The sequence below is a fragment of the Coenobita brevimanus genome, chromosome 70 (genome assembly GCF_032717465.1).
Source record: "Coenobita brevimanus isolate Jiangsu-jjx chromosome 70, ASM3271746v2, whole genome shotgun sequence".
NCBI classification, from domain to species: domain Eukaryota; kingdom Metazoa; phylum Arthropoda; class Malacostraca; order Decapoda; family Coenobitidae; genus Coenobita; species Coenobita brevimanus.
In genome coordinates, this window is record NC_137023.1 from 4,542,359 (window position 1) to 4,614,447 (window position 72,089).

Consider the following 72,089-nt stretch of genomic DNA (forward strand, 5'->3'; position numbering starts at 1 on the left):
GCCTTCTGTTTCGAAATCTTGCCCTAAAGGTTGATGAGGTTTTCTGACAAATTAGATTGAGAAATAGAAGGGAAGGACGGGAAGAAGGAGTAGTTGCAAGAAGAGTGGAAAGGTTACACGAGGATGAGAAAAAGGTAGAATATAAGAGAGAAGTGGAGAAACGATTGGGTAAATATGAATTGGCGCAGATGGGGGACGTGGAAGGTGTGTTCAGGATATTCACAGAAGAAATATGTGCGGCATGTGATGTGGTGTGTGGGATGAAGAGAAGACGGAGAGGGGTGCATGGAACAGCGTGGTGGAATGAAGAGGTGAGACAGGCTGTGGCACAAAAGAAGAAAGCATACAGTGAATGGATGAAAAATAGGGGCGTGGAGGAAGTTGAGAGATGTAAGAGAGAGTTGTATGTAGAAAGGAAGAGAGAGGTGAAAAGATTAGTAAGAGAGAGTAAGAAGAGAGTGGATGAGGAATTTGGAAGGAATTTGTGTGTAAAGTGGAGGGACTGTAAGAAAATGTTCTGGAAAGAGATGAAGAGAATAAGACAGGGTGGAAGTGAAGTTAGCAGGGGAGTGAAAGATAAAAATGGTAAATTACTAGTGGAGAAGGGAGAAAAAGTGAGCAGATGGAGAGAACACTTTAAGGAATTGTTGAACATAGAGAATGGAAGTAATACGAGTTTAAAGTGGCTGGGGAATGGCTGGGAGAAGGAGAGAGGTGAGAAAACAGGAAGAAATCAGTAGGATAGAAGTTGTGGATGCAATGAAGAAAGTCAAATTGGGGAAAGCCCCAGGAATTAATGGAGTGTGTGGTGAAATGCTGAAGCATAGGGGAGAGATAGTAGTAGAATGGATGTGGAAGATGTGCAGATTGGCCTGGGAGGAAGGTAGAGTACCGGAGGATTGGAAGTCAGGTATAATTATTTCCTTGTACAAAGGGAACGGGGAAAAAGAAGTGTGTGGTAATCTTAGGGGCATTTATCTTCTTAGTGTAATAGGAAAAGTGTATGGTAGGATACTTATTGACAGAGTTAGGGAAAGAACAGAGGAATTAGTTGGAGAAGAACAGGGAGGCTTTAGGAAGGGAAGAGGTTGTGTAGATCAGATATTCATTCTTAGATCTTTAGTGGAAAAGTTTCTAGAGAAGGGAAAGGAGTTGTATGCGGCTTTCATGGATTTGGAGAAAGCATATGACAGGGTGGCTAGACAAGGATTGTGGAAAGTATTAAGAGTATGTGGAGTAGATGGGAAGTTGTTGAATGCTGTAAAGAGTATGTATGATGGTGCTAAGGCTGCAGTGCGTGTGGATGGTGAACTGAGTGAATTTTTCTCTTTGAAGGTTGGGTTGAAACAGGGATGTGTCATGTCTCCATGGTTGTTCAATCTGTACATGGATGGGGTAATAAGATAGGTACAAGGTAGGGTAGTGGATGTTGGAGTGGCCCTGGTGAGAGAGGGTAGTGTTTGGAAACTCCCTGTACTGTTGTTTGCAGATGATACTGTGTTGTTGAGTGAAGACGAAGGGGAGCTGCAAGGCTTGATGGATGAGTTTGGGAGAGTGTGTAAGAAACGGAATCTAAAGGTGAATGTAAGGAAGAGTAAAGTGATGGTCTTTGAAGGAGGTGAAGTCAATGAATGTACAGTACAGTGAGGTTGGATGGTGAGGAAATGGAAAATGTGAGTACGTTTAAGTACTTGGGTAGTGTGATGAGTAAGGATGGAAGTTTGGAGGGTGAAGTGCTTGAGAGGGTGCAACAAGGAAGAAAGGTTGCTGGTTCCTTGAAAGCAGTGATAAGAAACAGAGAAGTGAGCATGGAAGTGAAAAAGTTACTACATGACACTATTGTGATACCAACTTTAACGTATGGAAGTGAAGCTTGGACGTTGTTGGAAGGACACAAGTCAAGAGTGAGAGCAGTGGAAATGAGTTATTTAAGAGGAACCTGTGGAGTCACATGGGGAGACTGGCTGACAAATGAGGATATAAAGGAGCGTTGTGGTGTGGATGTGGATGTGATAGGAAGCGTTATGAGGAACACACTGAGGTGGTTTGGCCATGTGGAGAGGATGGAGGGTAAGAGACTGACGAGGAGAGTGTATGTGAGTGAGATGGAGGGGGCGAGAGGGAGGGGGAGACCGAGGATGAGATGGAGGGTTGGGGTGGAGAGGCGTATGAGAGAGGGGGGTGTTAGTTGGGAGCAGGGCAGTGAAATGGCGGGGGACAGGGTGACGTGGAGGCGATTTGCTTGTAGCCACCCCGTGCGGGATTGATAGATAGATAGAAAGATAGATAGACATTTTGCATTTTTTCACCCAACAACCAGACGACTTTATTAAACTTTAGGAAGTGTCGACCAGTTGTTTAAGGTTAATGAAGGATAATATTGACTTCAGAATAGTAAAGATGCACATGAGTAAAATTGTGTGGTGAATGAGCAAGTAGGATAATAATGACGTCCTCGTGCTGAAGAGGTTTACCTTTTTTACTCCGATGACGCATATTCACTGTATTAGCGCCACCGTCAAACGGTTTTTATTCAGTTTAAGAGAGACTTTTCGATCTGGAGGGGATATTTAAGAACCTGTTTAGTAATTTTAGTGGGAGAGGTATTTCTACAACTGAGCAATATCATATCGAGGTATCAGGAATAAACTCTGATACTGAAGTTCGTGGGTGAAAGGAGTCAGCACTCTGGCTCCCGCGACTCAGCTACAAGTAATCGTCTGGCGTCAGCTGCAATGAAATACAAAAGTTACCTAGACCAGGAGAGGGTTAATGATGTCAGAATTATCACCCAGGCTCCTGTGGCTCACTCTCAGCTGACTAAATCAGTCTGGTGTTAATGAAAACACTGTGGTTATCACGACCATGGGAGGGTTAGTGGTGGCAGTAATAACACTAAAACTGTTCTGACTCACTCAGGGTATTAAATCGTCTGGCGTTAACTGAAAAAATCATCATCATCATTAACCCACCACATTTTCCCACCTGCAGGTAGGGTGAAATAGGGTTCAAAAGGCAAGGAAAAATAAAGACTATGGTAGTGGGAAAAGTAATCACCAGCATGCCCAGTGAAATGGACCACGCACCCATTTACTTGTGATTCAAGCCCCCGATATCCTGGCTCCAACTTATAGGTATAGCTTTCATCAAGTAGCTTCGTAAGTACCTGTCAGAGTCTGTCCTGCGACGGTCAGGTAAAAAAAAAAAAATGGGTTGCCAAGCCCATAAGACGGTTAACAGACCTGCAGCAAGCGAGCACGAGATTATAGTGACGTCCATCGCTAATATGATGTAACACCTTCAGTGAGACGAAGTGTTTTATTCTGATGTCTGAGTATAATCTTCTATAAATGTAAGAATAAGATTACAAAGGGCAATGTGGTGAAAGAGTTAATGCTTCATTCGTGCTCCTGCCATGCGATTTTATTCAGCATGGGAAGAATGTGTGATAATGTAATTGTTAGGAAAGCAATCTGAAATGGCAGACAGTACAGAAAGTTACTGGAAATGAGGAGTATGATAAGAAAGAACGTTGATAGTGAAGGGATTAGTAAACGTAACTTTAAAAGCAACATCTAGTACCATATCACACCAGACGAAGTGCAGGATACGAAGCTAGGCAATACTGTACTGTTTTTACTCTAAACTGGCCCAAATCTTCGTCCTTTCGCAGCTAATTTCACTTAGTGCTGTGGAAGAAGGAGACAAGGCTAACATTCTACATGCTTTCCATAGCACTTTATTGTGACTTGCATCTTAATCTATTGCCAATCAATTTTTACAACTCAGTATCCAAGATGGAGATATGCGAACTTTAGGCCACGTAAGAGTAAAAAGAGTATATTCCAGAACATTTAATGAGTGTTCACGTATGAGAGTAGGTGGCCGCCCTGCGCCTCTGGTGGCAATGCATGACAGAAAATTCTTCATCCGTCTCTTAAGGATTCGAACATGAGCACAAGGTAATTATGACTTTCATTCCAACAGTTGTGTTACTTTGATGGTGATCATGAGAATGATTTATTAGTCCATGTTATGCCAGTGTTTATAGAATCTGTCGTGTTCTCATGGAACTTGTGATGAGCGTGGTTGTGATGCTGAACACGGTGACTCCATCGCTATCATGGTGTCTTTTGTTAGTCATTCACACTGTTACCAGATGACCTAGTATGTCACGCAAACATCATCGCCAAAGCTGTACATTTAGGTCTTTGAGAGTGGCCCGTCTCCTGGCTAGCAGATTTCCTTAATAATTACCAGCAAGCCGTATGATTCAGAGATAATTATCATCCCTACGTCTCAGAACATGTGGTGTCTCTCAAGGCATAAGAATAGGACCACTGTACGTCCTCAGTCTTGTCGATGACGCCACACAGGACACGTAGTAACGTTGGAAGTACGTCGACGATTCTACTAAAGCCACAGCCATCGATAAAACTGACCCGGACTACATTCCTTCTTTTGATTAACCTCGACATTCTTCAGGCCTGGGCAAGTGACAACTACATTGACATTAATAGCAACAAACCTGTTTTCATCCATTTTGAACTGGACATAACACCTACCCCACCCAGGACACTCAGACTCCGAGACCACATCCTGGAAGTGACACACCCCACCAAACTACTGGATATCCTCATCGATGACAAACTTCGTTGGGACATCCATACCAACTCAACCGTCGCTACTGCTTCCTACAGACTACACAAGCATACTACTCACAATGAAGAAATTTGGAGTCTCAGCCAAGGAACTTACACATATATTCTTTCCAAGGTGAACTACGCCTCACCAATCTGGTCATCATCCCTCAACATTACACAACGAAACAAAATCGAAAAAAGGTTCAAAAAGTGCAGTGAGAATCATCATTGGCTCTAACTTCACCAACTACAATAAATGTCTCACCCAGCTGAACGTGCTGTTCATAGCAGATCTTCATACTCGCCATATCCAAGAGCTTGGTGCACGAGTAATATCAGTCAGTGACCTACGCCATAAATACTTACATCTCCCAGACGGTCCGCGTCCCCGCCGAGTTGTTCGTCACCACAACCTGGACCCGTCAGAGTCAGAACGGACAGGTACAAGCACACCACCATCCCAGTTATGTTGAACTTCCTAAATACCTGGATTTAATGTCTATGTAATTGCCTACCAACAGATCATTTTCTACCGTTCTCACCTTTAATTAGCTCGTTATCCACATACACCAGCAATTACATCTCTACATATTTGTTCACTCTGCATTTTAATTTGTATTCTAAGCATATTTTCAGCCTCTGGCCGCTTGTGCCTATCAATAAGCTCATTTATGTATTCATTTATTAACTTTTATTTATTTACCTATCCATTCAAGGTTTTCTTCAACTAAGATGAGGACACTAATGAATGCATTAATGAGGACTATATCATCGGAAAGTGTATCCTAAACAGAGTAAAGCAAGAACACTCAGAGAGAGCAAACCTCCCCAAGGCATCAGCGTCCTTATGTTCTTGTTGCTTATGATCCTGACCTTTTCTGTCCATACTTTTCAACACTTGATTTTTTGAGGGTCCTCAGTCATTAATCCAGATGTTAACTCTGAAAACAGTAATACGTCATGGTTAGTCTATTCAGTGAGATGACTTTTTATTATTTAGTTCTTCCTTGCTACCCACAGATAGTTTATTCAGTTTAGGAAGAACTTTTTTGTTTTGTAGAGGGTTAGATGTAACCTCCATCAGCTCCTCTAATATGAAAAATTCTTCCAGAGCTGAATATAATCGTCCAGAGGTAGACAGAATAATTAAAAGACATACCGGTAAATATACCTTCATACAGATGAGATCAGTATCTCTTATCTATCTCCCCGTTGTAACCTGTTTATGCTGTAGGATATTTCATGCTAAAATGCAACGTGATTCGCGTTAATTTTCCAGCAGAATACAATTGCATTTAACTTTATAGGTCAAGGCCAGCTCTTTCATTTACGTTAAAGGAGGGGGTGTACACGGAAGTCAACAGTAGGCTAATTGTGTCTCCTTTTTAGGTGTTGCAAGAGAACCTGATACATAAACTTATTGTGTCACTTGATGTAGTGTATTTCCATCTTCGTTCAGAAGGGTAACCTGAATGAATATCAAGAGAAATTGAGTATTTTCATATGATGCAAGAGATGATGATAAATCAACTCTATATGTGTCACTTGGTGTAGTTATATTTTTATCTCTGCATTGACGGGTAACTTATTAATGCTGGTTAAAGAATTTCTCTAGCATCTACACGAAGATGCAGTCCTAGGGAAAGGGCTAATCCCTTCTCTGTTTCAGTTCCCATAAGATGGAAAAAAGTGGCAGTAGCCACTATGAAGTAAAATAAGACGCTCTTGTGCTGACTGGAATTACAAAGACTTGTACATTCTTTTATTACAACAGGTTTTCTTTAACTGAAGTTGACCGACGGTAGCAAAAATGAAATAAACTTTTTATTTTACTGAAGGGGAAAAACTGAGATTATGAATTTTTAAACGTGTCGCCAACTTCTGACAGAGCCTAATGAAACTCATGATGTTAGAAAATGCATGTTAAATTGGAGACAGCATGATTAAACTAAACAAGGTTCTCAGAGGAATGAGTTGAAACATACAAACATGCACAGACATATTATTAAACTTTATACTTTAATCAGCTCAGCCCAGACGAATTTGTGTGGACTGGCAACGTTCGGCTAGAAGGGATGAAACTTTAATCAGTCTGCGTGACGAGAAATAATCCGCTGTTGCCGCCGGCCATAGTTTAGTAGCTGATAGTTGTATCCGGGCATGGTGTTCTTAGGTATTGGAAGTAACGTATTACCTATGCGTGCCGCAGGTATTGGAGGAGCCTTTTACCTATGCAACTTACTGAGTTTTACTCGATATGCATTAGACATTGTATGATCTTTTCCTGAGCACGTCAACCTTTTTAGCTGTGCATGTAGTGAGTGTTGAAGGACATCTGACTTGAGCACATGGAAGTTACTAGAGGACCTTTTACCTGAGCACACGGTATATCTAAGGATCTTTTTTACGTGAGCAGGACACAGATATTTCTAAGAATAATTTTACCTGAACACACAATAGTATTGGAGAACCTGTTTACTTGAGCATGTTAGCCCTTTGACCCAAACATTTGGTTGGTCTTGGAGGTGGCCGGGAGAAGAAGAATTAAAATATACGAAAAGGAATAGAAAAATATCTAACACAAATGACATGAATAAATGTGAAATGCAGTGTCACTGTAAGAAAGTAACCTGTTCACTGTCTTAGTAGTTGGTGTGGATACCTTCCATCCACTTACTTAATATTGTTTAAAATTAATGGATACTCCGTCAAGAATTTTCCTCCAAGGCCGCATCTGATTGGAGTGCCTTAACCCACTAGACCACCAGGAATCTATTTGGTGGCGGTACTGTACAGTTACCATCCAGTAGAGTAAATGGTTTCTTGGGTTACAGGACCCCCTTTGCTTTATCACTACTGTGAAGTCAAAGGGATGCAGCACCACGGTGAGTGACAGAGTAAAGGGGTCCTGTAACCCAAGAAGCCATTTACTCTGCTGGATGGTAACTATACAGTACAGCCACAAAATAAATTCCTGGCGGTGTAGTGGGTTAAGATACTCCAGTTAGGTGTGGCCTAGGACGGAAATTCTTGGAGGAGTATCCATTATTATTAAACAATATTAAACTCAACCCTGCATCATCTCGGAACATACTTGGGGATTTATTCTCTTGGGATATATCACGAAAAGATCATATTACCTCTAGCAAAATGTTTATCTAAGAGATTAGGTGTGCTAAGTCGACTCCGTGCCTTCTTTATCCTCACACAGCTGCTAACTCTACAGGAGTTTTATTCGCCTTTCAGTCTAGTACAACTCTCATGTGTACAGGGGCTCCCCATATACAGTTCTTCTCAACAAGTTGCAGTTAAAGGCTTTAGTCTCATTAACTTTCCCCTCTCCGACCAGCTTCCTTCAACCTCTGTCTCTTCGCCGCACTGTTGCATGTTTATCGCCTTTTTATATCGCCACTTCAATGGTCACTGTTCTTCTGAACTGTCTGCTTGCATCCCTCCTCCATTGCGGCGAACGTGCAGCACCCGTCTGGCAGGAAATTTTCATCTTTATTCTGTCCAGCATTCAGTGCATGAGCTGACCGTTACTCCCAGTCCATCATGTATGCATCAAGTCATTTCTGGATTTTTTTTTTTGTTTTTTTTACTGTATTCCCTTCTGCCTACGACTTTCATTCTTTTAAATGCAATGTGCCCAGGCATATCTGAGTGAGCAGATCTTGCATTTGGCTCTGTTTTCTTTCTTTATTCATTTATTTGATTTTCCGGGGGAACAATCTTGAGAGCTTCATCCTTTGATTTCTTCTTCCTTGCAGTAGAATAAAAAATACAGCCAACAGAAGATACCATGATTTATTTTTCCTTTGGTACGACTCTAAACATAGGCTTCATAACCTGATCTCAAGGTCCAGTAGTCCTTTTACATGCCGTACACCCCCACATGTCGCCGGTCTAGTGGGTTAAGGCACTCCGACATGATGTGGCCCATAAAGGATTTAAGTCGATGGGATGATTGTGGTTTGTTGCTCATATAATGCCATGGTCAGTCTTGTCCTAAATTTATTGACTGCATGGCTTAGCCCCGGATCCCTACACCTCTGTTGGGGGCCATACAAGTATTACGTCATCAAAAAATATCTGTGTCTCATAAACTTTTTCCATCAATAAACACGCAGAAATATAGTTCATCGTAAAAGACTTATTGCAGACATTATGGTGTTTGTGAATCGCGTTATTACCTGCGGCGATGCAGACAAGTCAATAAGTGGTACTTCTGGGGAATCCCATTGTTTCTTTCTTTCTTGGAATGTTCGATTATCTGCTTTTGGAGAACTCAGCGATTTTGTTGGAAATGCAAGTTGCCTGGCTTGAAAAATTTAGTTGATTAAACATGTCAACAGCTGCGTCAGCTGAACATGTCAGCTGGTGCGTCAGCTGACGCAACAGCTGACTGTTAGACGAATTTCAGTTTTGGCAATTGGAGGCCATTTAAACGACTTATGAAATACAAAGTTGCTCAGCTTGAAATTTTGAGCTAATATGACATGTCAGCTGTTGCATGGCTACAATAGTTTAGCCGCAGGTTTATGAAGCTAATGTCTTCTTGGAGGTGTAAATACTTGAGCAATTTTATTTTGTTTTGAAGTTAAAAAATTAAAGACATTATCAGTATGAAATTTATAGTGCTTTGGCTTATGTCTGCACACTGGACGTTTTCAAGCCTATAAGTTTGACGATGGTTTGCTCACACCCAGTACAAACTAGTCAGCCCCGCAGTAGTAAAGTCCCCATCTCCAGGATGATCTACTTTGCCTCCTCAGCTGCTTTGAGAAAATAATGTACCGTCATGGTCAGTATCTCTGGAATATATGTTACTGCAATTTTTTTTTCAGCATGCTATTGTTATGTAACTAATGTCTTGCTCCAGAGATATAAACTGTTCTCAGCCAATGGTAATTTCTACTACATTCATAATAAGGCCACTCATAACGCATTTTAGCTGATATGATGAATGTACTGCAGAGTCTTAACGTTTTAAGGGTGACAGTACATGTTCGTATTTGGTGGACACAAATTCATGGAGTAGCCTAACCTGCGACTTACGGTTAATGGAGCTGGCTGCGATCCACACACAATTTTATAATCAATTCCGATCGTAACAAGTATGTTATTTTACAAAAAGGATGAAGAAAGAGGCGTAGAGAATCTTTCCATGTCACTTGTACGTCATGGGGAAAAAATTCGACTACGATAGTCTCTCGATCCTATAATTATAAGTTTCTGTATTCGGCCCAGACTTTTCTCCACGTTGAGGACACAGCCTCAGCCATCTTTCACTACACAACCCTACTGTAAGTCTCTTAACCAGCCTACAATTGTCGGGACGTGCTAAATACTAGATGATTTGTAAGCAGATATGGGTATGAATATCATCAATGACGGCAGTGATTAATTTTGACTTTTCATTATTCCATTTACTTTAATAACGTTGATAACTGCTTGAAAACATGTTTAATGGTCCCTTTCTGCGGCACATGGCCTCGGGTTGCAGAGCCTTACAGTTTCCTGCTTTTCCTCATGCAGAGGTTATCTTTTTGGCTGTTAATTTTTGCCGTAATAATCTTAGTATTCATTTTCAAAGATGCCCTTGCACTGTAGTACAGTAACGCCACGTACCCAGTAAATTTCTGCTAAATATGCACAGCATATCAACTGGGAAACCAGCATAATACACTTCAGCAGGTTCGCTATAAATTATATCATGTATTAAAAAAAAAAAAAAAAAAAACGATATCCTAGCTGTACTCATAGTGAAATTCATTTTCAGACATTTTGAGTAGCATTTGCCTACGTAAAAATTATGAGTAGCCCATAGAAGAAGAGAAACCATTCTTAAGCGAATGAAATATTTTACAATAGCAAGAAGAGAATAGTAAATTTTTCTGTCGTTGTTAGGAGGTTACTGATCAAGTTTCTACAATGTTTTTTTTTTTTTTCCCCAACTTCCTGTTGTACTAATATAGAATTCATGCGTTCTTTTCTCCCGTAGGGTAGTGCTTGAGGTATATTATACTGAATGTTATTTTGGTGATAAAAAATACTTCGGCTGTATACGGTAACACTCCTTTTTCCACTTCGGTGATGACGGTGACAATGACTGGCTTTGCTAATGATTAGGGAAAAATGACGGATGATGTTCGCAATTTCACGACCCGTTGCCTAACTTGGTTTTTCTCCTCCTTTAACACAGTGGTGGTGGTCTTTCTCATGCTTCGCTGGTGACGTTTAGTGTGATGATAGAGAGTGGCGGGAGTGTGGGTATCTTCTTAACCTGACCCATACATGCCCCACACACCTCCACACTTTACTGCACGCCTCCACACACTCACTCCATAGCACCAAAAACCCACCACACACCACCGTACACCTGCACGACACCTCTACACACTCGCCCCACACTTCTACACACCTGCCTTACGCCTCCACACAGTTTCCCCCCCCCCCCTTTTACCTCTCCACACCTGCTGCACACTATTACTCAGCCACCTAACACCTTCACACCTGATCCACGCATACCCACCATACACCTTTACAAACCCTCCACGGCCACTCACGCACCCACACACAACCAGAGCACATATGCCACATTTCCGCCGTCAGTATGGCATCTGTAGAAGGTCAGATGGTTAAAATTCGGTGGCGCCTGGACTCAATCGATCCCCTGGAGTTCGTGGTGTTCAGGTGTGTTGGCTGTACTCTGTAGAGTTGGGGACAAGAGTTACCCAAATATTTCACCTGTCCTGCTCCTCATTGCCCTGTGGTGTTTAATATTTCAAAGCTGAGAGAAGTCTCGTATATTCCCCTGTCTGTAGAGGTTTCTTCTTGATAAGGTACATCAGAGGGAAGAGTGAGGGACATGCCCTGAGTGTGCAGTAGATGGAGTGGAATACTGAGAAACTCTTGCCCCGTACTGTACCTGTTGCACCTTTGACATTTTCCTTCCTCGTGTCGCTTTTGTTCGCTTCGTCACATATATCATAAAATGCAGCCTGTTGGGGGGGGGGGATGTATGTTTGTGAATAATAAAGATATATAGATTCATTACCAACATCAAAGCTTTGCTTTTGTTTTTAATGGTCTTTTGTTGTCTGTTACATACCTCAGCTATGTAGTATATCTGCGTGGGTGATGTATGCCAGCGTGTAGCCTAACATGCAAAATAATGTTAGTTTTAGCAATGAAATCGAATGATGGATTTGTTTGCCAGTAAATTTTTTTTCGTTCTTCAGATGTATGAATAGATGTAGTAAGTTGAAGGGTGAGGTATGTTTGCTATGAATAAATGAAAATGTCGGTCCAGTTACCACCGTCGTTTATCACATACCTCAATAAATACATCAAATATCGCGGATATATCCGCGAACAAAAAGGAAAATATTATCATGTTCAGTGCTAACATCGATAGTTTTTTTTTTTTTTTAATGCGTGGAAGAAGGAACCAAAGGCCATGAGCCCGCAATAAGAGTTCCCTCCAAGAGAAAAACAAAATACAAGAGAGAGCCAAATTCAAGATCCATTCATTTCGAGATGCCTGGACACACTGCGTTTGAAATACTGGAGATCATAGGCAGCAGGAGATACAGACAGAGGGAGACAGTTCCAGAGTTGACCTGTTGCATAAATGAAGGACTGGGAGTAACGGTTAACTCTTGCATTAGAGAGTTGGAGAGAAAAGGGATGAGAGTTTGCTGCTAGACGGGTGCTACGCGCCCGTCGTAGAGGTGGAGGAATGCATGCAAACAGTTCAGAGGAGCAGTGACCATTAAAGTAGCGACAGCAAAGAGATAAAGATGCAACAGTGCGGCGAAGAGACAGAGGTTGAAGGGAGTCAGTAAGAGGAGGAAAGTTAATGACACGAAAAGCTTTTGACTCCACCTTATTGAGAAGAGCTTTATGTGGGGAGCCTCCCCACACATGAGAGTTGTACTCCACACAGGGGCAGATAAAACCCCTGTATAGAGTCAACAATTGTGCAGGGGTAAAGAAAGAACGGAGTCAGCTTAGCACACCCAATCTCATGGAAGCAGATTTTACAAGAGTTGTAATATGATCTTTCCAAGATAAGTCCCGAGTAAATGAAACCCCAAGCATGTTCAAGGATGATGCAGGATTAAGCTGAATATTATTAAACATTAGTGGGTATACCTGTGGAAGATTTTGATGGATTGATAGGTGTAAGAACTGAGTCTTAGATGCATGAAAAACAACGATATTATTTTTTACCCCAGTCAGAGATACGAGCCAGGTCAGACATTAGGAGTGCCATAGCCTCATCCCTTGTTTGTTGAAGTAACTGCTGATGTGGGTGTTGCGGGAACCGAATGGAAAGGTGAAGGGTGGAGTCATCAGCGTATGAGTGGAAAGGGTTAGATGTACAGCTTAGAAGGTCATTGATGAATAAAAGGAAGAGAGTTGGTGATAGGACAGAGCCCTGAGGAACACCACTGTTGATAGATCTAGGAGAAGAACAATGGCCGTCTACAACAGCGGCTATAGAACGACCAGAAAGGAAGCTAGAGATGAAGGCACAAAGGGAAGGATAGAAACCGTAAGAGGGCAGTTTGGAAATTAAAGATTTATGCCAGACTCGATCGAAAGCCTTTGAGATGTCAAGTGCAATGGCAAAGCTTTCGCCAAAGTCCCGAAAGGAGGATGACCAGGAGTCTGAAAGGTAGGTGAGAAGATCGCCAGTGGAGCGTCCCTGACGGAACCCGTACTGACGATCAGAAAGAAGGTTGTGATAGGAAAGATGCCTTTAAATTTTTCCATTGAGAATTGACTCGAAAACTTTTGAAATACTTTCTTTTCCATTAAATCTTTGTTGCTCCGCACGTATATCAGCAAATGCAGTAAATTCAGTATGGGGGCGAGGAATGTTCGGGAATAAAGGACGAAAAAAATCTTTGTCTCAAAATTAACATCATTAACATCGATATTCTGATAACGAGCTTTCACTAAATGATGTTCAGTTCAGGAATTTTTGTAGTCTATTTTGTAGTGTGTTTTTATTGCTACAAATAATTTTATTAAGCTTAAGAGAGCGCCGTAATAGAGAAGGGATTAATAAATGCCGTATGTAACCACGGTATTTTGAAAAGTCTGTTATAAGAGGAAAACATCTTGAGATCTATAGGTACGTCATCCAGTCTTTCTTGTCCCATACGAATCTCGGGACTAGGCTTCATAGTCCAGACGTTTAGGGCGAGTGACCAGTGATGTGCACCTGAGCAATATTATGTGAACAATAAATCCCTACTATCCCTCGGATGATAACCCCTAAGGGCTACATCCGATTCGAGTGTCTTAACCCATTAGACCATCAGGAGATAACTAACACCACCACCACCACCACAACCACCAACAACAGTATGGTAATAATATTAATAATAAAATAATAATAATATAATAATGATAATAATAATAATAATAATAATAATAATAATAATAATGACAAAATGATAATAACAAAAACAATAATAACGTCTCAGGCTGAAAGTATCAATAAATAATTATAGTTCCCTAAGACTGGAACTGGCTACCCTTTGTCCACATGCAAATGCGGAAGTTCCTGACCATTGGAATGCCTGACAGCGGCCAGTATATTTGGTGAGTTATGCATTATATAAGAGGGTGGTCCGGCCCTCGCACTGCCGCAGGCTTTACCACTCACTGGGTCACGTAGGGAGTGTGCCAGCACTGAGTAGCTGGAGACAGGCCACTTATTGCAGTTAAGTAAAGTTAGCATAGATCTGTTACTCTCTGCAGATTTTACCTAAAAATTGTTTGTTATTATAGATGAATTTTTAATGCCTAAAGCCGGAATGATTGTTCGTTTATGTAGGATTTGTTCATAAAGATATATACATTCCTGTGTGCAAAAATAGATTGCATAAAAATGTAGACATGAAGACAGAAAGACAGGAATCTATTTCAAGTTTTATATACTACAACAAAGGAAACTAGATATATACAAATCCAAAAAACTAGTTCTTTAATAGGCACTAAATCCCAGGTTTTCCTAATACAAATGCACAGCGTCAGTAGCCTATCCCATCGCTGTTAAGGTGGTGTTGCAGCGTTATGGTGGGACGGTCACACCCTCTTCCCACACTTTGCCGGGATTGGGTTCAAATCCCTGGTTTAGTACCTTGTTAGGTGAGATTATGTCACTTATACCGATGCCACTTGGGTGTACGGGGCTGGGAAGGACTAAAATGACTCTCTCTCTCTCTCTCTCTGTCACACACACACACACACACACACACACACACACACACACACACACTTACTCCACGCACCTTGTTTCTTACATTTCACCCAACAAAACCGTTGGGGGAGAGAGAGAGAGAGAGAGAGAGAGAGAGAAAGGGGGGGGGAAGAGGAAGGGAGGGAGTATATATTAACATGTAATAAGAGTCCACACTTAAAAAACGTGTTCGAGCGAGCGAGCGTGCAAGTCAGGCAGTGATGAATACTGTCTCATTTGGCTCATCATCCTCTGATTTCCTGACCTGAAAATACTAAAAAGAACTTATTAGATTACACTAAAAATATTCCCTCACACTTCCTAAAACCAATGTTCCTCTTGTATTAATTTTTAGGTCTAGGGCCAAACAGAAGGTATTATTTGTTTTGAAAAGGCAAAACCTGGTTGCTCTCAGCAACCGTCGGAAAATACTGCTGCGCTGCTCACGCAGCCTTAGACCGTTACTTCTTGCACAGCCGGCTGTTACGCTAATCAGCCTTATAGAAAAATCGTTTCCTCGATTTACGGAAAAACTATTGGGTATTACAGGTTGTCCATGAAATGAAAATAATTGAGGATTTTTATGCGATTTCCAAATTACTGTCAATCTTGTAACTTCAAAATTGGCTGAGATATCCAAAAAGGTTCGCCTCAGTACTACAGAGTTTTCCTCCCAACCCCTGTCCCCATTTATTGCTGATAAGATAAATCTTTCGATCGGGTACATATGTCGGGGGTCCAAACTGTGAATAAATTTGGTGTCGCTCGCTTCGCTCGCTCGAGCAGTTACTTTTCTTGGGAGAGGCATGAAAGCGTCAAATAGAGCAAGGAGACATAAAGAGTCTGGAAAGCCAGATTGAAGACGATAACAATGAAATATATGGTGAAAATACTCTAAAACAAGAAGAATTAAAAATATGTTGCTAAAAATTATTGGAAAGGAGAAATGGGGGAAAGAGAATAAGCGTAGGTGGAAAGAATGATGAAGGGGAGATAGAAAGCAATATTTATGCCGAATAAGACTCTTGAAAAAAAGGAAGAAAGTGTGCAAATAATGTACGAGAGAAAAAAAAGAAAAACGTATGGTACGGAGAGAGAGAGAGAGAGAGAGAGAGAGAGAGAGAGAGAGAGAGAGAGAGAGAGATCTACAGTACTTAGTTTCAGCGCCTCGGACTAACTTTAATTCTTCACGATAGTGGAACACTCCGCCTCAAACTCGCCTCCTTTCTTACACTTCCTCGCCCCACTCTCCTACATTGCAATTACTTTCAGGCAACAGTCAGTCATTATTAGTTAGGTTAGTCCTAGCATTCAACTAGCTCATTAAAAAACTTTGATTCCGACTTATTTTCTCCCATTTTCGTGAACTCTTGGTACTTCCTAACAGCTATAAATACTGGATTGATCATTTGCAGTAAAGGAAGAGCTCCCATGAATTCCTTTACAGTGTAATTTTTCTGTGTTTTATATAAGCATTTGAAAATTACAATAGTTAAGAAAAAAATTCCGGCATTGAACTGTATGGGGAGATATTTTGTTCCTCCTAATACCCGATGAATTTCTTCCACTGAGGGAAGATCTGTCAGTAAGTTATGATCATTGACGCTTTTGCAGCTGTGGATCCATCTATACTTCATTTACCTTAACTAGGCCAAGATTTTCGTTCCAATACAGTCCATGTCAAATAGCTCAGTGGCGGAAAAAGACTAAGCTACAGCTCTGCATCCATTCCATAGCACTACTTCGTGATGAGTACCATATTTGACTGTTAATCTACTGTTGCAACTCAGCATTTATGATGGAGATATAGGATTTTAGGCATAGTTAGAGTAAAAAGATTATAGCTATGTTATTCAAGCTTAGCTTGTCGATTTTAGTCGAGGGAGAGATTATGTAGCAGTATATTAGCATCAAGAACCGCTTCATTGGAATGAATAGAGTAAAATATCTTTTTTAGGCGAAAATCAAACCACTTTGTTCAGGGGCAAGCAGTTCTAGCAGGACAGGGTTAAACTGTCCCCATGAATAGCTTCCCCGGTACTGACGTGCTTCCACATTTTATTCACGATGGCACCAGACGACATTGTTCAGCTGTAAGGAGGCGTAAAAGTCAAAGGACTTTACCCTGTGCATGTTTTCATGCTTCTACTCCCAGTATCGCCTCCTGTATTACCATCATCATTGCACCCAATTTCCCTTGTCTGCAGGTAACTGAGGTATGAGGTTGCGTGCAAGATAAATGCTGGGTGATGAGGTCGCTGCCCTCTAATACGTAGGTGGAGTAAAAATCACAGAGGTTAGGAGGGTCGGACAGATACAAGGCACAGGGGATGAAGCAAATTGCGCGAAGATATTGGTTCGGTACATGTTTTAGTTAACTTAATATCGTAATTTGTTCCACGATTCCCAGAGGCCTTTCAGTTGTCCTACGTACCGCTCACTTTCACATGTCACCATCTCGGCGTTAATACCAAATTTCCATATTGAATGCTGCTGACGAACGATTTCATTTGGTGAGCATCCAGCCCCACAGACTCATTGACAGCTATTAGAACTCGAACCTACTCCAGAACGAACATACCGAGCATGTCACCAAAACGCATAGATGTGGTAAGAGCTCCAGCTTCCTACCACACTCTCAGCACCACCACCATCACCTGCTCCTTAATAATAATCCTGTAGGACACGCATGGAACACGTGGATAATATTCTTCTTACCTTCTCCTGGGATAATACTCACACCAGCAATATTCTTCTTCTAGAGTATTTCATTCTTTTTCGTACTCTTAGCCTCTGTTCCACTCCCTTCGTGATTACAACTACGCTCCTACTCGCGCCTTTACTGGTACACCTCATGCACACCCACATTCACACTCACATCTCCTTCCACGCTTCATTTTCACACCTTTACTTTTACACTGTCTCACGCACGCAGTTCCCTTTACTTACACTCTTCATTTTACATTGACACGTGCACACTGTCACAATCACTTCGTATCTCTCACTGCCATACCATTAAGCTTACACACACACACACACACACACACACACACACACACACACACACACACACACACACACACAGAGAGAGAGAGAGAGAGAGAGAGAGATTTAAGCTCACATATAAAATGAATTGAAATGGAAAGCCCTTGTCGTCATACCTAGAAGGGATCTTACGAGGTTGTCATGAGGGTGGCACACTGAAATAAAAACAGTGAAGTGAAACGGAAACCAATGAAGCACGCTCTCTCTCTCTCTCTCTCTCTCTCTCTCTCTGTAACTAATGAATAAATATTTCTCTTAAAAGTTAAACCATTTAAGACTATCTCCTAAATCTACCACAGACATCAACACCCCTTGCTGGACTACTGTAGGCCCAGTCCCTTCCATATAATGTGGAGGGTATTAACCTAAACAAAAACAAACGGTGAGACCGTACCTTTTAGAAAAAACTTTAGTGTCTGTCTGAATACAGGCTTACTTGTGAACTTTCAATTATGAAAAATGAGAATCTGCTGGATGATATCTGGCTATGTCTGTCTGTCTGTCTGTCTGTCTCTCTCTCTCTCTCTCTCTCTCTCTCTCTCTCTCTCTCTCTGCGTCCCTGAACCTGTGAACCTGATCAAGAAACTCTGAAGAATATCTCGCCAAATCTCCGCAATACTAATGTTTATATGTCTGCAAAATACCCTCTCCTCATTGCTTTTTCCCCCTAACCGATTTGTATTTTAATTTTGTATCAGCATAGGCAGCTTAAAACTTTGCACCACTATTCACCAGCGCAATACCATATTCTGACCGTTTACTTCAGTCTGGAGGTCTCTTTCTTAGCTCCTTTTTCTTTTCTGGAGACCGGACCACGTTGTTGAGGTTTGACAGTGTGAAACATAAAGAGAAATACTTTGACGTGGTTTGGCCATAAAGAGAGAATGGAGCACTGACAGTGAGTGTGTATGAGGGGCTGGGGGTTGGGGGTTCGGGGGAGGTAAAATGGTTGGAAGAAGTGGTGAATCAAGAATAAGGTAGGAGGGGATTTGAGAGAGGAATCCTTACTTAGCTTGGATATAAGTACCTGGTTGTAATTTTTAGATCATCCCTCACGGAAAATAGTGTCAAACATTAAACTGGTAGCCTATATACATCAGCAGAGATGATATTCGTTGCATTTGTATTGGCCGTATTGTATCTAAGTTTTTAGTATTAACCTGCTTGTTGTGCAGCCATCTTTGTCTGTATATCCCCATTAATACTGTAGATCTTTCTAATTTGGTCAGCCTTGCATCAGCATAGCAAAATAATTTCTGTTAAACACTAGAGCCTGAGATTGCATTGATTGCTTCACTGTTGCTTTCACCAGACTAGTATTAAGGTTAGGAAAAAACTTTCGTAATTAAAGAGATCATTTAGGTTTTACTGCCAAAGAAGTCCTTCCTATTGTTCTCCAGAAGTATGCTTCAGTGCCGAGACCCTGCCAAAGCAACTTTTTTGCCTTTGTCAGCCATTACCCTTTCCTCTTGCTGGAAGCCTGCTTTTATTCAACTTATCCCTACGAAGGTGGCCATTCTTAGCCGTCTAACTATGATATTTTGACTGATTTAATCGCTGCATTTCCTAAATTTTGAGTTTGTCCCGAGTAGGTTATAAAAATACAAGTCCTCTCGTAATCTCCTTTCTGACCGTCAGTATGGGTTCATATAGGTACGCTACACTGGCAGTGTCCTTGCTTTCCTGTTTCTTCATCCGACACAGTAACGAGACTTTTGTCACTGTCATTGGCATATGAAAGGCTTTCGACGAGTTTGGCACAGATTCCTTAATTTTCAAGTTGCCATCTTACCGTTTCTGTCCTTCCGTATGTGCCTTAATTCTATTTGCCTCTCTGGTCTTTGAAAACTGCTGTTTTAGACGGCTGATGTTCTTCTGAAGATACCAGAAGTGGTGTTCCTAAGGTTTCTCTCCTTTCACCAACTCTTCCTCTTATTCATCAATGACCTAAGCTGCACATTTAGCTCTGTCTACTCTTATGCGGGTGATTACATCCTTCACTTTTCCATCGCCTTTTACAGCTTTCAGTACTGCAGTTACCTTTACAACAGTCGCAGGATAAGGGTGCGGCATTTTTTATTTCAGACGTGTCTGTTATTTCATAACAGTGCAAATAAACGTTGTTCATTTTAATGAATCAGTTGCCGAATACTCTAATCTTGCAAGTACCCACACACCCCCTCCCCCCATGTTGCTATATTTTCAACAACACATAAGCACAGTCATCATCATCGTTTATTATACGTGGGGTTTCTCTCTCTTGGGATCTGTCATGAAAAGATTACATTACTTCCCTTGCAATATATGCTTCCCTGAGATTGGGATCGCTTAACCATCTCTGTTTTATTCTTTTTGTCTCCTCAGTTGCCCAGTTAATACAGGAGATATATTCGTCTTTGTTTGAAATACAGTTCTCATCAGTGGGTTGCTCACCACATTCAACTCGACTATATAAGGTGGAATCAAAAGCCTTTCATCTCTTCTCCCCTGATTCTCTCTCTCTCTCTCTCTCTCTCTCTCTCTCTCTCTCTCTCTCTCTCTCTCTCTCTCTCTCTCTCTCTCTCTCTCTCTCTCTCTCTCCTGCTGCTGCTGCAGTGTTGCATTCCTGTCTATTTACTATTGCTATTTCAGTGGTCACTGCGGATCTTAAGTATCTGTTTGTATCCCTTCCTCATTATGGCAGGCAAATGGTATCATCCTGGCAACACACTCTCACTTGCTGGCAACACACACTCACTCCTGTCCAGCTCACATATGTTAAAGTTAACTAATATTCTAAGTCCTTTATGATTATATGGAACTAGTCAACTCTAGAATTGTCTTCGTTATCCAGTGTTTTGAACTGTCTAACTTGTTGTCTTTTGACCCTAATGCGTCCATGCACCTTTAATTAACCGATCTTAATGTGTATTGTTTTTTCCTGAATAGGACATCACTTTCCAGGATTGCATCCTTTGGCCCATTGTTTATTGTACGTTAAAAAGCAAGAATAATCTGTGCTGAGAAAAAAAAAGAAAAAAATGACTCATCAAATGGCAGGAATAATAGACTAGAAAGCGCTCAGACAGTGCATGCCTCCGCCAATGCCATTGCCATTAAAAAGGATTTGGATCCAGATCCGTGGATATAGGATCCGGATCTGGGTCAAAATCTATTCAATTCTTTCTTGGTCCATGGCCCACCTTTCCAAAAAATTTCATTGAAATTCACTGACAGCTTTTGGAGATACTGTGCTGGATACTCCGGATCCGAATCCGCCCCCCCAGATTAATTTCTTCCTTGTCCCATGGCCCACCCTTCCGCAAGATTTCATCAAACTCCATTCATAACTTTTTTGAATAATCCCGGATCCGGATCCGAAGATTAGGTTATTTTCCACAAAATTTCGTTGAAATTAATTGAGAACTTTTGGAGATATTTTGCAAGATACTTGTGATCTGGATCCGGCCCAAAACCTAATCATTTTCTTGGCCGATGGCTCACCCTTCCACATAATGTCATCATAATCCGTTCATAACCTTTTTAGTAATCCTGCCAACAGACAGTCAGACTCTAACAGACAAACAAATAAACAAACAAACGTGGGGTAAAACTTAACCTCCATGGCGGAGGTAATGAAAGGAATTACCTTTTAGCCAGTGACTTATTTCATATTGTATTCTAGCAACTCCTGGACTGTTAAATTCTGTTTAGGAGAGACATTTTGAACTGGAGAGGTTCGGTATACAACTCATTAACCCGTTCACTACCAAATGTCGGTTCTGAGTTGAATAAAGCCTTTTGACTGTAGCAGAAGTATAATAATTTATTAAACACAATGCTTGTATAGACTGCAGACGTCAGTGGAAATTTTTTTAACTCATTTTTTTAACTCATTTACTACGAAAGGCATCTCAAAGTTGAATAACGCAGTCTGGCGGTAGCAAGAATGAAATATAAATTATGTGACGATAATGATCACTGTTGACAGAAAATAAAGCACTATGCAGTAAAACCCCTTAGTGCCTCTAGGACAGTCACTGAAGCCTTTCTAGGATCCCACCAAATAGTCCCCAAAGGTACGTATGTTTATGGTCCCGAGTCGTAAAAATAATAATAGGATTATTTATTATAATTCACCCAGACCAGCACCTGGGAAGACGCGCAGGCCAACCTTGGTGTATTGAGGTACTCGTTCTCTCTCACGAGTTTCTAGGTAAATCAAAAATTAGTTTATACTCCACCCTCATTGGGATCGGTCACCCTTGCATACAAACCTTTGGGGGCCTTTTAATGCCAAGTGTACTTTGAGGCCTCCCAAGAGCCATGAGAGTCTAACAACAAAAGCCTCGCTGTTCTATTTTTTCAACATTTGACTGCAATAAGTTTCTCTCACTTGCACAAAATTTCAGTGTTCACTTGACTGAAATATGGAAGTATATCAACTGCAGCGTAACTGTTAAAAGTATAATTTTGTGCTCTCTCTCTCTCTCTCTCTCTCTCTCCGAAATGATAATGACCTGCATTTTATTTTCCCAGCGAAGTGTTCAACCATTAATACGTATTTTTTTCTCATGTCAGACATTACTCATCCATTTTTATAATGAGTTTTACCACATGTATCAGAGATATTTTGAAAGATTTTTTCAACATTGTCTTTTTACAGGACGGGGTAAAAATTGTAATAACATTATATAAGGGTACGAAAAGACAGAGAGGTTGTCAGGCTCGTACGTTCACAGCGTTTTTTTTTTTTCTACGTTCACCACTCATTATCATGAGAGTTGATTGCCCGTTCTCTGAGGCTCATATTTTCTCCTACGTGCCACATAGCTTCACATATTACTGCCTCGGAGTTAATACCAACCTTCCATATCGAATGCTTGCTACAGCTGCCTCATTCAGGGCTGGTATAATGGGAACAGCGCCAATGTTTTTATCACGTGTCGGTGGATCTTGGTGACCAGTAAAGTCGCTGTTATCAAAATTCGAACCATCAGACTGCTTCCTGCTGTAGCTTAGTTTCCAACTCGCGTACTTTCAACTAGCACATCACTTCTCTAACCATTTGCCTACCTGCTGCAGCATTTTCCTGTATAGAGATATTGTCTGTTTGCCACCCACACAAGCATTAAGCAGTTTATTTGTTCAGATTACTTTTTTTTCGACACCTTGTACCGCTAGGGGGGATTTTCTTGGACTAAAGGGATTAGACACAATCTTTAGTAACTCCATCAGCATCGGAGATTAATAAAATCAACTGACGGCAACAAAAATTATCTGGAAAGTATGCCATCGGATTAACGAGGTTATCACTTCAAGAGAAAACCAGCTAGTTGAGACATTAAAAAAAAAAATAATAATGCGAGAAGAGGGTCCAAGATGAATTGAAATTATTGTATCTCTACATTGTCATGATTTCAGTGTGTGTATATCTATCTATATCTGTCTATCTATCTGTCTGTCTATTATCATCATCCATACCCAGGTTCATATTTAGAATCTGGATGAGGTCGGATCCAGAAACAAGGAAAGAGCCAGTAGGGATGCGGGAGAACAATCAACATTATGCTCAGATGATTGGGCCGCACAGTCATTTACACATCGTTCAAGCCTTCGGAATTCTGGCAACATATTACTAGCATAATCATTTGCACATACAGGGTATGTAGTTTTTGTACAGTTGTACAGACGTGCTTCAGATACTACCGAGTATCTCATAGAGCTACAAGTTAATACATGAACACAGAGTCTAAACAGCAGACACTCAGTAGATTCCTGGAAGTCTTGGGTTGTCGTGATCTTTACCCTTTTTTTTTTTTTTTTAAACAGACCAGATTTTCATCCTTTGGCTGCATATTTCTCATAGCTCAGTGACAGAAAAAGACAGTGCTTTGGCTTACATCTTATCCATAGCACTCCCTCATGACTAGAAACATAATACAGTGTTAATCTCCTGTTACAATTCAACATTCAAGATGAAGAGATGACAATTCTACGTCGTTAGAGTAAAACGAGTGTGGTCGTTAAAATTTTCAGTCGGGTTGATGGCTCTCTGTTCTACACATTGGTTCGAACTGCGAAGAATATAGCCTACTGGAGGTGCATGATCATGTACTGCCGTCAGAGCCATAAGCCAGCCACCATCTCTTAATTGTTCTGAATTGACCACTTGCAAGTTCAAAATATCGACATTGGCTATATTCGCATATTACCAGAAATCTTTGAGATAAAATCAAGTTCTTGGTGAACAATGTCATGCTTCGATTTGGACGTAAAAACAAAGAATAATGAAAGAAAAGCATTCGGGAGCCGAAAGCTAATCGCTCGCCGGAATAGGCTGTGGGCCAAGTCCAAGATTTAGGCCAATTCTTGATACCCTGGAGGTTTCATGTTGATAGCTCAAGCCGTTCATGAGATATAATGGTGCCAAAGGCGGACCATAAAAAATGCTTGACGTTAGGCAGCCATTTTGGTGACCTTGACCCTGACCCCGAGTGACCATTTTCGAACTCGGCCAAGATTTTGGCGGTATCTTGATACCCTGAAGGTCTCATGTTGATAACTCAAGCCATTCATGAGGTATAATGGGAACACACACACACACACACACACACACACACACACACACACACACACACACACACACACACACACACAAGCATAAACATTATCCCTCCACCTTCTAAAGGCGGGCGATAATAAGCAGTTTCTCAAATACTGTGAAATTATGGACGGTCTCGGATAAGGTACCTTCCTTATTTAAGGCAAAATCGAAGCATAACATTGTCTGCAAGTACTTGATAGGTCAAAAATATTTTCACCGGGTATTCTTCCATTTTAGATGCGACTTGTGCTAATACCACTAAAATGACCAGTGTCGATATTTGCACGTTTCTTGTAGCCCAGAATTCTCAAGTGGCCAGTTATAGTGGCCAAGCATCAGACTTGTATATCTTGCATAGGATAGTATCAAGCCAAATATCTGCACACTCAGTATATGAGGCAGAACAGAATTTAGGCACATGGGCTGCATTCCGGACACATACATACCAAATAGCCACAGACAAATTTACGGCATATGCTAGTCACACACACACACACACACACACACACACACACACACACACACACACACACACACACACACACACACAAGCTCCCAAGGTTGCTGTGAATGAATGTATGAATCCTGACATATATTTTGTGCATTTTTTCTCTTACCCTTTCAGCCCCATGACGTCATTTTATTTTTATTGTTGCTACTCCCAGACCACATTACTCAGCGATGAAGAGTCCCAAGTAGTGAGACTGTCCAATGCTGACATATTTGAAAATTTATTCTTGTTGCTTCAGAAGATTTAATTCCGTATAGAAGAGTCCCTACTATTGAAGGGAATAATAAATACATAAATCCTTCCAGTCGCAAAGGCTATTCAGTGTTACATAAAAATCATCAGTAAAGAACAGAAATTAATAATGGCCTCTTCTGGCTAAAGAGCTTAAGTGCACTTCGATTTTAATTTCCTTGGGCATGAAGGCGTGTATTCAGTTTAATTGTATCTGATGGTTCTTCCACACTTACTTTTAACAATAACAGGAGGCTTCAAAAAAAGAAAGAAAAAAAAACTCAGAAACCAACTTCAATTCGCCAGTTTTATTTTTCGTTCTCAATTCATTGTTGTGTATGCACTGTGTTGAGGACGATCTTAATATTTTTTCCTTCCTATTTTCGTACATCAGTCAAATTTTATTTTTTTGATATCTTAATAGTTTTTTATACTTATCACATGGCTCTTTTGCTGCTTCCTCCCTGTATATCCCTGGACTTATCTCAGTCATTTATATTATGTTTGGTGTATCACGCAGTGGAGGCATGTTGAAATGGTGGTGAACTCACTGGATAGATCTCTGTCTCATCGGTCGTTGTATATTTGTCCTCCATCCCATTATTGTTGCCCTGGGGTATGTAGGCAGGTAGTCAGCCAGATCGGCACACATCCTCTCTGGCATCTTTGAAGTGAAAACCAATCACCGTTTACTCTGCTGGATATGCCTAAGGTCCTAAGTATGGTCTTACTGTCACCTGCTCTAACCTCACTTTTGTCCCTCATCGACCTGTGGATCGTATTCTACGTTTTGATATTTCGTATCACATCTTTCTTACCGATTTATGCAGCTCATTCCACCACAGTATCCCCTTGTATGTTATCGAGGCAAAGAGTGCTGATATTAATTTGGCATAAATAGCAGAGAAGAGAGTGTTGAGGTTTAAAATCCAAATAAACTAGAAGTTTGTAACTGTCCTGCGGTCAGTCACTAGCCTCCACCTACTGTTTCTCATAATGACCTTTACCTATTGGGGAGATTTTTTTTTTTTTTTTTTTTTTTTTTAACGAAGTAAACTCTTAGAAATTGGTCTGCCAATTTCATTTTCAGATTACTTGCTCGAGTCCCGTTGAAATCAAACATCACCTTCGTTCACAACATCATAGTAATATGTCGATTTCTGACATGCCATTCCACTGCGCATAAAGGATTTGGATTTTTATTTCTGACAGATATGGCCTATGCAAGGACACACAACCTGGGCCCTTTAGATTCCTCACGCAGGCTCCGGTTCTCTTGAAAACGTCACAAGAACAGTAGACTTCACCTATGTAATAGGTGGAGACTAATTACAAAAGAAAGGTTCCTACGAAGTCTCTCATGTCACCAAGAATGCAGATTGATGGCAGCCCATTCTCACTGATACAGCATTATATGGTTAAAGGGTGGTGTAGGCAAAGAGGAACACACACGAGAGACTAGCTATGTTCCTTTGCCAATTATGTTCTTGGCTGTAATTTTAATGAGCATTAAGAAAATACACCAACAATAGCCGAATCGAGACCCCTACAGTTAGACACAATAGCATAGATCAGATTTTCACAACTTCTTTTATATCGTCTGTCGAACCAATTCCGACCCAGTTTATTCTAGACCAGAACCCAGGGGCATCGTGGTCAGATAAAAAATGCCATGAAAATCCCAGGGAAACGAGATGGCACTTACCAAGAGGCTCTGATTCAAAAGCCGGACTTCATAATACTTCATATAACCAAGGGTGTCTTTTTCTCTGTATTCTTGCTGTTTTCACATGATTACCACCTTCTCAGGGGAGACATCTGGATATGGAAGTGTTAGAACATAACTTTCATTAATCCTTTCATTAAGAGAGTCCGTTCTTGAGCCGAACAAAATCGGTTTGAGGAAGAAAGAATAAAATATTATCATGCCATCGTGACTGAGGAATTTAAGGAGAGGGGAACGATCACACCTAGACACCAATGACACGTGCAACTTATGTCCCATTATCTGCGTCTACCGGGAATAGCATAGAAACTTGTAGTTGTACCTGCGCAGAGAAATACTGCAGGAGGAATGTGCAGCCAGGAGAGGCACATCATACATAGCAGCAGAGGAGGTTCTATCACCCTGCAAGACAACTACAGTAACAAGGAAGATCGACGGTGCTCGTCGGTAATACCGAAAGCAGTACTCTTGTGGGCAAAGAAGATTCTCTAGCACCTATTTATTAGAAGTTTATTGGCTTATTGAATCTTAGTATTCTCATGTGTTACTGAAATCATTCTCATATCGACATACTTTGCTTCAATAATATACGGAAGGCTGTTGACGATCACTTTATTCAAACAAAATTCATAGAGAAGTGTAAAAGACTCCATAGCTGACGAGAATGTTTTTAGGATATAAGGTGCCGTAGGAAGTGTGAACCTTGTATCTGTCGTTCCAGAGGACTTGAAGACGACAACGAGATTCATCGAAGCCATTCACTGGATATCATTGTGTCGGGGCGGTGTCCCTCCAAATTCTGTACAACACTCCAGCAGTGTTACGACCACGGATATGGAGACCACTGATATGCTGACACCATTAAGAACTCCCTCCACTCACCGACCCTTACGTCCACATTCTCTGCATGTGGTGGGGCCATGTGAAGGGATGAAAGGAGAAGTAGGGACAGCGGAAGTAATACAAGCTGTGACTACAGATCAGCGATGGAGACTATTAAGGCAAGCATATCATATAATTCGCGGCAGCCAAGGTGTCGGTTTATATGTAACGGTTTATATCCGAAGGATGGTTTAGGTTTATTTGTCATATAATGCCACTCAGGGCCAAGTGACACTGGTCTCCCTTTCCTTGAATATCGGGATGTAATAGCCAAGTCCCAGGCCCCTGCACACCTGATGAGGCAACAAAGGAGTAGCCGATGACAATGATGAACTACTTTGTCCGCAAAACTTAAGGATTCTGTGACATCTTGGTCTGTGTTTTTTATTTTTTTTTTAAAGAGACAATGAATGGAGGAAGGAAAAACAAAGGAAATAAAAAAAACAAGTCCATGTGCCTAAATGCATCCTCCATTCATAAAATATTTATAACAGCTGGATTCAAATAAAAGTGGATTAAATGTTTGTGGGAAGCAACTTCCAGGAAGTGAATGCCAGAGAGTAGTAGTTCTGGGGATAAATGAATTTTGATAAGCAGAGGTTCTGCATTACGGGGGAAAGAGTGTAAGTTCATGGGCGCTCCCAGCTGCCCGAATAATTCGGGAGAAAATGTGAAGGGGAGGCACAATTGAAGCCAGTTCGTCAGAGCACTTACGGTTAAAATATCGGTAAAATAATGCTAAAGAAGCAACATCTCTACGTACTGGTAATGGAGGAAGGTCCTGCGTAATGGCAGGATTATTGAATAATCTGATGGCTTAATTTTGAATTTTGTCCAACTGCCTCAGTGCAACCGCTCCACATCCACACCACAGAGGCGAACAGTATTCGATCTGTGAACACACGTGACATTATTTTGTATACTGTGACCAACTGCTCGTCGGTGAAGAATTCACGAACTCTTGAGGGGGTCGGTTCCCTCCAAGAAATGAAAACGATGAGAAATAGAGGAGAGATTTGAATGAAACTTCCCAAGTGAGTTCATCCAATTATTTTGAAGGTCTTACACAATACTGTATACAAGTTTCCAGCCATGATTTTTAGGGGAGTAACGCCCCTATCCAAAGTTAAAATTCTAAAAAATATTGAAGGGAAGTGAGATACAACTTCGATATCTTACTACATGTTATACAAGAGGCTTACATCCCTCATGTGATGTTTGGAGAGCGCAACCCCCTGATACTTCATGGAGAGGGTCAGCCCGCCTCCCAAAAATAAAAACAATCAGAAATAAGGTAAAATGAACGCATGAATTTAAAGAAAATCGCCACACATATCGCGGGATTGGTTACGCAGTTTCCATGTTTTCTCTGAATGTGCGGGAAGAAACTGCACATTTGACTTACTTTACTGAAAGTGGTTCGATGCTAAAAGGTTTGCAATAGCATATGAGAGAGAGAGAGAGAGAGAGAGAGAGAGAGAGAGAGAGAGAGAGAGAGAGAGAGACAGACAGACAGACAGGCGGAGGGAAGATAGAGAGTGGGGGGGGGGAGAGTGAATTTATAAGAAGAACTGTGTAGCACATTACATTACCAGGGTGCATCTCAACATATATCAACCATTTCATTACGGTGATGTATTTGCCCTACAAACTTCTTTTATCCTTCAGATGATCTGATCAAGCATCCCTGAGACTCTCTGAAGTTAAAGAGGTTGAATAACAACTGTCATTAACCCTCTCACTACATGATATTTCTCAGATGCTGCACAAAATCGTCCTAAGGCAACTTAATTTTAGTGAAATATAAGTCATCGTGTCATTAGCAGTTGTTATTGTTGTTGTTGTTGTTGTGGCTTCAAGTTCATCTGGGCGTGATTTTAATGAACTGCATGATGATGTTGCCTTCCTCCTGCAGTCCATCATTTTCCGTTCGGGGATAGGGCGGGAGGTCAGGGATGTTTGTCTAACCGAGCAGCTTTGCCACCACGTAAAGGCGCCATTCTCCAGCACAGATGAAGTGGATAAAATAATTATTAAACAAGATATGCGAAGGAATAGTGGAAACTTGTTTGTCGCAGGTTGTGTCGGGGTAGTGGCTGCCATTTGGATACAAGAAGGCAAGAAAGCGTTCCAGGACCCGTGGGAAATAAATGTCAAGTGAGGAGCTAACCCCTTTTACTGCAATGTTGTCTTTGCCAATTTAACACCTTTATTCCGGTGACGCCTTTCAATGGTTTACTCTTTCTTCTTCTAGACGATTATATTCAGCATTAGCAACACCAACTTTTGAAGTGATGGGGTTATAAACTGTCTTAATTAATCGTTTCACTGCTTTATTTCTTTCCTTAAGCTGAATAGAACAACCTGAAGGCAGCAAGATTATAATGGAAAACACATCACCGTAATCAAGGAACTATTTTTTTTTTCCTTTGGATCTGATCTTAAATGTCAGGACCAACTTGCCTAGCCCCGGGCTCCTACGCTCCTCCTGGGGCAACGTAGGATTGGATGATGGATGGATGGAGGATATAATTAGTTTTCTCTTTCTATCTCCCTATATTTCTGTTCAGCTCATGGGAAACATCTCGTAGAGTTTGTATCTATCATCTAATCCTTTATCATCCAGTATGAATCATAGGGGCCCAGGGCTAAGCTACTCAGTCCAGAGAGTTAAGGTGAGGGTGACCATTCCCCCTCCCCCCCACCGACAATAAAACTCAACCTTCGCAGACTTAAACCTTTATTGGCCACGTCCAGTTTGACCGTCTTAACTCACTTGACTACCAGGCATCTCATAGATCATCTGCATAGAATACTGACGCATCTAAGTCTCTCTTCAGCCACACACTAAGCAATGGGTAAAATAAGTCCCTCGGTAGCTCGGAAAGGATCTCCCTAGATGAATAAAATTGTCTGCTGGCAGTAACAATAGAGTCTAAGAAACCTCACCTTACTGAAGATGCCACTCAAACTATCAAGAAGTTATTTAGCCATTCTATTTAAATCTAAAACTGAAGGCATTAAGTAAGGATGAAATAAACCCTACAGTTTGACAAGTCTCCGCTAAAGCTGAATACAATCGACTGGAGATGACACGGATATGGTAAAAAAATAAATCAATTAATTAAAAAAAAAACACGTGCTCGTTGTAAAGTGATTAACATTTATAACGAGTTTATTCTTACCAGACAAAGATGCCTGACTCCTGTCAGTCCACTCAGTGCCCAATGGTAATCAGATTGGGGGATCAGTTTGACTAGTGACCAAGGAGAATCATCCCTATGACATAGCTATTATTGAATTTTATGCAGTCGCTGTTAACGAAAGTATGGTAGTGGCCCAGTTCCATCAGGTAAAACAAACGGACTATAGTGGTGAGGGAGGTACTGAAGACACTCCTTGGCGCAGTGAAAGGCAGCTGGAGTGCACAACGTGAAAAACAGTAGTGATCGATCCTCTCGTTGGCATAGGATAATACGTACTGACTCTTTTATGGCCGTACCTATTCATCATGTAGTGTTAAACTACTTGAATCGTTGTATAAAGTCCAATCTATTCAACCTGGTGACCTCGTCTTCACTTCAGTAGCCCTACAGACAGTTTTATTCACTGAAGTATTCAGCGGATTGACGATGGAGGTCTGTCTATCTGTTGCCTGCACAACATTCTGTGCGGAATGGCCTCGACAAAAGGATCTGCAGAAATTGCTCTCTCCACATAGCCTATACTAATCGCCAAATCTCCCTTCCCAGACTACTCTCGCTTGTTTACTTTCCTTCTTATTTATAACTGTTTTGAAAGCTGAGAAAAGATTTATTACGACTGTAATCATATGACTATCCCTTTTTGATAATGTAGAGGTGAGATTGATAGCTTTATTTCCATTTCTCCTCAATTCACCCCTCCCCACAAAAGTCTTTCTTTGCCACTCAGCACTCATGTGCCTCTTCCTTTACATCCTGTCAGCTGGAAGGCAGCTTAGAGTGATGGACGGGGAGAGCTTCTTTTCCCTCCCTTTCTTCATAAATGCAATTTAGTTTATTTGCATAACTAGTTTCCCCCAACTAAACCTCGTTAGGGGATAAGAGTACCCCTGTTACCCGTATATCTAAAGTACGTATATTCAGACGACGACAACAGCGTCAGCGGAATGAGCTCACCTGGTTGGCAGCAGAGTGGTAGGAAGACTGAACCAGACGCACAACAAAGCTGGCCAACCCAACACACTGGCTTCACTGGGAAATGACACAAACACATTCGGGAATGGCAAGTCGGATATAATAGCCAGCATGGTGATTCACATTACAGGGGTGGCTGAGATATGATAGGAGGGAGAGGGGGCTGGGGAGATAGGAGGCCGCGGACTGAGGAAATGATAGATGAGGCTGGAGAAACAAGAGGCTCAGAGGTTGAGGTTAAAATGGGACTTTGCAGACCAATCAATCAATCAATCATTTCCTGTGGCACCCCACGGGATGCATAGGGCCTCAATGAACTCTCTCCACCAATATTTGTCTCTTTCCATCTCCTTCAGGTCCCACCAACACTCCTCTCCTGCTTCTTTTTTCATTGTCCTCAACCAGGTTTCCCTCGGCCTACCTCTAACTCTTCTTCCGCTGGCAGTCCACTCTGGCACATCCTGGATTAAACTACCTTCTTTTCTGTATATGTGTCCCAGCCACTTCCAGCGAGACAGTCTCAAATATTCATTAACTGGTTCCACTCTCGTAATATCCCTTACTCTTGCATTTGTAACTCTGTCTTGCCACTTTATCCCAAGAATCCTTCTCAGTATTTTATTCTCAAATCCTAATACTTTCTGATCTGTTGCAATTGTACTGTACCATGACTAATGCCCGTAAATTAAAATTGGTCTAACCATGGACTTGTAAATTTTGACTTTAGTATGTACCGAAAGCATATTATTATTCCAAACAGATTTCAACATTCCAACAGCTCGCCAAGCCTGTCTAATCCTCTCCTCAATTTCATTGTTTAATGATCCATTAGATGATACAATCGTTCCCAGATATTTAAAGTTTTCTATATTCTTCACCACATTATTCCCAATTACACAATCGATTTGGTTCTCCACGTTCATATTAATAATTTCAGTCTTTCCACAATTTATTACCAATCCCACTTTTTCTCCTTCCTCCACTTGACAATCAAGCACCCTCTGCATCTCGTAAATACTTCCGCAAATCAGTACAATATCATCAGCATAGTCCAAATCCATCAGCTTCTCATTTTCTTTCCAGTTAATTCCTGCACCTGTTCTCCTTACAACCTTTTTCATAACATAATCCATAATCAAAACAAACAACAATGGTGAAAGAACTCCTTGAATCACTCCTGACCTAACGTGAAATGGATCACTCAAAGAACCACCCACCATTACCTTACAAAAAGTACCTTCATGCAGACTTCTAATAATATTTACAAACTTTTCTGGTATACCATGGAATCTCATAATTTTCAACACAGCTCCACGTGAAACACTATCACACGCCTTTTCAAAATCCACAAAACACATACTAAGTGGCATTTTCATCTCATTAGCTTGTTGCATTAGATGCCTTACAATAAAAATCTGACCATTACAACCTCGACCCTTTCTAAATCCCGCTTGTTCTTCTCTTAAAATTTTATCAATTACTGGCTCTATTCTGTTCAACAAGATTTTGGAAAAGACTTTTGCAACTACAGGTGTCAAAGTTACCCCCCTTCAATTGCCACATACACTTAAATCTCCCTTTTTTGGTATTTTTATAATCACTCCATTTTTCCACTCTTCTGGAATTCCACCATTCTCCCAAGCCACATTAAAAAGTTTCAAAAGCACATTCATCAACTCGTCATTTTCCACCTTAAGCATTTTAGGGAATATTCCATCCTCTCCTGGGGCCGTAAAATTCTTTAACTCCTTTATAGATTTTGCTACCTCTTCCAAAGTTATATCCCCTGTTTCTATCTGCAAATCTCTCTCGGCTGGCAAAATGTCCTTTTCAGCTGGGATTGGTCTATTTAGAACAGATTCAAAGTGCTCTTTCCACCTTCCTTTTATATCCAAATCTTTAGTCATCAAGTTACCATTTCTATCTCGTACAGGTATTTCCTTCCTTCTCCTTTCAGTCCCAGTTAACTCCTTTATGGCCTGATACGCTGCTCTTGTGCTCTGACCGTCATTTTTACTTAATTTAATTTCTGTCTCTGTCGCCTTTTCATCATATAGTGTCCTCTTATCCCGTCTAACGAGTCTTTTTACTTCAGAATGTAAACTCCAATACTTTGCTTTAAGTACTTCAACTACCTGGCCATCAACATGTTGTTCTTCACTTCTTAACTTCGCCTCTTTCCTTTTCTGAATTGCATTCCATGTTTCATCTGACATCCACTTTTTCCTTCACGCTTTTCCCTTTTTCTTAATAGTAACCTTAGCACTCTCATGCAAAACCTCTTTTACCTCTCTCCACATTTGATTAATATCATTGTCTTCAGATTCCATCAGACCTGTTCCTACATTCCCACCGAAACTTTTCCTTCGTGCTCTCATCACTTCTCAGCTCATCCAGATCATAATTATTACCTCCTGTACAATTACCATTAACGTTTCTCTTAAGTTTTATTTTAATCTTTGACACAACAAGTTGATGATCACTACCTATATCTGCCCCCCTCCTTACGCAAACATCTTGCAAATAACTCCTATGTCTTCTGCTAATTGCAATGTGGTCAATCTGGTTACAATATTTACCACATAGTGAAATCCAAGTAGTCTTATGTATTTTTCTATGCTCAAAGATAGTTCCACCAATTATAAGGTCATTTGCCAAACAAAAGCTTGCAAGTCGCACCCCATTTTCGTTCCTTATACCAACACCCTCCTTACACATACAATCTTCAAAGCCATCCCTACTACTGCCAACAATCGCATTAAAATCACCAATGCAAATTAGCACATCATGTCTTGCCACTCTATTCACTACATCCTGCAGCTTCTCATAAGTCATCCTTCATTTCATCAGCAGCCTCATTTGTCGGAGGGTACCCTACAACCATACCGATATTACCATGGTCAGATTTTAAACGAGCATAAAGCAAGCGAGCCAACGGCCATACCACGTTGAGTACACCGCTTCCCGTCCGATCAGCGAAGTTAAGCAACGTTGGGTCTGGTAGTACTTGGATGGGTGACCGCCTGGGAACACCAGATGCTGTTGGCATAACGTTCTCCCTACGTGTCAAGTGGGGTTGGTGGAGGATCAGTGCCCCTCCCTGTAAAACAATTAACTCTAAGCCCTTGGCCACCCCGTTTGGGATACATGGCGTCTGGTAATGAATGAATGAAATGAAATAAAGCAAGCGCTCATTAATTGGTTCAAACTCACATACTGCCTTACAAGCATCTCTACTCAGCAGTAAGCCTACTCCTTGGTAATGATTTCCATCACTCCTACCAGAAACCAACATAGTAATACTATCTTCCAAATTCATTTTATCAACTCCAAGCAACCTCGTTTCTGTAAGAGCACAAATATCCATCTTGTATTCTTTGAACACTGAAATAAGCTCTTCCATTTTACCAGCCTGATTGAGAGTTCGAACATTCCAGTTTCCTGTTCTTAAGGTTCTTTTTGGATGTATAAACTTATTTTTACGCCGTGGGATTCTTAGCACCCCCTGCCCACTTAAGGGCTGCACGGAACTGAGGACCATTGCTTCGTCACCAGAGTTCATCAAGATTTCTTAGGGAAAAAAAAAAAAAAAAAAAAAAAAAAAAAAACCTGGAGCCAATGCCAGTGACTCGCAGAAGGCTGGAAAATTAATCTACTCGACAAATTTCAACGTTTTATCTAGTTCAGAAAATTATGAGAATGGGTGACTTGGGTTAAACTGAAGGTACTGATTACAAATATGTTTTTACTTTGTCTCCATCACGCATATGTTTTCTGAAACTTAGCCTTGACATTTTTCTTCCATTGGTCACAAATCAATATGCTCCTATCATCTGGTTATGCCGGGATTTTTTTTAAACTGTAATATTAGATGGGATGTAAAGTATTACGTAGAATCAATATCAAGTGTATTATTGCACTAATTCATGTAAGATTCTTTGTGAATACAGGTTCTCATAGTACTTTTTTGGATGATTTCTTTTTGTGCTCTACATCGATTTCCTGTGTCAGCGTCCAACAATAGTCCGCCATCATACCAGCTCCAGTTCTACCTTGGTATCTTTGTTCCATTATTGCAATATCCCGGTGAAAACGTTCACACTGTTCGGTACTAACATCACCCAAGATTGTTAAAGAAAAAAAAAAAAAAAAAAAAAAACGTGAGCGAAGAGAATGGATTTTAAGAGACCTGTGGCATTCAAGTTCACGGTACGCAACCAGAAGCCCTTCAACGATTTTCACGTAATCTTCACTGCAATGGCTACTCAGAAAACCAGCACAAATTTTCTTAAGAGACCTCCAAGCCCTAAGCTCGTCTGCCTAGGGTTGCATCAAACTGATTGTCTTTCCTTAGGCTATGAATTTCTGGGCCAACGAAAATGCCTTCCTTCAATTTCGCGTCGCCAGTCTTAGGGAAGATTTTCTTCAGGTGTGCGAAGCCTGCACCGGTCTTATCCAGAGCTTTGATGAAGTTTTTCATCAAACTTAACGATGTGAAGAGGCGGAAGTATGATATCTTCCGCTTGGACAAGTGGCTCGTTCTGTACGTTGTGTACACCGGCTCTGTAGGAAATTCGGGGAGGTTGTGATGTGTTTCTGTACATCACGGCTGTCCCTTAAACACAGGAAGCAACAGCATTTCGTGAAACCTCCATGTAGTCCATGCCACATGGCTGCCACTTTCAAATCGTGCAAATTTTCCATCGAAATTCGTCGTACTTGGTCAAAACCAGGAGTTTTTTTCATCGATTCGTACGTTTCCTTCATTTCAGGAGTATTTTGGGAAACATGTTCCCACTGTGGAGAACAGCCTTCAGACCTGATTTGCTGGAGTCAGTAAAAAGTCACCATTCGTCAAGATCATAAATCCTTCCAGAGGCTTCGAACAGACCTGCGATATTGCTACAGTAGCATACTTCTCCGTCTGATGTGAAAAAAAGTTCCAGTTTTTTTTTTTTTTTTTTTGCTTCATAAAACTTATCACCTTTGTGTCTGAATGCAACAAGTTGCATTCTTGCAATCTCGAAGCGAGAAGTTCTGACTGTTGTTTTGATAAATTTATGTCACGTACAAGATCGTTAAGGTCGACTTGGGTGACTAGATGAGGTACTTTGCCAGACGGCAGACATTCGAAGACAGACTCAAGGGCAGCTGCTCCAGATGCCTCTCCATCTTCATCTGAAGTCTGGATTACTCATTTATTTGTTGATGGCCTTGGACTGGGAAGGTCCTCCATGTGATCAGCCGGTCTTACTGCCGACAGTATATTTAAATAAACAAAGCTGTGTCTCACAGCTTTTGTCATGCAAAAGTAGCAATCTGTTGTGTGGTCACTAGGTTCCATCCATACCATGGGAACTGCGAAATGCATCCCTGTTTTCCTTCCTGTTAGTCATTCCCGAAGAGAGTTGGAACAAGTCACGCAGCAGATATGGGGCGCCCATCGTTTGTCTTGGTCGCCAGTCTTAACGCCAAAATAATGTAGATAAGCTGTCTTTACAAGGGACGTGATCATCCGTTTCTGCTTCTTTGGAGTGAAACTTCCACATATATAACAGAAAGCATTAGGATCATTCACACAAACGCGAGTTACTGTCAACCCATAAATCTGAACTAAGAGTTATATTAAGCATATTGAATTTACGAAGACATACTTTAAATAGTGGATGTAGACAACTGGGAGTGTATAAGTTGGATATCATACACTGCAAATATAAATAAAAAAAGGCGTATATAGACATGAATTAAGTGGTGAACAGAAGGACCACTGCACTATAGGGATGCGTGTGGGTAGTGAGTTCAGAACTACTGTACGTACTAGAGCAAAGTGAACATCATCTTTGAAATCATCGCCACATTATTGCTTTGGGATACCCATTTTTGTCTCAGACCTGAAATTCATGTTGAGTAGTTAAGGCGGAGAGCTGGGACAATAATGGGGAATGGAAGGCCGAGGAGATAATGTGGAGGGTAGGGATATGGAAATACTGAACAGAGACTGGGTAAATAAAGGGCTGGGTAGGGATGCAACGTAGGTAGCTGGGAAGAAAGTGAGGCAGGCTGGAGATATAATGGTTGGAGGGGGGAATAATGGAGGTGATGAAGGCTGTGGAAATAATGAGGGCTATGGAAATAATGGTGGTTGTGGAAATAATGGAAGACTGTGGAAATAAAGAATGGCCTTGAAAATAATGGAGGCTATGGAAGTAATGGACGACTTTGAAAATAATGGGGGGGTGTAAAAAATAATGGGGACTTTGAAAAGAATGGACGGCTGTGGCAATAATGGGGTCTATGGGAATAATCGATGGCTGTGGAAAAAATGGAGGGACTTTGGAAATAATGGATGGCTGTGGAAATAATGGATGCTTGGGAAAATAATGAGGCAATGGAAATAACTTCCGGCCTTGAAAATAATGGGGGCAGAAGGCGTTTGGAGAATTTCAAGGAAGAAGCAGAGAGAGAATCGGCAGACAGGTAGGCAGGGATTATAGAGCACTGGTAAACACACACACACACACACACACACACACACACACACACACACACACACACACACACACACACACACACACACACACACAATGCAATTACGGGAGTAACACAGTAAAACACACGTACACATACGTACCGATACACACAGCCGTATACACAGAGTTCAACGTACGAGTTAAGCCGAACAGTTAAAAGCAAGCAAACAAATAAACAAACAAAACAAACGCATGCGCACTAAGAAGTAAAGTCTCTGTCTCTGTTTCTGTCTGTCTGTCTGTCTGTCTCTCTCTCTGTCTGTCTGTCTGTCTGTCTGTCTCTCTCTCTCTCTCTCTCTCTCTCTCTCTCTCTCTCACACACACACACACACACACACACACACACACACACACACACACACACACACACACAGCCAATGGTAATCCAGGTTCACATTTTCCGCAGCTAAGAGGGAAGGGAGAAGGTCTGACTGAGAGAGAGAGAGAGAGAGAGAGAGAAGTAAGTGAAATAGAATACTGGGAGGCAGAGAGGAGGGCGAGAGCTGTAAAAGGGATTGAGAGAGGGAGGGAGGGAGGGAGGGGAAAAGAGGAGCATAATTGAAATCAAGAGAGAAGAAAAGAAGATGAAAGAAGAGTTTTTTGTTGTTGTTGTTTACAGATTTCCTGCACCTATAGTGCAGGCCGGGCCACACTTTAGCCCGGTCAGTGGGGTATGGGCTGATTAAAAAATAATAAAGGGGAAGACAGGGCCTGGGGATTGCCCAGCACACACGTCCTGTCTCCTGGCTGGCTTTGTGGTGTGTGTGAAAGAAGAGTAATGAGCTAAGTCACAAATAGTGAAGAGAAAGAGGTGAGCAGTAGAAAAAGAAAGGAACTACTATGAAAGAAGAAAACTAAAGAGAAGTGAGGATGAAGAAACTATAGTAGAGAGAAAGAGAGAGACAGAGACAGAGAGAGAGAGTTGCAACAGGGACATGGAAAATGGAAAAAGAGTCGGAGGGAAAAAGATACCTGAAGTAATAATATTAAAGTGGGGATGAGAGGATGAAAATAAAAGTAGAAGCAATAAAGGGAGAAGGAGAAGAGGGTAAGAACTGTAAGAAGAATAGACTGAAGGAAGGAGGAGGAAAATGTGTGAAATATAAATAATACAGAAAGTAATAAAGAAGGGAACGAGCTTTAACCGAACAAGGAGGAGTAAGAAAGAGAAAAAGAGAAAGAAGAAAATACAACAGTAATAATAAAGTATGAAGAGAAGTGGAAATTAACTGATTTAGAAGGAATAAAGAAAGTGGAGATCCGATGGTTGTTGAAGGGTGAAGAAAAAGGTGGAAGTAAGAGGAATGTAAACAGAGTAAGAATAATACAGCAAGAACGATAGACAATGAATGAACAAAAAGGGATACAGAAGGGAAGAGAGGAAAGATCTGTAATTGGGAGAAGAAATAGTAGGGAAGACGAGGAATATATATTTAGATAACGGGAAGGATTTTTAAGAGCGAGAAGGAAAGGGGAAGAGGAAGAACGTGTATATAGAAAGAGAAAAATATTTATAAAAGAAAGAAGAAAGGAGAGGGAAGAGGTGGAAGGTTTATGCAGAAAAAGAGAACGATCTGTTAAAGAGAGAAGAAAAAAGGAGAGCACCCGTCTAGCAGCAAACTCTCATCCCTTTTCTGTCCAGCTCTAATGCAAGAGTTAACCGTTACTCCAAGTCCTTCATTTATGCAACAGGTCGACTCTGGAACTGTCTCCCTCTGTCTGTATTTCCTGCTAGCTATGATCTCCAGTCTTTCAAACGCAGTGTGTCCAGCCATCTCGAAATGATCGGATCTTGACTTTGGCTCTCTCTTGTTTTTTGTTTTTTCTTGGAAGGAGCAGTTTGCGGGCTCCTGGCCTTTGGTTCCTTCTTCCTAGCATAAAATATCTATCTATCTGTCTATCAATATCTATAACTATTTATCTATCTAACAATACCTATATCTATTTATCTATCTATCAGTATCTATATGTTTATCTATCTATCTAGCTATATCTATCTATCTATCTATCTATCTGTCTGTCTGTCTCTCCCTCTCTCTCTCTCTCTCTCTTTATATATATATATATATATATATATATATATATATATATATATATATATATATATATATATATAGATATATATATATATATATATATATATATATATTTGACAAAAAGAAAGAGTGAAAAACAAGAGACAACAGACAGGAAGATGGGAGAGAGTTGTAAAATGCAGACCCGGAAGGAGAGAGAAGAAGAAGAAGAAAATAGAGGCGTGCCTGGAGTAAAAATAAGGAGAGGAGGAAGGGAGGAAAGTAAGTAAAGCAAATAAGAAAAATAAAAAATAAGTAAAAGATGTTAAAAAGAAGGATGTAAAAGGGGTACAGTAGTGAAGGAAAATAGCAAAGTAAATGAAATAGAAAGAGAAGAAATGAGAAAAAATAGTTCAAAGCATATAAACAAGGAGAAAGGAAGGAATGGGTGGTAAAAGAGACACAGGGTATGAATAAGACTTGGTAGGAAAATAGCAGGTTAAAGTGACACAGATAGGTTAAAAGGAAGAGGGATAATTAGCTGATTAAGAATTAGCTAGTAGTTAAACACAGGTATCGATTACTCTTTCTCTCCGTCTCTGTCTGTCTGTCTGTCTGTCTGTCTGTCTCTCTCTCTCTCTCTCTCTCTCTCTCTCTCTCTCTCATATTGGTGTTCCCCTTTCTGCATTGTTCCCTCCATCTGTCTGTATCTGTCCTCTGTCTACAGTTGTCTGATATACGAGGATATCCATGTTTCTCATTCATCCTCTATAATATATTCCACGTCTCTTCCTGCCTTCATCTCTCCCTTTTCCCGTGATTTTATATTCTGCTGTATATATAGATCCTTTCTCTGTTATAACATGATTTGCCGTATCTGCTCGTGTCTTCCCCAGCGCTTCATCATTTTCAGCGCTTATTCATCGGCTTAATTCAACTTCCCTCGGTCTTTCTTTTGTGCAGTGAATAAAGAAATTAGGTGCACACAGCGCAAAACAGTCTGACACCCCAGACGAAGGCTCTTACAAAAATCCTAAATTGTTCTGCCTAACGTTAATGCATCTGGCTTCATGCGGATGCCGTATGTATTGCTTGCTTTCCACTTCCTACTCAGTACTATTATCAAATACACATTCAGTGAAAATATTTGATCAGCTCCGAATATCACGCTTCGTCTTTATCATTTAGAATATCAACTGACCCCTAGTAAGTAATGCTACTATACCTTAGTCCCATTTTTCTTGCGTCTGTGCACAGCAAATTTAGCCTTCGTCCCTTCCTGTTCACTGTTGGTATAAAAGGCTGTGTCATCTCTTTTCATTCCCTTTTCATGAACTTTTAAATATCAGTCTGGTGAGTCTACATCAGCCGACACTGATGACTCTGTTTAACCACAGATCTGTATCATCCCGGGCTCTAAGCACAACAAATTTGCCGGGATTGCTTCGTACTCATCACAAATGTTAGACAAATAAGTGGATCTCTTTGATGTAATTCATGAAGTGAATGGATCCAAACCACATATACTTACAAACATCAGACAACACCACAACTCATGGCTACGTGGCAAGTGCAACACATCCACAAACACTCCTTTTGTCACTCCAGACACAGTTCTCTTCACCGTCTCCAACAACCCCCCTACTCACAACCACTGCCACCTTAACTAAGCCCCTGCACACTAACACTGCACCTACAACACAGACTCACCCTGGACGTACACCGTCTCGAACACGCAGCATAAACATACTATAAATAAACGTCGTTGGCTTCTTCAATGAAACACCACAATTTAAAACCTTCTTCACAATTACAGCAAACAAACTCCATTCCCACACAAAACAAAGCTCACAGGCAGAAACAAAACTTCACACATGAGTTATTACTCACACATTCGTAGACAGAACTGATGCCCATGGAGGAGACCTCAACAGTTGCACTCTCTTGTCCTTCCTTTAATAAGACACACAACAGACAGCACAGTCATGCTTCAGGAATGACACCAGATTCGAAATACAATCAGTCAATGTTAAATCTGGACACACCCATACCCACATACCCACCCACACACACCCACACCCACACACACACACACACACACACACACACACACACACACACACACACACACACACACACACAGTTTAATAATATTTTGGATTCTTTCTCCTTTTACATCCACAGTCTCTCTCTCTCTCTCTCTCTCTCTCTCTCTCTCTCACTCTCTCTCTCTCTCTCTCTCTCTCTCTCTCTCTCCAGAAGATGAACAGAGGTGGGAAAAACAAATTAAATAAACAAATATTCTCTGCACCAGATTACAGGTGTCTTTCATTTATAGGCGTCTTTCATTTATAAAGAAAAAGTTTAGGGGGAAACTACTCTAAGAAACCGAGTTCCAAATAGATGCAGTTCGAGGAAGTAAAGAATTCTGATAGGCAGATGTTCTACAGTATGGCAGTGTGACATTCCAGTCGTAAGCGCTACCGGCTGCCCGTGTAGCACGCGAGAAGGCTTGGAGAGATGGCACAATGGATGTAACTTCGTTTGAGCATTTGCCATAATCTATCTATCAATCTAGCTATATACCTAGGCTGCTTCCCCCAAGGAAAGGGTGGTAGCCGAGACAGGACGACACACTCCCCATTTACTCATCCATTCAAACACATTCATTCGCATCTTAGCCCCAAAGGGGAGAACGGACAGATCCTCACCGCACCACACCGCACAAGGGTCAACTGCGCAATGCAATCAGTGACATCCGCAGCAGGGCCCGACATCAGAACTGGTTTACCCCTGCCACATCATAACAGACCCATCCCCTTACCCGCACCTGACTTGACTAGCTGATCATAATAGTATCTGTAATATATTACATGGGAGACAACATTCCTTTTAACTTGTAAGGGAGGTAGCTCATTCGTAATTGGGGGGTTATTAATAATTCTTACAGCTTTGTTTTATTCTTTGTCCAATGGTTTTAGTGCAACCTCTCCATAGTCACTTAACAAGAGAGAGCAATATTCCAGATGAGAGAGCACACGACCCCTGTAATTAATATTTAACTGCTCGTCAGTGAAGTTACGGATTCTGTACAATTATTCAAGTTTCTCTGAAGTAGTTTTAGCAAGTGATCTAACATGAGATGTCCAGTTGAGGGTACTGTTAAGTGAAACACCGAGAATTTCAATACTTTTAGTGATAAGAATATTAGTAGTATTCAAGGTAATATGGAAATCAGGCAATATATGTCTGTTAGTTAACTGTAAAAATTTTGCTTCCCTAGCATTAGATGAGACAATGCTATTTTATCCCCGTTCAGTGGTCTTAGATAAATTTTGATTTATGGAGTTTTGCTGTACTTAGTTGCGAGTTAAAGATCTTAAACTGTAAATACGTGTTTAAGTGCGAAGGAACTGTGAAGTGTTGAGTCATCTGGGGATGAGTGAATAGGCTTATGGGTGATGGATAGGAGTTCAGTAATACGAATTATAAATAGTGTTGGAGCCAGGACTCATCATTGTGGCACGCCGATATAATCAAGTGGAAATTGGAATATACGAGTACAACATCTACTTTTATTTTTTTCTGTCATTCGCAGAGACATGAAGAAATCAGTGGAAGATGATAGGCCATAGGAAGGGAGTTAGGACTGCAGGGAACGGTGCCACACTCTGTCAAAAGCTTAAGAAATATCAAGGGCTACTGCAGAGCTGTTCAAGTACTGGAGGCGTAGGGCCGGATTATGAAACCAAGATTGATTGAAGGGCCATACATCTATTTTACCTCCATTTTTTTTTCCTTTATCTAAACACTTATACGAGAACGAAACGAGAAACTCATATATAATTTGCCTTAACATTCTCTGTTTAGCACATGAATAAAAAGAAAAATGGAAAATGTTGTGTTTTGTCTGTTTATCTGTTTATTTGCTTTCTTCCGAGTCTGTCAAAGAGCCAATGAAAAACGACTCAAGGGAGGGGGATTTGGCCCGCCAGCAGCCAGTTGACTAGCCCTGAGCTACTACATGGGTTTCTCCATGTTGGTCAGTTGACTGATGGAAGGTACGTGTCAGAAGATTGAGAATATTATCCGAGGATCTCTCTCTCTCTCTCTAGTTCAATTCCAGTTTTCTCTTTTCTCTTTCCCTTCCACTTTTTCTGCTACTTCCTTTCAGTTTTTTATTTCTCTTCCCTTTTTCCAGGCACCTTGCGTCCGCCCTTCCTTTTTTCTTCTAGATCTCTTTCTTTCCACCACTTTTCTTCTTCCTTTCTTTCCCCTCTCCTTCCATTTCAGCAACTTGTTTTTTTTTTCTCTTCAGCTTCTCCCCTCTTCCTTCCTCTCAAGTTTTCTTTCGTTATTCCTTCCTTTACATCTAGCTGCTGTTTCCACCTTCTCTTTTTCAGCTTCTTTCTCCTCTCCCCCCCCCCATCCAATAATATCTTCTTATTCCTTTCCTTCCATTCTTCTTTCATAACCCTTTGTTTATGGCTTTTTCCCTCCCATTTTCCTTTCCAGCTTTCTCTTGCCCTCCCCCCTTCCCTTTATTTGGGTACGTTTTCTCCCTTCAGTGCTTCCTTGAATGTTGCTTTGCCTTTTCCCCCACCTCCCTGCATGCCTTCCTACACATACAACCTATAACTTTCCCCAGTCTCCTTGATTAAAACTCTGCCGACTTCCTTCCCTCCCACTCCCTCTGTTACTCATTCTCCTTATTTCATCCGTCCCTATCCTCCTCCTCGCTGCTTTCTCACTCTATCCACTCTTCCCCTCTGTATCCCACCCTGCTTTTTTACTGTTCTCCCACACTCCGTATTATTCATGCTCCCTTACTTCATCCATCTCTTCCTCTCTCCCTAATCTCTCTCCCTGCTTAGATACTCCTTCCTCACGCTTCCCAGTAAACTCATCCTCCACCTCATCTCTCCTGTTACTCTCCAGCTCATTTTTCTCTACAGCTTCCCTCTCTCCCTTCCTCTCCCTCTCCCTGGTACTTTTCCTGCCATCTTCCCCTTCTCCATCCTTCCTACTTAACACATGCCCTATTTCCCTCAGTCCCTCATCCCCTTATTTTTTCCCTGCTACTAAAACACTCTCTCTTCCTACGTGTTACCTGTCTCTCAGTTTTTCCTTCTCCTTACGATTTCCACATTCCTTGCTTCTTTTTCTCTCTTCTCTTCCATTCGCTGGGCCTTCATGATTTCTTATTTTATAATCCTTATCATTACCGTAATGAACTAGACATCAAAGTCATTATCTTCCTTGTAAGAAAGAGCTTCTGAAATACCATTAGAGATGTTGCTGTGTGCCTTCCCTTGTACTCCTTTGTATTCTCGTGCACTATTCTTCTCGGACTTGCATTGCTCCTTAAGCCATTCCTCCTTATCTTTACTCTCCCACTCTCCATACCTTTCTCCATCCTTGCATATTTACTACTCTTTCATTCTCACTAAGTCTTTATCTCCCTTACTGTCTTCCTCCATTCCAGTCTCCCTATCACAACACTCTCTCTCTCCCTCCCATATCTCCCTGCCACACAGCTTTCAGATTTGCTAAGCATTCCCTTTCTTTCTTTCAGTTCTTCCCGTTTCCCTTCCTCCCCTGTTCCCAGTTCTCTTACAATCTCTCCCCCCCTCTCCTTGCTTCCTCCCTCCTTCCTCTCTTCGTGCTCTCTCCTACTCTCTATCTTCCACATTTTACACTCTGGTTACTACTCTCCCTTCTCTCTCTCCCCCACCCTCTCCCTTCCATCCTTCCTTTTTCTTTATCACCCTCACGCTCTCCCTGATTCCTTTACTCTTTTTCCCCCTTACCTCCACCCTGACGACTCCCTTTCTCTGTCCTCCACCCTCTCTGTCTGGTTACTACTCACCTCTTTCCCCTGTCTCTCTTACTCCCTCCCTTCCCTCCACTCCCCTGCTTCATTATTTTTCTCTGTTCCTCCTCACTCTTCCTCCCATTCCCCCTCTCTGCCTGCCCTCACCCATGTTTTCTTCCCTGCTTCGTCTCTCATTAAGTATGGTAATCTCAGGCCACTGTATTAAATGGTAATCCTGTTTACCCGTGTGTGAGAGTTTTGTGTGTGTGTGTTTGGGGGGGTGGGGCATAGAGAACGAGAGAGAGAGAGAGAGAGAGAGAGAGAGAGAGAGAGAGAATTAAAGTGGGATAAATTAATACAGGAAGTTTTGCCCGTCATTGTTGGGGTTGTGATGGATGAGACAGGTAATGAGCCAGGTGTGTGGTGAGGCAGGTGTGGTGGTAAAGCAGGTGTGGGAAATGGCAGGTATGGTAGTAAGGCAGGTGTGGTAGGCAGATGTGTAGTGCGGCAGCTATATGATGCGGCAGGTGTGCGGTGAGCTAGGTGTATGGGGAGGTAGGTGTGGTGGTAAGGCAGGTGTGTAGTGCGGCAGGTATATGATGCGGCAGGTGTGTGGTGCAGCAGGTGTGTCATGAGACAAGTGTAGTGGTAAGGCAGGTTTGGCGGGGACAGGTGTGCGGTGCGGCAGGTGTGTGGTAAGGCAAGTGGTGCGGCAGGTGTGTGATGAGACAAGTGTAGTGGTAAGGCAGGTGTCGACGGAAGGGTGTGTGGTGTTGCAGATATCCTGTGAGTCAAGTGTCTGGTGGTGAGGCAGGAGTATGATGAGGAATGTGGTGATGAGGAAGGTGTGTAGTGAGGCAAGAGTGTAGTGAGACAAGTGTGTAGTGAGGCAGATGTGTAGTGAGGTAGTTGTGTTGTGAAGCAGGTGTGTAGTGAGGCAAGTGTGTGGTGAGGCAAATGTGTAGTAAGGCAGGTGTGTAATGAGGCAGTTGTGTTGTGAGGCAGGTGTAGTGAGGCAGTTGTGTTGTGATGCAGGTGTGTAGTGAGGCAGGTGTGTAGTGAGGCAGGTGTGTAGTGAGGCAGGTGTGTAGTGAGGCAGTTGTGTTGTGAGGCAGGTGTGTAGTGGGGCATGTGTGTAGTGAGGCAGGTGTGTAGTGAGACAGGTGTGTAGTGAGGCAGGTGTGTAGTGAGACAGGTGTGTAGTGAGGCAGCTGTGTTGCGAGGCAGCTGTGTAGTGAGGCAGTTGTGTAGTGAGGCAGGTGTGTAGTGAGGCAGGTTTGTTGTGAGGCAAGTGTGTAGTGAGGCAGTTGTGTTGTGAGACAGGTGTGTAGTGAGGCAGGTGTGTAGTGAGGCAGCTGTGTTGCGAGGCAAGTGTGTAGCGAGGCAAGTGTGTAGCGAGGCAGGTGTGTAGTGAGGCAGCTGTGTTGTGAGGCAAGTGTGTAGTGAGGCAAGTGTGTAGCGAGGCAGGTGTGTAGTGAGGCAGGTGTGTAGTGAGGCAGTTGTGTTGTGAGGCAGGTGTGTAGTGAGGCAGGCGTGTTGTGAGGCAAGTGTGTGGTGAGACAAGTGTGCAGTGAGACAGGTGTGTAGTGAGGCAGGTGCGTAGTGAGGCAGGTGCGTAGTGAGACAAGTGTGTAGTGAGGCAGGTGTGTAGTGAGGCAGGTGCGTAGTGAGACAAGTGTGTAGTGAGGCAGCTGTGTTGCGAGGCAGCTGTGTAGTGAGGCAAGTGTGTAGCGAGGCAGGTGTGTAGCGAGGCAGGTGTGTAGTGAGGCAGGTGTGTAGTGAGGCAGGTTTGTTGTGAGGCAAGTGTGTAGTGAGGCAGTTGTGTTATGAGACAGGTGTGTAGTGAGGCAGTTGTGTTGTGAGGCAGGTGTGTAGTGAGGCAGGTGTTGGTGGTGGTGAAAGAGGTAATTGGCGTGGCAAGTTTGGTGGTGAGACAGGTGTGCATGTTAGACAGGGGATGTTAGTGATATGAAGCTGAATACAATCGTCTTAACATAGCAAGGATGAAATAAAGCACATCATCGTAGTGAAATGGCTGATCACTCTCTCGCGCTGCGGACAAAAGTAGAAACTAATTGGTTTCTCATGATGCTGACTTGCGTTAACCTTTAAACTTCCATCACGTAGAGTGTTCTTTGGAGAGAGAGAGAGAGAGAGAAGCAGTAAGCTGGTGTGAGAAAAAAGCCATTAGCAGTGGAATGAAGGAAACACAAACAGGTATTGAACATCCATCTTCTGGGCTTAAGATCTTCCTTCCTTCTCGTCTTCACCAATCATTTCTACTTTGGGTAGTTATATTCTTTTCATCGTAGTGCCTTTACCTACCAGTTCATTTCTACTCATGGCTGGATAATATTCCCTTACTTGTAGCACCTGCTGTTTACATGTATATTTCAGCTTATTAAGCTTTCATAATATCTTCGTTGTTGCAATCTTCCTTAGCAGTTTATTTACACACACACACACACACACACACAATATATATATATATATATATATATATATATATATATATATATATATATATATATATATATATATATATATATATGGGGGGAGTATTTATAAAGCACTTTCTCCAGTGGCGTCCTCTTATTCTGAATATAATCGAGTGGTTGCGGTAACAAACGATTACAAATGAGGTTTCCTAGTCGAAGCCCTTGTAAATACTCCCCCCCCCCATAGGGCTATTGTGCCGTGAGGTGTATTGGTATGGGCAGCCCTCCTTTAAGAAACGTATTATATCTGGAAATGAGAGAAATATCCGGAGGCAAAGCTGAGTGAACAGGCTATGGAGGAGAGGCAGTGCGTACTGATGTATGAACGTTGCAACTAGGATTGTGTATGAAGATTTTGCTATTGCTAGTAATAATAATAATAATAATAATAACAATTAATGGTGATTATTATAGTAATAATATTGCAACTATAACTGTTGTTGCTGTTACTGGTATTAAATGATATGGAAAACTGGAATGAAGTGGGTTTGTGGGAGATGGCTAGTCATCAGTTATCTACAGTATACAAGAAGTAAAGCGACAACGATAAATGGAACATCAGCAAGCTGCTCGTGTTGATTTACTTATTTATCTGTTATGTTTTCGATCCGTGTGGCACTTGAGAGACAAAATGGAAGTGGGTAAGGTTGATTTTTCCCTGTTTCGCTAAGCAGCCTAATGATACCTTGCTAATCAAACCAGTAATATTCAAATTGATGGCAGGGTTCGGTGTCGCTTCACCAGTCCAGAATCCCAAAGATACAAAACCATTATGTACTGATCAAACTATGTCACTCATCTTTAGTTTATTTGTTTTTTGGGGGGCTCAGTGCAGTTAGCTGTCCAGCGTTAAGCAGACTAAAATTATTGGGTTTTAATACAAGAAGAATTACAAGCGTCTTTATCATACTTATGTTCTTGAACAGGATCTGAAGTCTTCGAACCCGGGGACGGTGTTTGTGTTTCATTCTTGATAGCAGTAGTTTTATTCATATTAGGAGAGTCCCCCAGCAGAGAAAGTTATTGAAAGCTAAATCTAACCACTCCAATTTGCAACATCTTTCTCATCTCCTCCAGTCATTGGACGCTTTATTATATCTTGTTCTTATTGTCTCCAGACTATTTTATTGAGCTATTGAAAGACTTTTAATAATAAAGGGATTAGTCAAGGCTATATCTAACCCCTCCAGTTCTAAAAGTCTTCCCTACACAGTTTAAATCGTCTGGAGATAGCAAGACTAGAAAGAGGCATCATGCTTTGCATATTAAGCTGACGAAAATCGTTTAAAAAAGAGTAACAGTTAAGCAAAATACATCTTGACAGTGCAGTGGCTGATCACTTTCTCACGTGGTGAAGAGGAAAATAAAAATTAGAAGTGATTTCTGGTGGTGCTGAGTTAAATTAACCTCTAAACTTCCATCACGTGCAGTATTTCTTCTTCTTCTTCTTCATCTTCTTCTGAGTAGTAATAGTAGTAGTAGTAGCAGTAGTAGTAGTAGTAATAGTAGTAGTAGTAGTAGTAGCCTAGTCGTAGTACCGCTAGTAGTAGAAGTAGTAGTAGTGGTGGTGGTGGTGGTGGTTCCGACCCCAGAATCATCTGTACGTTAACCTGGCGGACTGCAGGTTTAAAGTTTTCCAGCAGTTCACCATCCTTCTTTCGGGGGATAGGCAGGGAGTTTAGTGACGTTGGCACAACTGCGCAGCGGAGCCGACCGGTTATATCAGTGCCCCTACGGGAAGGCACCCCTCTCCAGCACCACTGATACAGCAATGTTACTCAGGTTAGATGTTTCTCGCACTGGAGAAGTTGGATATTGCCTTCATCACCTGGGTCAGTACTAGGGTGCTATACTAAGCTGGCTATAAGCATCCATTTGTAACAAGAAGAAAAATAACTGCTAAAGGTCTCGACTGTAGTGATAAATAAGTAATGATCTGCAATAGTCTAGCACACTGGAACATGTTTGTTATTTGTTTGTCTCGGGACATAAACGCATTAGCCTGTTCCCAGAGGCCTTACAGTCCTATATGTCAAACACCTTCACATGTTGATACTTTGGCAGTAATAACCACCATCTATATTCGATACATATTAGGGCTGTATCATTCAAGAGTGGTGTGATCGTGTTAGCAGGGGTATTTCATGACATATACGGTACCTGTTGGTAGGTCTTGCTGAAGATCAGTACAGTCTGTTTTCACAAAACTGAAATCGTTATACTCTTTCATATCCCATCTTTGAATGGAACTTGCGTCCTTTCAGACATCAGATACCACTTGACTACGGCTTATCTGTAAGCTTGATCACATACATAGTTTCGGTTCATAGTCATTTTAGACGTTTGCTGCTCCGAACTAGTGAAGCGAGACTGGAACCTTTCTAACCCACAAGACTATTATTGATTAATTTGTCAAGATCTCATTATATTCTGCCAGTGCTTCGAAACAATGGAAGGGGAAGACTGTTTGCAGCTTCACTTTGTTTACAGTCTGCTATCCAAATTGTCTCAAGTAATCCGGGGGGGGGGAGGGGGGGAACTAGACAGATGTCTCATAAGGATTTAACATAGCTTCGACCCCTCAGTAGGGGACAACTGATTGCAGCTGCACTTTATCTTATAATCTGCATTAGTATTCATCTCAGCTGATCCCAGAGGGAGGGGAATAGGAATGAGAAACGACTAAGCAGTACGGTATATATTTTTTTCAATCAGAGACTTGGCAAAAAATACCAATCCCTGTGCGTAACATCTTGAAAATAACCAGTCAGAGCCCAAGCAAAAACATCCCTGTCTGTGGAAAAATTTTGACTCTGCGGTAAATCCTGAAACATTTACCACCACATGCATCCCTGGAACTGCGTTAGTCACAGACCGTTTCGTGTTGGAATAAGTGTGTGCAGCGTAAACAACAGCACAAATTCGACACATCTGAGTTGTAAAGCAAGAGCATGAAGAACAGGCAGATTTAAGTGACACACAACTTCAAACGCCCCAGAAGCAGCAGCGGTGAGAGTTGGCAACCGCGCAGGGGTAGAGCAGAACTGATGCTGAGTGATTCTAAGAGAGAATGATAGTGCAGTGGAGGGAAAAAGTGGTAGGTGGTGATAGATGAACAATGTGGAGGAGTATACCAGTAAAGTGCGCTTTGTGAACGCGTGACGAGCGAGCGAGCGTTTGTACATACACCTAATAATTTCATCTTGGTGTAAACTTTCAGCATTTCTGGTGAGGTAGTTGAATAATAGCAGTAGAATTATTGAGCTAAAACATTTACTTTCTCACGTTTTCTCTCTCTCACGTTTTCTCTCTGGATGTGCACATAACGAGGTGCCATAGCATTTATCTCACCCCAGTGTTTAATTCTCCGTTCCCGACTTGCCGTGTCAATGAACTGCATCGGTAAACGTTTGGGTATTGATCGAATGATAAAACCCAGAAATAGGGTGATTACCCTTGCTGATTTCAACCTCTAAACACAGACAAAAACCTTCATGTAAAATTATGAGCATAATATCCGATATTTAGTTGTTAGAATTCATGCAATAAAGCATAGTTGCAACAGATCTTTTTAGATACGATTTCATAGTGGATCATGTCAGTTGAAGCCCTCGGTACATTCCCTTGGAAAGTTGGGATTCCAAGGGGTTTCTTTTGGTCACATTAGTAAATATATAGCTAAAAAATAAATTTATTGAGTGTATCTACCACCTACTTATAGAATATCCTCTCTAGCTCAGATAGAAAAGTTAACAGCCTCAGAAAACCATCGCAGTAGGTCAATGTCGTGTCGGCCAGGCCGGGTCGTATCGGGCCGCTCATTTCTCACCTGAGCATAAACATCGCTTAGCTCGCTGCGCCCGTTCGCTCGTAATAAAAGCGTGTGGTAGTGAGCTGGTGCGAAAAGTTGTAGATGAAGAATCAGATAGCTGGATTCGACAGTGGGAATATATGAGGGAGTGGTGTGTCCTGTGAAGAGATGATGTGAGTGAAGATGGACTGAAATATTAAGAGCGTTGTGACAGCAGGGATGGAGGAAGTAGTACAAGACGTACAGTATATCAAAGTGGAGAAAAAATAGGGGGGTATGTGAGGGGTAAGGGAAGCAATGGACGACCAATATGATGGAGCGACAAAATGGGGAAGCGTAAGAGACTGGTGTGCTATGCGACGAGAAGTTATTAGGCTACTGAATAGAGACAGAAATGCTGAGTGTGTGATAGTGTAGTAAGATGAAGCAGAGGTGGTAGAAGAACAACAAGATAATGGGATGAAATGAGGGGGCAAAAGAGAGAATGTGTGAGAAAGTAAATGAAGGGGTACGCGGCAGATGAAGAACAAGACCGAAGGATGCGACAAAGTAGAGTGTAGGAACAAAGAGACCGTGTCGTGGAATAAGAAGTCTTATTGAGTACTGACATCCTTGTGCGAGAAAATGTGATCTGGGATATTAGTAAGAAGTGATGAACGAGGAAAATGGTAGAGGGATAGGACAGAGTCAGGAGTATGTGGGGGATGGTGGCGTGTCTTGCGATGAGGGGTAGTTACTTATTAAGGACACAGAAAAGTTGGGGGCCTATTGTTTTTGTTTTTTCGAGCCACCTCTTACATGATACGGCATCAGACGAGAGAGAGAGAGAGAGAGAGAGAGAGAGAGAGAGAGAGAGAGGGAGAGAGACTCGAAACGAGGGAGGTCAGTAGGCCTAAGTCTTAGGAGAGTTTCAGTAAACACAAGGATATGTTTTTGTAATATTCTTTGTTTACTGACGATTTAATTCAGCTTAGGATAGTTGTTCATACTGAAGAGGTAATTAGATACAGCCTTGCTCAAGTCTCAGTACCAGTAGTCACTTAATAAACTATATAAAGTGGTCTGGTAGCAGCAAGAATAAGCTACAAATACGTACCATCGTGCTGAAGGGGATGGAACTAAGATGGATAAGGTGTATGGAAACCCCCGTGTCTGACAGTCATATATGAAACCCAGGGTGAAAGTAAGGCTGCGTCCACTACAAATGCTTGGTGGCGAGGGCTGCTGCAAGTTGAAGTTTTGTATCACTAACCAATTAAAGTTCTCGCCCTCAACCGCCCGCGTAAATTGAAACAATAGTTTAGGAATGAAATATGCTTACAGTCATGAAGAAGTGCTGTGGAGATGCTGCAGAACTGTAGTACTGTCCCATTCACCTATCGAACTACGTGAAATTAGTTTCAAAAAGACTAATATCTCAGCCAAGTTAGGGTGAAAAGAATATCGTCCGGGTTACAGAAATCCAAAATTCCCGCCGCACCAGAACCGGACAGCAAACATTTATTTGGTGTGGACACGGCCTTAGTCGTTTCTGGCTTCGCTAGTATGCTGCTTAATGCGGTCTGTACCATGTCATGCGGGATAACCACATTGAAGACTCACAACTGAGGGATAAATGTTGCTCATGATTTAGGGGTTTGCTTGTAATTAGACCCGTTAAGATTAACGCACTGAATCCTTTGACGTCTTTCCAGTTTTATATGTACCATAGGACAGGTATGTTCTCAGGACGTAGTGACATTTCGAATAAGAAGGATTACATTATAGTATTTTTCTAACTTTTGTTTATAATCTATTCTTCTTACAGTCACATAATTTTTATCCTGTTATGATAGATTTGTTTTTCTAGGGGAGTTACATGCAGCAGTCAGTAACTATATTTCCAATATTTCATCATGAACGCTGGGTTGTAACAACAGATTAATACTAGAATCTGGTGCTAGCCACCAAGCAGTGTTAGGAGAGGGATGTACAGCCGTAGAATTGTCATTTTCTCCCAATGAACAACGTGAAAAAAAGGTGCAAAATGACGAAAAACTGGGCCAGGTTATAGTTAAAAGAGTTTAGTACTTCGCTGCAAGATGTGAGCCCCGAGTTTGAATAAAACTGAAGGTATTGAAGGGGTTAAAACTGAGGAAACTGCCTTGGAACAGTGTAAACAATATTAACTGGTTCACAACGATGACGTAACTGTATTTTATTCTTGCAGTCTCCTGCAGTGATATGTAGCTCAGGAAAGACCCTCGCATAGAAAGGTAAACGCTTACTCACCTTCTCAGAAAGAGTGGTCAAAATACTAACCTCAATGGAATCCTTTGGGAATAGCAAAAATGCAACTATCACGTCATCGTGTTAATGAGATTAAGTATAGATGGAACTTTAAATTTCATTACTATTATTGTTATAATATTAATATTAATAATTACAATATTAATAATAATAATAACAGCAACAACAACAAAAAACAACAACAACAATAATAATAAGAAGAAGAACAGGGAGGCTTTAGGAAGGGAAGAGATTGTGTAGATCAGATATTCTTGGATCTTTAGTGGAAAAGTTTCTAGAGACGGGAAAGAAGTTGTATGTTGCTTTCATGGATTTGGAGAAAGCATATGACAGAGTAGATAGACAAGGATTGTGGAAAGTATTAAGAATATATGGAGTAGATGGGAAGTTGTTGAATGCTGTGAAGAGTATGTATGGTGGTGCTAAGGCTGCAGTGCGTGTGGATGGTGAACTGAGTGAATTTTTCTCTTTGAAAGTTGGGTTGAAACAGGGATGTGTCATGTCTCTATGGTTGTTCAATCTGTATATGGATGGGGTAATAAAAGAGACTCCGTACAAGGTAGGGTAGTGGATGTTGGAGTGGCCCTGGTGAGAGAGGATAGTGTTTGGAAACTCCCTGTACTGTTGTTTGCAGATGATACTGTGTTGTTGAGTGAAGAAGAAGGGGAGCTGCAAGGCTTGGTGGATGAGTCTGGGAGGGTGGGTATGAAACGGAATCTAAAGGTGAATGTAGGGAAGAGTAAAGTGATGGTCTTTGAGAAAGGTGAAGTCAGTGAATGTACAGTGAGGTTGGATGGTGAGGAAATGGAAAAAGTGAGTACGTTCAAGTACTTCGGGAGTGTGATGAGTAAGGATGGAAGTTTGGAGGGTGAAGTGCTTGAAAGGGTACAACAAGGAAGAAAGGTTGCTGGTTCCTTGAAAGCAGTGATAAGGAACAGGGAAGTGAGCATGGGAATGAAAATGTAACTACATGACAGTATTGTGATACCAACTCTAACGTATGGAAATGAAGCTTGGACGTTGTTGGAGGGACACAAATCAAGAGTGAGAGCAGTGGAAATGAGTTATTTGAGAGGAGCCTGTTTTTTTTTTTTTTTTTTTTTTCTCCATTGGGGCCGAGGCCTCTGGTTATTAAGGCCGGATATATATATGTATATTCATTTAAACATATATACATATATATATATACACACACACACACACACACACACACACACTTCCATGCATACATACAGACACACTTTCATGCAAACGTACATATATATATATAATAATTTTAATTTTATTTATTTTTTTGTATTTTTTTTTAAATTTTTTCTTGGTTTTATATTTTTTATACCTTATATTATAAAGAAAAACTAATCTACAGACCCTAAAACTAATCACCTAACAGACAAATCGCTAACCTATACTAAATCCTACAGAGACAAATAGCTAGACTTACACTAATTGTAAAAATACCTCGACTAACAGAACACCATCGACTGCAGATATGTAATGCCTTTCTACATGACATATCTGCACTCATCACCTGGTGACTGTCAGTCGAGGCACAACCTAATATAGGGGACATCAATAAATGAAAGGGAACCAGACGAGTCAAGAACATTTCCATATACGTTAGCTGTCGGCCCTAATTAGAATAACTTAAGCAAGATGGTATAATGTATTTACATAATTTGTACAAAAAGTGAAGAACCTCGGCCAACAGACCACCATCGACTGCAAGTGCCCAATACCTTTCTGTACTGAACACTTAAACTCATCAGCTGGTGACACTTAGTCAAGGAATGGGGTTTAATGTAGGGGACATCAATATTAGAAATAGATCAGTGGGTGGAGGAACTATTTCAAATACGTAACTGTCAACCCTAATTAACTGCACTATATATACATATTTACAGGTGATAAAAACTATAACCATACAGTAAAAAAGTCACATCACTCTGATCAGTCCGGTTTCTCTCAGGAAAGCCATCAATTTATCAGTCATAACAATGTCCCCATCACCCAGGATGGTGGAAAGGGTGAAGGGGACGTCTGCTGCACCGCAGTAATTTATAAGTGAAGCACGTTCACGAATAAATCGCCGACAGCGCAGGATGATATGACTGATAGATAACACCGCATTACAGATGTCACAGTGCGGTGGGAAGCGTCTTTCCATATATGGTTTTATGTGGGTTAAAATGGTGGCATTCAGCCGTAACCGTGCCAACACTTTTTCTTCTAGGCGACTGGGACGGTTGGCAGTGTCCCAGTCGCCCAGGAACGGCTTACAAGTTGGAATATTTAGTCTGGTCCACTGACCTTGCCACAGAAGATTTATTGATTTCTTTCCGAGAGATAGACTCGACCGTAGATCACGAGGAACGTCCCAGGTCTCCTCGAGCTCTACAGCCTTTGCAAGTAAGTCAGCCTGCTCATTGCCGTAGATACGACAATGACCAGGCACCCAGATCAGCGTGAATGACTTGTTGCATGAATGCAACTTATTAACGATGCGGCCCTGGATCTCGTGAGAGTCCGTAGTACAAGATGCAATTGCCTGAAGGGCTGATTTTGAATTTGAAAATATGACAAATGAGTCATACCTAGAATTGAGAGCATAGTCTATGGCTTTGTCAATAGCAAAAAGTTCGGAGGTAAACACAGATGTATGAGTCGGCAACCGATATCTAAGTGCACATTCAGTCGACCACCCACTTGTACCCACACATTCACTCGACTTGGAGCCGTTGGTGTACAATTGATGGGACCCCAAGTGACGAACAATGATGTTACGAAACAAGTGATGGACCTCCGCCTCCGGCGTCTTGGCCTTTGGTGCTGGGAGCCATGAGACATCCACTGTAAAGCCAGGTGGCTCCCAAGGTGCTATATTTTTAAACATCAACTTGTCACAGTCACTGGGGTCCACACCTAGCTCCTGAGTCAGTAAGTGGAGGCGAACGGCAAGTGGCCGACGCACCCCCGGCAGAAGGTGGTGGTATTGACGCAGGGGGGTACAGGCCACATTGCCGATATTACTTTTCCTAAACGTCCTTACGCCGTAGGACAAGGCCAGGTGGTCACGGCGAATACGGAGGGGAGGCACATTCGCCTCCGCTTCCATACGAGCCACACAGGTACACCGGACAGCTCCAAGACACATTCGCAAACATTTATTCTGTAACACATCCAATCCTTTCAGCGTGGCATCGGATGCCGAGCCATACACCTGTGCGCCATAGTCTAGCTTCGATCGAATAAGGGACTTATACACCATTAATAAAGATTTTCTGTCGGCACCCCAGATAGTACCCGCTAGGTACTTGAGGACATTTAGCGGTTTATCACAACGAGCAAGCAAAGTATTAACGTGAAGTTTAAAATTCATTCTGCGATCAAAATGTATTCCTAAAAATTTTACGGAATTTTGAAAAGGTACCGCCTGATTATCCAAAGTTAAGCACAAATTAGGTACGTTACGATTAGTGAAGACTATAGCGGCACACTTACGGACGGAAAACTTAAATCCCCACTGCAAGGCCCATTGGTGGACGGAGTCAAGGGCTGCTTGAATCCGGCCAGCCGAAAATTGTGCATTACGGGAAGAGTGCCATATTGCACAATCATCAGCGTAGAGCGAGTATTTAAGATTCCTCGGGATGGGAGCTGATGACAGAATATCATTGATCATAATACTAAATAAAGTAGGACTAAGCACACTTCCCTGTGGCACCCCGTTTTCCTGGATAAATATATCCGATGTTATGTTACGGGGCAATTTGACAGAGAAAGTTCTGTCTCTTAAGAAATTTGAAATACAAATAGGCAAATTTCCTCTTAAACCATAAGCATAGAGCTTCATTAGTATACCATGTCGCCATGTCATATCATAGGCTTTTTGGATGTCCAAGAACACCCCTATCATGAATTCTTTATTGGCAAATGCCTTTGCAATACAATGCTCCAAATTCATTAAAATATGATTTAGTGAACTTCTGTATTTATGGAAGCCACATTGTTGATCATTTAACAAATTCTTCGACTCTAAAACAAAAAGAAGCCTATTGTTTACCATTCGTTCCATGACCTTACATAGACAAGAAGTCAACACAATAGGACGAAATGAAGTGGGATTCATAAGACGACCAGCCTCTTTGGGTATCGGTATGACGTGCGCAAAGTGCCATGAGTTTGGGAACGTTCGAGACGCCCAAATCTCATTGTACAGTGCTAACATCTTAATCAGGTTGTCCTGATTAAGATGCTGGATCATACCATACGTGATGGTGTCTGGTCCAGGGCTGGTGTCTTTACAGGATTTAAGGGCAAGGAGCAGTTCATCTAGCGTAAACTCTTGGTTGTACGGGGAGTCTATGTCTTCTGTGGCAAAGTCAATAATCTGTAGCTCAGCCATGCGTTTATGATGATGGAAATGCGGGTCATAATTGGCTGAGCTACTTACATGTGAAAAACTCCTGGCGAGGATATTAGCAACGTCCACGGGCTTGTCATAGATGTTATTATTTACTTGCAAGGTGATGACTGGGAAATATGGGCCTTTATTATTTAATATTCTTATGGTGGACCAGACTTTACGTAATGGTGTTGTACGAGTCACCTTGGACACAAAAGACCGCCAGGAGTCACGTTTGGCCCTTCTTATTATTCTCCTTGCCTCAGCCCGTGCCTGTTTGTATGCAATAAAATTTGTCTCAGTGGGCTGACTATCAAAAATCCTGTATCTCCTATTGCGTTTTCTTAATGCTTGTCGGCAATCCAGCGTCCACCAGTGTGCTCTATGCTTCGCATGAACTGTAGAAGTCTTGGGAATAGCAGCCTCAACTGCGTGTAATATGGAAGTAGTTATATTTTCGACCTTAACATCTATGGTCTCCCCAGATATATCTAAATTGGCGATCCTTGAGAAGGATCCCCAATCTGCTTCCTTATGGTTAAATTTTGGAGGTGGAGGGTCCGAAATGATGTCGCGTATATAAGAAAGACAGATGGGTAAATGATCACTTCCCAAGGAGTCGTCGTAAGGGTCCCATGAGAAATCGTGATGTATACCAGGGGAGGCCAAAGATAAGTCAATGGCCGAAAAGTTACCAGTACGACCATCTACACGAGTCGCTCTACCATCGTTCAGAAGACAGAGGTTGGACTGTAGTATTAGGTTGGCTACTTGCTCCCCACGACCATCGATCCTCAAGCTACCCCATTGATAGTGATGGGCGTTAAAATCGCCCAACACTAACTTATTCCCAGGGAGATGTTCAAAAAGTGAATAAGCATCACTATCAATGGGGCCATGTGGAGTACAGTACAGAGAGCAAATAGACAAATACGTGTTATTAAATTTTACTCTACACGCAACCGCTTCCAGAGTAGAAATTAGAATCACTTCCGTTTGTGGGTGTGATTTGTGTGTGTACATGGCGACTCCGTGACCTTCATATCTTCTATACGAGTGGTAGTGTTTTAACTGTGGAGGATCAGGGTGATCCTCCAGGCGCGTCTCCTGTAAACAAATAATGTCTGGCCTGTGTATTGACAGCAAGATTGCTGTATTTGGTAACTTATTCCCGACACCTCTACAATTCCACTGTAATACAATGAAAGCAACGGTTTAAGATTTACGTTGGGGGCCAGTGTGTTTAGACTTTTTTTGCTGCCCGCCAGAAGGTGAGTGACTACCGGCGGACCTATCCCGGTGCTTGCTTACGGAAACCTCCATATTTTCATCAATTACGAGGGTCCCGGATTCCACTGAGGAAGAGCTACCCTTCCTCTCCCTCGCTGGGCCAGGAGCAGGAAGAATATGAGGACGTGACTTAGTAAGGGTGGTCATGTTACTCTTACAAGAGTTGTCAGGCTTCGTTTTAGGCTTGACTGACTGAGAAGCAGCAGCAGCCTGAGAGTAGGAAGTTGTAACAGGGGTATCAGGTTGAGAGGTGGATTGGACAGGAGGCTGAGATGTAGAGGTAGAATGTGTGGCAAGAGGAACCAGTTCAGGGTCAGTCTGTGTCCCAGCAGAGCACATCACGGAACGGGACATCACCGCCAAAGCATAGGACCTATTCGGCGTAGGAGTTGCATGCAACTCCTTCACCTTTTTCCTTGCTTCATAGTAGGAGACATCCTCAGTCGCCCTCACTGTGCAGACCTCTTTCTCCTCCTTCCACTTGGGACAATCCCTAGAGGAAGTGGAGTGAGCACCCTTACAGTGGAAGCAACAGATAGTCTCTGATGTGCATTGCTCAGCATCGTGACCCTGTGTTGCACATTTGCCACACACTGACTGTGACGCCCGACAATTCTTAGCAATGTGCCCATATAATTGACACTTCATGCAACGGAGTGGGTTGGGGATATAAGGTCTGACATTAACAATTTCATAGCCAACTTTGACATGTGCCGGGAGTGAAACTTTGCCGAAAGTCAAAACAATGGTGGCCGTCTTCGTCCTCATGCCTTTGGAAAATCTAGTTATAAACCAGGCATCGATGACATCTTGCTGAGCAAGTTCCTCTATGATGTCTTCCTCACTCATCACCATGAGATCTCTGCAAGTGATAACCCCCTTGCTGGAATTCATGGAAGTTGGGATCTTCGTTTCGACATCATAGATATGAAACTTACGCAGCTTCAGCAAGTCTTTAACTTGGGAGGAATTACTAGTCTTGGCAAGGAGGTCTCCATTCGCAAGTTTTTTTTTACTTGTTCCACCTCCCCAGCACAGCCATCAATAACCATCTTGATCATGAAGGGATTGAGACTGCTCAAGGGAGTGGAACCTAGAACATGAACAATCACAAACTCCGCATTTTTTACATTTATGTCCAGAGGCAAACGAGTCTGGGGCCGTTCTGTCTGGGGGCTGTCAGTCCGTTGATCAGTCGGGGGTCGGTCAGGACCACCTCCCCCCTGAGGGGGGGGAGGCAGTAGGGGCGTCCTCCATAGTACCACTCCCCCCTAACGGGGGAAGTGGGAAGAAGGAGAGAAAACGAGCAAGGGACTATCACCCTGGGACCTAACACCTAAGTCTGAGGTTGCCCTCTCAAACCACTCCAGGGAGGCCCGACCGTGTCCGTTCACGCCCCAGAGCGATCAGTGGGAGGGACCCTCCGTGGGCGATAAGCAAAGGTAAACTCAGTAAATAGGAACAGACACCTACTGTTCCAAACTAATAGGGAGGGGAGGAAAATTAGAAACTAAATAGCCTAACGTCACCAGAAGGGTGAAAAAAAAAAGCTAATGCCGGTGAGGCAGCCCTGAAAACTAGAGAAGGGCGCAACGAAAAACACGTCTACATTCCTCACGACCATGCATCAAAGTCCCGAGCCTGTGGAGTCACATGGGGAGACAGGCTGACAAATGAGGATATAAAGGAGCGTTGTGGCGTGGATGTGGATGTGATAGGAAGCGTTAGGAGGAACACACTGAGGTGGTTTGGCCATGTGGAGAGGATGGAGGGTGAGAGACTGACGAGGAGAGTGTATGTGAGTGAGGTGGATGGGGGAGAGGGGGGGGGAGGCCGAGGATGAGATGGAGGGGTGGGATGGAGAGGTATATGAGAGGGGGTGTGTGAGTTGGGAGCAGGACAGTGAAATGGCGGGGGACAGGGCGACGTGGAGGCGATTTGTTTGTGGCCACCTAGTGCGGGATTAAGGCGTCTGGCAAAAGATAGATAGATAGATAGATAATACGTTTATGTGAAGCTACTGAACGTGTGAATGTTTTTGGCGTATCAGATAGAGCAAGGATTCCGGGGGTTTGAATGGTGAGCGAATGGAAGCGTGGCCCATTGTATAGGACAAAATTGGGCTGTCTGGATATTGCTACTCCTCATCCTGCCCTAAGGTGGGAAAGGAGATTCGGATGATGATGATGATGATGATGATGATGATGGTGATAATAATAATAATAAATAACGATATTCTTATTCCTATTCTTCTTCTTCTTCTTCTTCTTCTTCTTCTTATTATTATTATTATTATATTAGTTGCTGCCCCAGACTATGGCATATAGTAAGGACCTCTAATACTGACATGGCTGAGAGCACTCTCCATTATCCCTCGCTTATGTATTGTACGGTGACATAATATGCAGTATATCCGGTAAAATCTGTGTGTGTGTGTGTGTGTGTGTGTGTGTGTGTGTGTGTGTGTGTGTGTGCCCGCTCGAGCGTGGACACTTGCTAAGTCATCCAGCTGTTGGTGCTTGCTGGGAGGGTGAGCCTGTGGATGAATGGGTGGGTTGTTTCGTAGATGGATGAGTGGGTGTGGGTGGGGGACTCCAGATGGATAAGGCAGGTGACGGGCTTGTATTGTCAGTAAATAGTTTTGCTACTGCCACACCAGCCTCTTCAGCTTAGGGAGGACATCTGCCGCATCTTCTAGTAATGGGGGTAGAAATAATCGCCGTTAACCCTTTTGCTGCGAGAGTTTTATCCTTAGCTAAATAAATTCTGCCGATAGCAAGAACAAAATATTAGACGTTAGTGGCTCAAAGGGTCAGTGTAACGTACATTAAGTGTTATCTTTAATAATAATAATAATAATAATAATAATAATAATAATAATAATAATACCGGTAGTAAGTATCAACCATCATCTTAACCATTTCAGTCCCAAAGTGCCTTCTTACGCTGAAAGAATTCATCTGTTGTACGTCAGAATAAATCAGAAAATCCATATTTGCGCTGAAGGCTTGTAAACTCTTAAAGGTTAATTCCCTGACTGTACAGAAAAGTCATAACGGGTCAAGGTAGATTTTGGTTTCATTGCATTTTTCTCATGAATGATAGAATGGAGAGAGAGAGAGAGAGAGAGAGAGAGAGCAAAATTACAGAAGGTTTGGGGATATAGTAGGAAGAGAAAATGTAAATGCGAAAAATTCTCCGAAATTGGAGTACTGTACATAGAAATCAGCAGAAAATATACCGTAGTTTATTGAAAACGATGGCAGTGAGAGAGAAGTGACAGTAAATGAGAAAGAGGGGGGAAATGAGAGGGAGCGCGAGCAGTGTGCTGGGAATGATTCATGTGTCACGTGGCGTGATTGCCTCAACTCCTGTTTTACCTGTACCGTCCTGTCACTGTCTCGCTCTTTCCTGGTGTGCACACACCTGGTCATCGGACATTTTCTCACCTGCCACCTTGTCTACAGTCAACTTGTAACCAGGCACGTTCGCCACCCAGACGTATGGTCTCCAATATCTCTATATCAATACCTTTATCATTCTGTCTGCCTGCTTACCTACCTACCGTATCTATCTGTCTATCAATCTATCTATCTATTTATTTATAGATAGACAGAGTTCCTGGATGGTATGATGTAGTTCCATTTCTGACTATCAGTGGATGTTTGGGTGGTAGGTTGCTCAGGGTTTGCCGAGGCATAGAGAGAATTTATGGTACCGACAATAACACATTTTCTGGAGGCAACTCGAAATGTCAGGAAATTACTTTATCAGAACTCTGCCTCCGAAGGCTATAAAATACATGCAGCTGGCTGTGTGAAATACTGGTGGGTTGATATAAGAAACTGCTGGACTTGTGCACCTAACGCTTGTTGATCAAGACTTGAGCAATATTTCTTCATCTAAAGTCCTACCAGTGCCAGTGCTGCTAAGGTAATGTCTCGGAAAACTACTTCAGACATTAAGGCACTGATCTGGGTATGAAACTTTACAGTAAACCATTCAAACTATTGTATTCTGCTTTATACAGCCCACACTTCAGTCTGTAACCTGCACAAATTAAATTATTTTGAGCGTGATGAACTGTCCTTGTGAGGAATGTGCTACTCTGCAAGATACCCAGTGTCCCGTTGCCTGGTGACTGTTTATTCGATGACAAAGATGCTTTTTAAGGAACTGTCATGGACCCCTGCCCCCCCCCTCTCTCTCTCTCTCTCTCTCTCGTCTCATTAATACCGCCACGAAACAGTACGTCACAAGGCTGACCTACTCTTTCCTCCGGCCTTCTATCTTCATTTCCTCTCTCTAACCCCTACCTCTTCCTCCAGCCCTTACCTCGTCCCTCCTCTTCCTATTTTTTTTTAAACTGTCTTCCTCCTTCCCTTATTCCTAGATTCTTTCATCCTTTCTGTTCCTTCCTGCATTCATCTTTCTTTTTAATCTTTTCATCATTGTCGTCACTTTATCATCGTTATCTTCATCTATTTTCTATTTTCTCCCTTTTTCTTCATACCACTTTTTCGTCATACTTGGTTTATATTTCCTTCTCTCCTTTTCTTCTTTTTCTCCTTCGCCTTCATACCAGCTTATCATCTTACTTACTTTATATCTTCCCCTCTCTCTCCTTCTTCTTGTTCTTCTCCTCTCCCTCCAGTCATCCACTTCTCCCTGGCCCTCCACTCAAGCCCCCAGCACTAATACCAGGCCGTGTGTGAGTTAATGTTGTGGATCGCTGCCATTTCTGTGGCGTGCTGTGGCGGGCTGTATGGATTCCCTGCGTCCAATAGATTCCCCTGATATGACAGCTGCCGGTGGGAAGAAAAAGAAGAAGAAGAAATTGAAACGAAGGAGGAGGAGGAAGAATTGGAGAGGAAAAAGAAGACGAAGTAGATAAAATGAAAAAGATGATGATGATGATGATGATGATGATGAAGTAGGAGGAGGAGGAGAAAAGGAAGAAGGAAAAGGAGGTTGCAGTTTATCTGTCATAATCAATGTTTTTCTGTCAAAAAGATTTCCATGTTATTGGGACTGCCTCTGGGATGAAGAAAAAGGCCGATATTTCTGGGATAAGGAAAAAGGCCGATATTTTGGTGAACTATGAGTACATATTTTTTCTGTCAAATGGATTTTCTGATCTGACGGTAGACACTGGGAAAAACAGAAGTCTGGCTTCTTTGCTGACTTAACAGACTTTCATTAGTAATTATTAATAAATACCCCTGATATGACAAGATGAAGAAAGCTTAGCGGAGGTCCCCTCAGATATCGTGTGTCAAATGGCTATCATGATACGGAAATAATGTCTGAGAGATTTCGGACTCTATGGATTTTCTTCGTCCAATCGATTCCCTTGATATATACCCACCTTGCAGTTGAGAAGCCCGAGTTCGATTAGTGTGCCGGTCGGACTGTTGGATCCATACGGTTTTTCATCGTGTCCTTGTTGGCCCAGCAGCACTGTCAACTGGTACCTTTCCTTCTTGTTGGAAGTTTAGCCTCATTCAGCCAGTCCCAAAGAAGGGTGACCATTCCCAGCCCTCTAACTATTCCCCAATAGCTTTAACATCCTGGTTTTCAAAATCTTTGAGTGTATTCTTAACAAAAGTATTTTAAAGCATTGTTCCTATCACAACCTTCTTTCAAATCGTCAGTATGGGTTCCGTCAGGGGTGCTCCACTGGCGATCTTCTCACCTACCTTTCAGATTCCTGGTCTTCCACCTTACGGGACTTTGGTGAAAGCTTTGTCATTGTACTTGACATCTCAAAGGCCTTCGATCGAGTCTGGCAATAAATCGTTAATTTTCAACTTCTTACGGTTTCCATCCTTCTATCTGTGCTTAACATCTCTGGCTTCCTCTGGTCGTTCTGTAGCTGCCATTGTATATGGCCAACATTCTTTTCCTAGAGCTATTAATAGTGGTGTTCCTCAGGGCTCTGTCCTATCACCAACTCCCTTCCTTCAATTCATTAATGACCTTCTTAGGCAGCGTTTCTTAACCTTTTCCGACCTCAGCACCCCCTGCAGTAAGGCCACACAGTCCAGCACCCCCTTACATCTGATTACTGGGACTACAGTTGCTACACTGTTACGGTTACTACACTACAACAAGGATAAAGTGAAGTACTCCTTGACAATCTATTTTATACATTCTCTAAAAACAAAATATCAACAATGCCAATACTAAGCAAAACCAATATATGTTGCATTTTCCAGCACCCCCTAAAATTGACTTCTGCACCCCCTGGGGGTGCTAGCACCCCAGGTTAAGAAACACTGTTCTAAGGTGTACACCCGAAAGCACTAATTTCTTCCCCCCCTTGCAGGCGGAGTTGAGGCCAGTGAGCGACCAGGCGATCGAACTCCCAACACCCACCACCGCTCCCCCAACCCCGATGTATGCTTTGTTGGATACATGTGGAACGGCCAAAGCTGGTGATGTTACAATATCTCATGATTGTTTTTATAGACAATCAGAACCAGTAGGGTTAAGTATATAAAGGCATTTAATGTGTATTACTGTGCTGTTGTCCATAACATATGAGAACACGCGAAAATGAAAGAAGACCTATATTGTATTGTGTGTTGTTGTCTATATACTTAAGTTCTGTGTTATAATGTTTCTGATAAGTATAGTATAGTGAACAGCATCTGTTGACAGATATGTCTTTTCTCATACATTCTCGCTCCCACCTCCACCACCCTTCCCTCTGGGTTCCTGTCTCGGTCCCCACCAAACGCAATTCATTCCCTCTCGTCCCCCAGTCCCATTCATTGTTAATCAGCATAGAAAAAGATAACGATGAAATGATCCGTCATGTAATGATCATATTAATATTATTATACACCTCTTGAATTAAGCACCAACAAATCAGTGGCATACAGTACTTTGGTATACCTGCCAACTGTTTCATCCTGTTGCAAGCTGTTACGTGACATATGCACGCACGTGGAACATTTTGTTACAAAGACATACAGTAGTTTATCGTGAACACATGTTATGAGTGGTTTTGGACGACCATTAATTCATATTAAAGTATGTTGTGGACAACAGCATGGGGTTTCATTCACTCGGGACTTGTCTTGGAAAGATCATAGTGCATCTCTTGTAAAATCTGCATCCAAGAGATTAGGTGTGCTAAGCCGACTCCGTACCATCTTTACCCCTGCACATTTGTTGACTTTATACACTGGTTTTATTCGCCCCTGTTTAGAGTACAACTGTCATGTGTGGGGAGGCTCCCCACATACAGCTCTTCTCAATAGGGTGGAGTCAAAGGCTTTTCGTTTCGTCAACTCTCCTCCTGTTACTGACTCCCTTCAACCTCTGCCTCTTCGCCGCTTTGTTGCATCTCTTTTCTATCGCTACTTCAATGGTCACTGCTCCTCTGAACTGTCTGCTTGCATCCTTCCACCTCTACGACGGGTGCGTAGCAACAAGCTCTCATCCCTTTTCTGTCCAACTCTCTAATGCAAGAGTTAACCGTTACTCCCAGTCCTTCATTTATGCAACAGGTCAACTCTGGAACTGTCTCCCTCTGTCTGTATTCTTGCATCCTATGATCTCCAGTCTTTCATACGCAGTGTGTCCAGGCATCTCGAAATGAACGGATCTTGAATTTGGCTCTCTTTTGTGTTGTTTTTGTTTTTTCTTGGAAAGAATGGTTTGCTGGCTCCTAGCCTTTGGTTCCTTCTTTCTTGCATAAAAAAAAATTACACATTAAATGCCTTTATATACTTACCCCTACTGGTTCTGATTATCTATAAAAACAATCATGAGACATTGCAACATCACCAGCTTTGGCCGTTCCACATCTGTCCAACAAAGCTTACACTGGGGTTGGGGGAGGGGCGGTGAGTGTGGGGTGTTCGATCGCCTGGACGCTCACTGGCCGCGACTCCGGCTGCAAGGTGGGGGGGAGAAATTAGTGCTTTCGGGTGTACATCTATCCCTATCGTTTAATCCTTTAATGCAAAGATGGCTCCATCTTCACCTTTCCATTCGTTTCCCGCAGTGTCCATCTCAGCAGTTACTTCAACAGACAAGAGATGATGTTATTGCACACCTAATATCTGACTTGCCTCATATCTATGACTTGGGTAAAAGTAATCTTGTTGTTTTTAATGCGTAAATAACTCAATCCACACACCTTTCAGCCTGACAAAATTTTCCGCAGGAGTATCCTCTAATTTTTCACAGTATTCATCTCCATCCTGCACCTTCTTTAAACAAAATTGGGATTTCATTCTCGCGACATTTATCTTAGAACGATCATATTGCCTCTTGTAAAATCAGCTTTCAAGAGATTTGGTGTGCTAAGCTTACGCGTGCCTTCTTTACCTGTGCACAGTTTTTGACTTTATACACAGGTTTCATTCGCCCCTGTTCAGAGTACAACACTCTCTTGTGTGGGGAGGCTCCCCATATACAGCTCTTTTCAACATGGCGGAATCAGAGGATTTTCGTCTCATTAACCTTCCTCCTCCTACAGTACTTGCTTCCTTCAACCTCTGCCTTTTTGCTGCACTGTTGCAACTTTATCTCATTTCTGTCGCTACTTCAATGGTCACTGCTCCACCTCTACGCCGGGCTCGTAGCACCCGTCTGGCAACAAACTCTCATCCCTTTACTGTTCAACTTCGTGTATGCAACAGGTCAACTCTAGAACTGTTTCCCTCTTTCTGTATGTCTTACTGCCTACGATCTCCAGTCTTTCAAACTCAGTGTGTCCAGGCATCTCGAAATGAACGGGTCTTGAATTTGGCTCTGTTATTTTTTTTTTCCTTGGAGGGAACATGTTGCTGGCTCCTTGCCTTTGGCTTCATCTTTCTTGCATAAAAAAGTAAAGAGAAAGAAAAATGAAGCTTCATGATGTGCAAGAGGGTTGCTGGACCTCAGAGAACGGACGTCTAAAGTATGGACAGAGTCGGATAACAACCATACTAATCCCCGCTCTCTTATCGTACTATCATACGTGTGGATTCTTTTTTTTCTCCTTTTTTTGACAATTCCGAGGACGCGTCTTTCATTTTGTTCTGGCTGACATTAGACTTTTTTTTTTTTTCAGCTTAGAAGATTCGATGATTCTCTCTCTCTCTCTCTCTCTCTCTCTCTCTAGTAGGGAAGGGTTCAGTGAAGACTATAACCCCTCCAATTCGAAAAACCTCTTCAAAGCGGAATAAAATCATCTAGAGGTATCAAGTTCAGAAAAAAATAATAATCGTAGTGCTGGGGTCTAGTAGCCTGTTATGAAACGCCTGGTGGTATAGTTGTGTTAGGCGGCAGTCGAGTTACTGATGGAGGTACGTTCACATCTGAAGGTTAAGGAAACAGCCAGCTTAAATAAATCACATATTTAATGCCACAAAAAGAGTTGGCCGGTAACCAACCTTTAACACCTTCAGACCGATTTGCCCTTTCAGTGTCTATACTATTTTTATTCAGCTCTGAGGGTAGCTATTGAAAAACAAAAGTGATGTAAGGCGGATCTTTAATTTACCCCTTCGCCAGAAGTCTCCCAGTAGCTAAATATCGTTTGGCGTTTGCAAAAATCAAAAAATAAAGTTCGTCACCTGAGTAAATGGTTTATAAATTCTAATTTGCGGGAGCCTCGCCTCGTCTCTTTTATTACCTCGGCCGGACGTAGTCGTGAGGTATTGTTTTTGGTAGTTTGTTTGTTTGTTTGTTACCAACATTACGGAAAAACGGCTGAATGTAATTACATGAAACTTTCAGAGTATGTGGCCACTGATCCCAAAAGAAAGTGATTAAATATTGGAGGTAATCGAGTGACCCTGAAAGGTCATTATCAAGGTCGCGGATTTTCAGAGGGCTATAACTTGAACCCGTTGAAGATAAAGATATCTACTGTTATGAACATACTGGAACTCGTATTATGGGCTTTCATTTGGCACCAAGACCTTTTGTCATAAAGACTTTGTATCATAAAGCAGCGACTTTGTATTTGCTTGTAGAGGCGTATATTTTAGACTTGTGGTCGAGCGGCTTTTATATCTTGTAGTAGTTTCCCCACCAGATGTCATGTAGTGACGGGAGAGGTAAAGAATAGTATGGGACTATTTTTATTTGTCTTGGAAATATTAAACAGGTATAATAGTATAAGTCCTGGGTAGCTACCTCCCTGTCTCGCTATCTCTCTCTCTCTCTCTGTTCTAAAGCTAATCTCCGTCTCGACCTCTCTCTAGGGTCGCTTGTCTCCTTCTAAACTCTCTTTCCTCACATCTCGTGTAGTAGGGTGTGTGTGTCACGTATCTTCCTCATGGCAACAGAACTTTCTCACGAGAGGACTGCTGACAGCTAACTGAATCATCTCCTTACTGGCCGCTGTCGTCAGCTTTACTCCGTGAAAGCGATTAGCGCTGCTCGCTTCTCGCAAACACAACACCTTCTCATCTTTTGACTTCCTGCTTCTATCTGTCTCTCTATCTATCTATTTATCTATCTATCTAGTATGATTTGCAATTATAATATGGAGACCTACCACATTGCTCTGCCGCGCAAAAATGGCGTACCATCGACATTTAATAGTTATAATATATTAATACATACTACATACACATTATAATGAACTTATAAGCTAATTAAGTGAAATACATAATATTGTAAAGTAACATAATTGTATGAATATTGTATACATATATTATTCATAGTAAATAGTGATTATTCAGTAATATTACATTTAAACAAGTTGTATACATATTTGAATAAATGCAATGGTTGTTGTATAACACTTGTAAGACGTGCATGTACAACAGACGTACGCATATAATTGTGCAATGGTAATACTGCTAGGTTATACATTACATATTTGAGTTATCACTTTAGTAATGTCTAATATTTCACCTAACTTGTATGATGATACTGGTAATATAGAATTGTGCTATAATTGTATGACTTATAATATTGTACTAACATTGTGGTACTACATAATTGTAACATTTTATGAATTGTTACCAAATATTGTGTTAATGCATAATTGTGTTGGCCTTATAATTATAGTTACATAAAAGTTACATCTTGTTAATGCAACTGTTTTGTCGTTACATAATTGTTACATATCGTTTGTAGGTACATAATTGTTGTTAAAGTTACATAAAAGTTACATCTTGTTAATGCAACTGTTACATAATTGGCAAAGTGTAACATAATGCAATCGTTTGTCGTTACATAATTGTTACATATCGTTTGTAGGTACATAATTGTAGTTAAAGTTACATAAAAGTTACATCTTGTTAATGCAACTGTTACATAATTGGCAAAGTGTAACATAATGCAATCGTTTGTCGTTACATAATTGTTACATATCGTTTGTAGGTACATAATTGTAGTTAAAGTTACATAAAAGTTACA

The 72,089-nt window shown here is 41.7% G+C and overlaps 1 non-coding gene across 1 annotated transcript; it reads left to right on the forward strand.

The window, feature by feature from the left end:
- Positions 1 to 34,993: 34,993 nt before the first annotated feature.
- Positions 34,994 to 35,111, forward strand: LOC145406517 (5S ribosomal RNA). Its single transcript, XR_013898542.1, has one exon. It is a non-coding gene; the product is annotated as a 5S ribosomal RNA (ribosomal RNA).
- The last annotated feature ends 36,978 nt before the right edge of the window (positions 35,112 to 72,089 follow it).